This window comes from Pteronotus mesoamericanus, unplaced genomic scaffold, assembly GCF_021234165.1.
Source record: "Pteronotus mesoamericanus isolate MK-2021 breed Mesoamerican mustached bat unplaced genomic scaffold, CSHL_Meso_final scaffold_476, whole genome shotgun sequence".
NCBI lineage: Eukaryota > Metazoa > Chordata > Mammalia > Chiroptera > Mormoopidae > Pteronotus > Pteronotus mesoamericanus.
This window is the reverse complement of record NW_026555318.1, coordinates 3,657,572-3,724,255: the sequence shown is the minus strand read 5'-3', so window position 1 is coordinate 3,724,255 and position 66,684 is coordinate 3,657,572. Positions and strand designations below refer to the sequence as shown.

Sequence of the window (66,684 nt, the reverse complement as noted above, 5' to 3'; positions counted from 1 at the left end):
GGGACCTGCTGACAGTTTTCCTGTAGCAAACAGAGGTAGACGGAGCGGGACTGGGAGGCCGGCAGAGACTGGGATACCCGCTGCTGGTCAGAAATGCTCTGCTTCCAAAAGGGCCAGATCTGATTTTTTGAGCCGGGGGGAAAAGTTGTCACATTTGCATTTTATTTGCATATCAATGTGAGAATCCCAAGCCTGGCCGAGTGCTCTGGAATCTCCCTGGCTCCGGCTCCCTCCTCTGTGGTTTCCCCACCTGTCTGAGAGCCTCCCGGTTGCCAGTTGTGTGGCCACAGCTGGGGAAGAAGGGGTTCAGATGTTGGCCACTGGCATCCCCAGGACCAACAAAGGGCCTTCGAGCCCGCCCCCAGGCCCGAATCGCCTCGCCCCTGGAGGCGCCCCGAGGCCTCCCGGAGGCCTTGCGGGAGGCTCCGGGCTGGCTGAAAGCCTCCCGCCGCTCTGCCTCGCCGGGCCGGGACCCGCCGAGAGCAGCCCAGCGGGAGTCCCTCGGGCCCTCCCCTGCCCGCGGGGGCCGGTGAAAGTGGTCCCGGCACCCCCACCCTCCTCGCCCTCAGCAGAGTCTGGGGCCTCAGCGGCAGTGGGCCGGCAAAGGGCTGTCCCCTCCCACTGGAGCCAAATAATTGCCTCCTGCTTTGTTGTGTGGTGTCTGGGGCCCGGGGCCTCTCATTTGTGGGGACGTGCTGTGGCGAGAGCCTCCCTGCGTAATTACCCTCCTCCCCATCGCTGCCGCCGCCGCCACTGAGCCTCCTGCGTCCGCGGGGCCTTACTCACCCCGCCGGCCTGCGGCTCCCCCACCGCCCAGACGCAGGGAACTCCCCTCCCCGTCCCAAACTGTCTTTTCCCGGCAAACAGCCTCTCCGCCTACCCCCTCTTCGCTCAAGCCCCGCGGGGAGGAGCGGACGCGGCTGGGGTCGGACTCTGGGTTAGGGGCCTGAAGGGCCATCTCCGATCTGAATACATCCCTACCTCGTCTTCTTCCCCGGGGAACCGGACCCGGGACGGGGCTCTGGGCACGCGCCTCGCGTTGCGCAACATCTGGAGAGGAGTTGCACCTGTCGGGACTCGTTCCCAGTTATGGTTGGAGCTACCTGCACCCCTGATACCTGAGAGAAAACACTCCGCTCAGGCTGCTGCTGCTGCTTTGTTTTTCCCTTAATCACCAGTTTACCTATTTGTTGTAAAGGAAAGGAAGAAGGGAAAATGAGAGAGAGGCAGTGCGAGCCTGAGACAGTCGCACACCAAGGAAGAAATAAACTCCCGTAAAGAAACAGACACAGAGGAGCCGCAGAGAAGGCGGCTCAGAGAGCCTCGGGCTCATAAAGTGACTGAGAAATGGAGAGCTTTTCACTTTTCTTAAACTGAAACAAAGTTAGAAGGGACCGATATAATTAGAAAAAGCAAGATATTTATTAAATCTTGGGTAACTCTTGGAGAAGAGCCCACCGAGGCTGAGCGAAGGCTGGAGCTGGAGGTGGGGAGGGAGAGTGAGAGGCATTGGGATGAGCCAAGACACTTAAATTATGAAGAGACAGTCACATATCACAAAAGTTTGCACCTAGTAGGTGTGCAATCAGTGATAATGGGTGGCAGGTGACCCCTCTCTTCTGGGACCAGGGCAATTGAATATTTAAACGGCAGCAGTTGGAATGCCAGGCAGACTTCTGCAGGGGACCCTTTCCAAACATAAGAACCACTCGTCAGCAACAAATATTTTTTGTTTTTTCTTCTTTTTTTAAATTTACTCTTTATTGTGTTTTTTTCATTACCACTTAGTCCCCTCATACCCTCCTTCCCCCGGCAGTTGCCACACTGTTGTCCGTGTCCATGAGTCCTTTTCCTTTTTTGCTCAATCCCTCCACCCCTCCCCTCTCCTCCCATCTATGAAACCGTCCCCATTTTCCTTGTTCGGTTTGTTCATTAGATTCCATATATGAGTGAAATCATATGGTACTTTTCTTTCACTGACTGGCTTATTTCACTTAGCATAATGTTCTCCAGCCATACTGTCACAAATGGTAAAATTTTCTTTTTTATGGCTGAGTAGTATTCCATTGTATAAATTTCCCATAGTTGTTTTATCCACTCATCTACTGATGGACATTTGGGCTGTTTCCATATCTTGGTGATTGTAAACAACGCTGCAATGAACATAGGGGTGCTTATGTTCTTTCAAATTAGTGTTTTGGGTTCCTTGAGATATATTCCCAGAAGCGGGATCGCTGGGTCGAAAGACAGATCCATTTTTAATTTTTTGACTTATCCTCATACTACTTTCCACAGTGGCTGCACCAGCCTGCATTCCCATCAACAGTGCAAAAGGGTGTCCCTTTCTTCACATCCTTGCCAGCACTTGCTGTTTGTTGATTTATTGATGACAGCCATTCTGACAGGTGTGAGGTGATACCTCATTGTGGTTTTAATTTGCATCTCTCTGATGATTAGTGACATTGAGCATCTTTTCATTTGTCTATTGTCCATCTGTATATCCTCTTAACAAATATTTTATTTATTTATTTTTAGAGAGAGGGGAAGAAAGGGAAAACGAGAGGGAGAGAAACACTGATGTGTGAGAAAAACATCAATTGGTTGCTTCTTCCTCGAGCCTAGACCAGGGACAGAACCAAAACCCGGGCGTGTGCCCTGACTGGGAATGAATGAAAGGCAACATTTGGCTTCACCTGATGACACTTAACCAACTGAGCCACACCAGTTGTGGCCATCCACAAATATTTATAGAGCTCCTACTATGTGTCAGACACTGTTCTGAGTGTTCCTAACATGACTAGTGAGCAAAACAAAAATCCTTGGGAATACTTGGGGTTATGGACTCTGCCTGCTAGAAGGAAGGTCAGAAAAGTACAAATTCCTCTTTTCAGGAATGCTTTAGGAATGCTACTTAGACAGGATGTGCTCAGTGGGTGGTGGGATTTGCCAAAAAACTAGGGAAGGTGAGCTCTAGCTCCAGGTTATGGAGACCATCAAACCAGTGGGAACCAGGTCGCCAGTGGTACAACCACTGAGTTCAGAGCAGGAAGGGTGGGTCCCTCCCGAGGTCCCAGAGCGTAAGGAAAGCATCAGCATCTGGTATGGCTGTGAGTTCTGGGATACCAGCTAGGAAACGCAGACATTGAGGACGTATTCCCATTCAGGTGATGTGACGTCAAGAGCAAGCTCCACCGGGTGGGGGGATTCTTGCAGGGAAAACCCAGCACGCAGAGGATCCTGTAAGACGAGCTCATTTCTCCCTCTGTCTCTGGGCAGGTCAATCTTCAAAGAAATCTTCATCATCCTCCTGGTTCTTTTCTCACTCATCTTAGAGGACTTCTCTTGCTATCGCAACTATAAAGAATTGTCCTGAAGGTCCATTTCAAAGCCTTCTCCCTCAGTGGCACCGGAGGAAAGCAATGCCTGCCCTTTTCAGGGTGGAGGAAGGACAAAGAAGCAAGGATGTCATTTGATGAGGTGGGGACCAAAGGCTCCTCCACAAACATCCCTCCGCACGTCTCCCCAGCCACCTCTTTCAGGCCCTGCAGCAGAGGAGATGAAAGGGACAGAGCTGACCCTGGGGGCGTGGAGAGGGGAGAGCGGTGGGACCTGACTGGGAAGGATTGCAGGAGCAGATAGAGGGGGTGGGGCGGGGCAGGGCAGGGAATCTAACAATCTCATTGGTGTGCTTGGCATCAAAGCATCCACTGGCTTTCAGCAAAGTAGAAGCCATTGGTATGTTTGCGTTGAGTATTGCGGTGGTAGGGAACTAGGGAACCGGGTGCAGGACCCTGGACCAAAGTGTCAACTTTGCGCAGCTTCATCACCCCTTCTTACCCACACACAATGACGGTCACGCAATTCTCCTGAACCTGACCTCACCCGGTCTTCATTCTGGAGGGAGCCTGAAGAGAGACACATGTGAGAACCCCATAAAGGAATCATAAAGCAGAGTTTGGGCCTGACCTGTAAAAATATTTTAATGTAAGTGTTTATTAACTATCACATGCCTATGGGAAAGTATCATAAGCATATGACATAAGTAAGTCATAAGTAAAAACTGGAATGCGTTTACACCAAGTGGCAGGCAGCTCAAGGAACAGAACAAAACCCTACCTCGAAGTCCTTGCTGTGCCCCCTTCTGGTTACTAAGCCCCTCTAAGGGTAGCAGAATCTCTGTTCTGGTTTCAAAGAGCATAGGTGTTTTTTCACTTGTTTCGTCCTCCATATAAATGGAGTCATGTCCTATGTATGATTGTATCTGGCCTCTTTCTCTCCACGTGTTTGTGACATTCATCCTTTGTTTGAGTTTGAACCCAGCTGGGAGGGGAGGGAGGGGGTGTGTCAGAGATTATCCCCTTTGGATCTCAAGCTCAGGCTCCCCGAGATCACTTTCAGCCTCCCTTTCAGAGATCGGTGTCAGTGCCCCCACTTTGCTCCCAGGTCTCTAGACTCCCAGGTTCCAGGCAGGATGAACACTCCGGAAGACCTTGTCTTCTTGGGGCTCCTATCCAAGCTAGGATCTGGGAACTGTTGGTCCCAGACCACACCCCTCCAAAGGGACTCTAGAGGAAGTCCCCAGCCTGGGTGGGGTAAATTAGATGGCACTTTGAGATCTCAGGATGAAAGGACTGCCTAGGGCCATTGTCCTTGGCCTCTTGTCCAGCTTGGCAGGGGAGGGGAGGGAGTACCCTGTCCCCTCAGGCTCCAGGGATGGGCATCAGCCTATTGCGATTGGTGTTGCCAGGCTCTGGAGGGCTTTCGTTCTGAGAAACTCCTGCCCAAAGAGACGGGGATCGCAGGCCTGAGATATTGAGGAGTGGGGAGTCAAGGGCCCAGGCCCCAGGGTCTGCCCTCCCACCCCCAGGTAGCGCCCAGACAGCCCGGCTCTGGTGCCGTGTGTGGTTTCAGGATAAGCTGCCGATGCCACCCAGAGCGCCCTGCTGACAGACAAGGATCTCTCCTGCTTTCAAAGACGCCCTTTCATCTGCCAGGGCTAATTACACCTGCAGATCGGAGGAGAGGGCACTGGAGCCAGCCCCTCCCTCTTCCCCCGTCCCAGCTCTCAAGCCCCCTGCCTCAGGAACCCTTCTCCTCCCTCCCTTCTGCCCGTTTTAAAGCTCTGGCGGCAGCCTGAGCACCTGCCAATTATGGCTCCTCTAGTGACAAGTGGCCCTGTCTCCTGGGAGGGAGGGCCCTTGAGAGCAGAAGGCCGGAAGGGGGGCCTGTTTGTGTCCATGGGGGTCAGGGGTTGGAGGGCATCAGGAAGGCTGTGAGAGGCACTAGGGAGCAGGGGAATCAAGCTTCATGAGTGTGAAAGGTCAAGTGTAGGATGGAAGCAGTTTGATGGAGGCCATGAGGACCTGGTCTCTGATTCAGACAGCTCTGCGGTGGAATCCATGTTTCATTATTTATTGGCTGCATGACTTTGGTTCTCACTTATCTGAGCCTCAGTTTTCTCGCCTGTGAAATGGGGGTATTAGTACCCACTTCACAGAGTGGTTGTGAAGCATAGATGAGACATGCAGGTAAAACACTTCGCCTTTAGCAGGGGGTTGTTTGGACACAGGAGAGAGGCCCCTTCATGTGGGAGGGCTCTTTGGGCCCCCAAGTCTGGTTAGCCTCCAAAGTCCATGAGGTTTCCTCGTCTTTCAGCTCTTGATGCACTGCTTTACAACAAGGCGTTTTAGTCTGAGTCTCCTATCGCCTTGCAGACAAATTCCTTGAGGTGCCATGTTGTATCCGTCCTCAGCTCAGCGCCCAGACAGTAGCAGGTGCCAACCGGCGACACCGTGTGCTGCTGTGGGAGGGGAGTGCGCGCCGGAGGCTTGTGAATGAAGAGCTCCTGTGGAGCGTGCGAGGGCCTCGGAGTCAGCGTGAGTGTGTGTGAGGCTGCGCGCCAGAGTGACACACTGAGGGGGTATATGCGTGTGGGGAGACACCGGCGGCCACTGTGGGCGCGTGAGGAGCAGAGTGACTCCACAGCGTCTGTCTGAGTTCAGGTCCGAGTGAGCCTCTCAGTGGGCAATGACCTCTGAGGGCGTGCGGGTGAGTGAGAGGGCGTGTGCGTGTGAGCGCAAGGGATCTACATGTGTGATTTTGTGTGGAACTCTGAGCAGAAGGGGCTGTAGCCATCTGTGTCTGGGGGAACGAGAGGGGGTGGCGGGAGCACGAGCAGGGGTGGCTGTGCCTGAGGGTCCGTTTAGGGCTCTCAGCCGTGGTGAGCTCTTCGCATGAGCAGATAAGATCCCAACCAGGGGGCTTCTTCCTTCCAAGGTGCCTGACCAGGGAGAGGAAGAGAGCAAGGGCCCACTCCTCCCCGAGGGTTGAAAAAGCGGGAGGCAGCTACCACGCCAACACCACAGTCCTTCGCCTCCTGGTTCAAGGGAACAGGTGACATGCTGGCAGCGGGTTTCCTTGGGAGGCCGGGAAGCTGGGTGGGTCGGGGGGCAGGGGGTAAGAGGGTCAGAGCCCCTGACTGGCTACGTAGGCAAATGGTGATTCGCCCTTAAATGGAAGGCAGGACTCACACTTCACATGTTGGCTGTGGGGTTCTGCCATTGGGCCCTTCATGGTGCTGTCACCCCAATGCAAGAAGGTTTTGCTTGGTGTCTAACCTAAATCCTCCATATTCCAGGCCAACCCAGGCTCTGCCCTCCCATTGGCAGAATCCTCCCCAGCCATGAACCGCTGATGATGGAAACCCTGGATCCTCAGGTCAGGAGGCACTGATATCATGGGTCCTCCACTGTCCTTCTAGGCCTCATTATTTCTCGTCACCTTCCCAGTCCCCTCCTCTGGCCATGGCCATCTCAGGGAAGGTAGTTCCCCAAGCTCACCAAAGGCAGCAGGTCCTTCTAGAGTCCAAGGGTCTTCCCTCCTGTCCTCAGGCCCTTTTGGGGGCTGGGTGCAGGGGGACCCCTCTGGAGCAGAGCACTGAGATGGGGTCTGCCAGCCCGGCTGAGGTCACCGGCCACCGGAGTACGTCAGCGGTGGGTGTGTATGTCCCAGCCGGCCACAGAGCCTCCCTTTCATCCTTTGTTCCTGCCAACCCGGCCCATTCCCACAGTGGATTCTCGGATTCCCAGCGTGGCGTATCCGATGAGCCAGAGTCTTCGCCCGGACACGATCTTCTCCCGGCCCTGCCCTCTGCTCACCTCCTCCTCCCTGTCTCCCTCCCAGCTGTGGGGAAACCACTTTTGGGGGGGGGCAGTTGCTCGCAGTTTCCCTCCTGCCCCTCTCCTTGCCAAGCTGCCACCTGCCACCAGGGGAATTGTGGTCAGACACAGGGAAGAACTTGGAGGGGTGTTATCAAATGGGAAACTCGGGCAGCGGGTAGACCCACTGTCCCCAGAGTGCTGGCCAGCAGATTGGGAGGGAAAGGAGCCCGTGTGCCCAGGGCAGAGAGGTGGGCAGGGTGGGCGACATCTCCACTCGCCCTTCCGGCCACTCTTGGATGCCATCCTCAACCCTTTGTTCCCCACAGGGGTCTGGCTGCTCCAGTCCGGCAGCCAATCCCCAAACATTTCTCCGTTCACCCTGGCTTTAGTACTGGGCGTCCACATCACCAGAAATGGGTGCTTACTTTGGACCCTCCCAGCTGCCTGCTTGACCCCGTGGCCGGGCTCCTAGGCCCTTCCCGGCCATCATGGCGCCTCTCAATGTGGGCCCATCCTCCTCCTCCTCCCCAAGAACTCTGTGGCTTGGATTTTCTACTCAAAACACCTCACACCTTCCCCTCCTTCTTCAGGGAGCCCTCGCCACCTGGCCTTGTTTCCTCCTTCCTGCCCTCCGCCATCTCCGCAGCCCTGATGCCGAACCCCGTCGTTCTTTCAGCCAGAGTCCGCCAGGGTCTCTTCTGGTGAGTGTGCTGGGTCTGGTTCAGGTTAGTCAGGAGTTCTCTGAGATGGGGCCTGGATCTCCCTTCACCCCAGTTAGAAACAGTCCTGGGACAGGAACCTTTATATTTGAAGAAGTGAGGGAAGGGACGAGGGCAGTTATCAGGGGAGGTGATGAGAAAGAACTGGCACAAGCTGAGGAGTAAATAAGTACTGTGTCTCCCCTGAGCTCTGGCCCAGGGAGCAGGGCAGAGAAGGAGAGGAAGGGGTATGAAAGATTAGTGGAGAGGAGTGGGCAGGAAGAGGGGAAGTTTTGACAGCTCCTCTGGTGGGTCTGTCCAGAGGTTCCCCGGAAGAGTTTACCAAAGCAAAGGCTGGGAGAGGTGATGGCTCTTATACAGGCAGGCTTGGTGGAGGCCAGCTTTGGGGGCCAGCTGTTGGGGACGGAGGGGACCTGCTCCATCGGTCTCCTCTATCTCATGCCCCACATGCCTCGCAGTAGTTCGGGGCGCCCTGGGCTCACTGCAGTAATCCAGAGTCATAAAAAGCACTAACGAAAGCCCCCAGGCATCCTCCAACCTTGGCCTCAAAGAACCATTGGGTTCTAATCCTGGATCTGCCATTAATTAATTTGCTGAGTGATCTTTGGCAAGTCCCGCAACTTCTCTGGGCCTCCCTTTCCTGTTCCCACCCCTCCACCCCAGGAACAGGTGCCTGAGGGAGGAGGTGGAGCCTCCTGCAGGCTGGCTCTGAGGCAGGAGGAGGGGGAGATGACCTTCCCAGAGGCCGGGGCCAGTGGCTTGGTCCGGGACCCTTTCTCTGATCAGTCGAGGAGGTTGATGAGGAGGATGCGTTGCTGCTTCACTCCTGACAGGAACGTTCATCTCTCCACAACTTCTTGCCCACCCCTCCTTAGGGTGCTTCCCTACGAATCCCCCCGGGTCACTGAGCCTCCTCCCGGTACCCACCCCATCTTCCTGCCCACCCGGGGCCCTGCGCAGGAGCGGGAGCAACCCCCAGGAGGGAGACAGCCTGAGCCCAGCACTCCTGATGAGCAATAATTTGTTTTATGACAGAAAAGGAAATTGTCTTCAGTTTCACAAGAGTGAAACGAATTCGTTTGAAGTAGTTTGCCCTGAGGCAGGCAGGAGAAGGTTTCTCCCCTGAGCTTGCCTTCCCTCTCCTTCTCTCCCCCTCTCTCCCTCTTCCCTTCTAATTACTGCAGCTTCCAAGCTGCTGGCATGAGTCGATGCCAGGCTGTCAGATGCCAACTGCCCCAGGATCTCACCTCTTGGGTGTGGATAGGGGGATGGAGCCACAGGAACAAGGTGGGGTGGCTCTCGGTTCAGCCTCTGCCGTGCCCAAAGCCTTACCTGGCACCCTCACGGGGGAGGAGGAGGGCTGGGGCAGAAGGCAGCTGACAGGGCCCAGGAGAGACCTGTCATGACCTCGTGGGCTCTCCTGCCCGACGGCCCGTGTTTTCTGATCAGCGCTCTTTCCTCGTTCTCTCTCACCGCGCCCTAGAAGCTGACCTCCATGGTCAGCGAGAAGACGAAACATTGGCATGTGAGCAAGAGATGAACCATTGGCCACCTACTAGTTTCAAGACTCTCAGATTCATTTGGAGCGGACAGCATGAGAAGGATCATCGTGGATCATCCTGTGGATCATCGATGCTCTCAATAAGAAGCCCAGTGAACTGAAAACTCAGGGGACCCATCCTGAGGGCCCCTCCCTCCCTCCCTCTTTTTCTTCCTTCCCCCCATGCATCCTTCCATTCATCCATTTCACAAACTTGTAAATTCTTTATAGAGTGCCAGGCACCATTCCAAGCACTGGGAGTGGAACGATGCGCAAAAAAACCTGGCTCCATGGAGCTTATATTCTAGCGAGGAGTGTGCTGGCTCCAGGGGGAAGTGGCTGCACCTCGCATATGCCTAGAGCCGAGTAGGCACTTAAAAGTGTTTGCTGAATAAATGACTAAATGTCTGGTTTGAATCAAAGGTGACACTACTAAAGTTCGGGGGCTGAAGAAAAAGAATCTCTTCCTCACCCCTGCCCTGTCATGCTCCACCCTCTCTCCCTTCCTCCCCAGGGAGCCCTCCAGCCCAGTCCTAGGCGAGGCTGTGAAGGGGCAGCTGGCTGCATGGAGAGCAGGCAGCTGCCAGGCTCCAGGGCTGCCAACCTGGCACCGCTGCTTGGCGCTGAGCGCCCTCTAAAACAACAAACTTTATGTCTCTAATTGGGCACTTCCTGTTTGTCTTGATATTATCTCTGGTCCTTGAAGCCCACAAGCCCAATCAAGGATGGGGCAAAGGGCAGGAGCTCTGGGGACTCAGAGAGAAGAAGAGGCAAGGGGACCCTTCCCTGTAGGTTTCTAGGCTGGGCCCCAGGGCTCTGGGCAGGGGTCTAAGGGCTGATGCCCAAGGGCACTGAGCGAGGAGCCTGAGCCCCCCTGCCCCATACTGCCGGAAGTTCCTAGATTCTGGGTTCTGGTCATCCCAGGTTCTTGAATCAATGACATGCCTTTTCCTCTATGACTTTTGGTTTTCCAATGCTGCAGAGCAAGGGGATCTCAGGGTGGGCCTCCCCAAGCTTCATTGCTTTCTCCCTTTCTGATTCCCAACTTGGCTGGGAAGTCCCTCTTGATATCTAACTTCAATACCTTTCACTGGCCCTTGGGGAATGGCTCCAGCTTCGGGTGCCTTAGCACCCAAGTCTTATCTGTCTTGGGTTCCTGGATCAATGTTGTAGGTGCTTTACACATGAAATGTCTTTTAGCTTTTGAAGTCCCCCTGGGACCAGCTGTCTCTCATAAAGGCAGCCCCCTGCCTTGTGAGCGTGTCCACCATGCTAGGCATCACGAGGGCTGCCCCCGTGGGTGGTAGGATCAGGGCAAATTCCAGACAGGCCCCCACCCCGGCCAGAGGGGCAGCCTCTGCCACCCCCAGAGCTCCAGGTAATAACCTAGGGGCCACGCCAGGCTCGCCAGCACCTGAGCCACCGGCAGCAGATAATGACGGGGGAGCTGGGCAGGCAGAGCCAACCCCTCAATCAGGAAGCAAATTAAAAAGGGGAGGAATCTCCCAGACAGACCACAACAATGAGACCGGCCCCTTTCCAGGGCACTGCCCGCCTTCCCCCTACCCACCAATGTTGGCTGCCGGGTCCTGGTACCCAGCCCTCCCCTCTAATTCCCCGCTTAGGGGACCCAGTTGGAGGTTTTCCGGGTGACCCTGACTGCAGGTTGGTGGCAGCGCCCAGCTGGCCGGGACACAGGATGCTGGGCCTCTCGGGGATCTTCATCTGCCAGCCTGATCTGGGATCCCTGACAAGGCGCTGCGTGCAGAGGGGGCTGAAGGAGGAAGGCTGGGGCATGCTCCTGGAGCAACGTATGGCGGCCCACGAGGCAAACCCTGGATGGCTGCGACCAAGGGCGCAGTTCAAGCCGGCGCGGCATGTGTTTATTACACACTCAGCACTAGTTACTGTATGAGATGCTGGGGGCTACAAAAATGAACAGAGAAAATTCCAGTCTTTCAGGGAGCTCAGGATCTCACACACACACACACACACACACACACAACTAATCATGTCACCCATCAGACAGCGGTAAGGCCTCCATGTTAGGGCTTTGGGAACACAGGAGAGGGCACCTTGGAGAACTGGAGGCGGCTTACTAGAGCCGGGAGACGTATGGGGTGGGCTTCAAAGGCTCACAGGCAGAGAGATGGGAAGGACACTTCAGACCAGGAACATATCAGGCATGAAGATGTGTAAACAATAAGGATGGAGTAGAATCCCTCTGTGGCTGGAACCTGGGGAGTATGAGGGATGTGGCTGGAAAGGTAGTCTGAGACCAGGTATGGGGATTCAATTCCAGACCGAAGAGTATGGATTTTCCTCCTGTAGGTAATGGGGAGCTATTAAATGCTTTAAAAAATTTATTTAATTTTAGAGAGAGGGGAAGGGAGGGAGAACGAAAGGGAGAGAAACATTGATGTGAGAAACATAGCCCAACCCACTTCATGCTCTGTGCTCTACATGCACGAATATGTGTGTGTGTGGGGGGGGGGGTGCCAAACTGCACCCCAGGCATGAGCCCTTGACCAGGAATTGAACCAACGACTTTTCCCTTTGTGGGATGTCACACTGGGCCAGGTGTGACAACTGAGCCACACCGGCCAGGACTCCAATGCTTTTGAGCTGAGGCAGGATGTGATCAGGATGCTGCCACCCTAATAAGAAGAATTTTAACTGTTCACAGAGGGACAAGGGGATTCTGCTTTTCCTGCCTCTGCTTTTCTCCGTGGCTGCTGTCTAGTCGGCCCTTTCTCCCGGCTCCCCTGGCTCATTTTGGGCCAGACTTCCAAGTCATTACGCCAAGCAGGCTAACGGAGCAGGGTGCTTCCCCTGCCCCCAGCTCTCACCCCAACCTGCCACCCTGCTGGGCCCCTCTTCTTCCATCACATACTCAGGGCCAGCGTGGGCACTGGGGGGCAGGAGGAGGGGTGGGCGGAGAAGGGATGGCAGGGAAGCGGGCTCATTTCCGCCCTGGGTCTTTGTGTCTCAAGGCCTCTGTCGCATCTTCCACCTGCCCCGTGCTTCTGCCTTCACCACTACCCTCCTCAGCTAAGAGATTCTGGAAGCTTTGGTTTCAGGGAAACATTTTTCTAACTCACTTAGCTGTGGCTTATCCATCCCCTTCTCAAAGGCACTGGGCTGAGGACTGTGTGGCATGAAAATGGCAGGAGCCCACCAACCAACCGGTAGGGAAATAAGACAACGCCATGGAAGCAGGTCACAGGGCAACAAGTACTAGGGAAGTTCAGAGAAGCAAGCCAGTGAGGCTGCTGATGAGAGAACTTCATAGAGAAGGGGTCTTTGAGCTGGACCTTTGAAGGATGATAAGCTTTCCTGCGGCAGAGACGGAGGGGTGGGGTGGGCAAGGTGGAAACAGAGCAAAAGTAGGAAGGCCGGACACATTTGGCGAACCCTGAGCCCGGCAGGCTGGCGTGGGCTGGAGAGTTTGTACAAGGACCAGGGGAAGCAATGATGGCAAAGGTGATGGAGGCCAAGGGGCAGGGTCTCGAATGTCAAGGTCAGCACGGGGGAGCCGCTGGATGTGTTTGAGATGGAGCGCTCCCAGGATGATTCATCTCTCACTGGTCTGTAGGACGGCTTAGGCAGCTGGGCACAGAAGTGGCAGGAAACCTCTAAGAGATCCGAAAAACAATCCAGATGAGAAGTAATTCCTGAACCAAGTTGGCACTTCTCTAGGATTTTCAAAGGCCAGTTGCCATTCCCAGTTCATTCATTCATTGAACAAATATTTATTAAGCACTTGCCAAGTCCCAGGAACCATTTTAGGATCTCTTTGCCGCACCCCTCTCAGCCCCACCTCCCTCTTGCTGACTCTTGGATTTGGAGACAAAGGTAAACTCTCACCCACATGCACGTGGGGACGTTAGCCCAGTCTCCTCTCACTACCTCATCCCAAGTTATCCAGTAGCTTCTGCCTTTGGAGCAGGTATATGGAAAAAAGTTTAAAAATTAGAGAACACATGCAGTAAGAATTCCGGGGATAGCATGGGGTAGGAAAATTTGAAGGTGGGAGGGTGAGCAGCTTGGGCAGCAGAGAGAGCTGTTGGTGGGAAGAAAAAGAAAAGTTGACAGCTGAGTGTAGGGGGGACCTGGAATCTCTGGGGGAGGGAGGCTGGGAAGGAGGAGAAAGATGGAGGGAAGGAGGATGGGGACTGGGAGGGAGGGACAAATTAGAGAGCTGCAGAAGGAAGTAGAGTCTTAGCAGCTAGAGGAGGTGGGGGACTGGGAGGCGAGGGCAGAGGAAATAGGCCCAGGCACTGGAGACAAAAGTCTGGGAGTCTGAGCCTCTGAGGGGCCACCTGGAAGGTGCAGGCAGCGGCAACATCAAACTTGGGATCGCAGGGTTGGCTCTGGAGTGAGCTGCAGTCTGGTGGGGGGGTGGCTGTGGATCCAGCGGGAGCTGAGAGCAAGAGAGAGGGGCTTAAATCTACCATTAACCCTGTTGGGTCTTCAGCCTCAGCCGGCACCAGAGTCCCACCCTCCATGTGTAGCTCTAGGCGCCATTGCGGCTCCCCCCCAACCCCCGGCTTTCCTACCTCGTCATTGGTGGTGAGAAAGCACGTTGCTCTGAGGTGGAAATGGAGGAGGAAAGGGGGTCTCCTGCCAAATAGGGTCAGTGTTGTGGGAATAGCTCCCCTCCCCGCAAACCAGTCAGGTCTCCATACACCCTTTACTGGTCCAAAGCTGGAGACAGGGAAGGGCTGGCTTTTTCCTCCCCCCAACTCTCCTCGCCCCAAGATTCTCCCATCTTTTGGACTGGACCTGCTACCTAAGCATATGGAACCGATTGAAAGAATTTGTATGCTCACCTTATAATTTATGCAAATCAACTCTGTAATTAACTATAATTTGGAGGCATCCTTTGGTATTTGAGACATTTATCCATGAGGAAATGCCCTAGTGATAATGCTCCCGTATTAACATTATTTACTCCACCTGTGTGGTCTCCTCAGCTTGTTTCCCCCCCTCACTCTGACTTTCTGAGCTGGAAGGTAGGGAGGGACAGGGAAGCCCCTCCCTGGAGCCTTCCTCAGTCCTGACGCCTGGGTGCCCCCAGGGAGTTGGGCTGGCCCTGTCCTCTTAATTGTGCTGATGATTGAAGGAAGGGGTGCCGCTCTGCCTCCGCAGCCCCCCACCACTTTACTCCCTCCTGCCTGATGGCGGCTTTCTGCTGGGCTTTTTAGCTCTCTTAAGGGCCTCAATGTTCTCATCTCTGAAATGGGTAGAGGAAGGACCTGTCGAGGCCTTTATGGGATAATTACTGAAAAGCTAATGAAGGGACTGGGAATCCCCAGTCTAGAGGTTTCTGGGGGTGGAGGGGGAGGAGCAGGACAAGAGTTCAGGGCCAAGGCTGCCTGACTCACCTTGTGGGGGACTTGGGAGAAGCGGCAAGCAAGCCTTGGGTCACTGGGCTCTGGGTGCGTGTAGACAGGGTGCGCCGCAGCTTCTGCTCTCAGTGCCAAAGGCATTGAGCTGTGGCTGAGGAGGGGACGTGAATACATGGAAAGTCACCGGGCCACCCTCCTGTGCAGTTCAGAATTCCTAGCTTCAGAGAGCTTTGGGGAACCTGACTCACTCTGTTCCCTCTCCTTTCTCCTTCCTGATCTTCTGTCCTGCTCTGCTCCAGGACACGCTCCTGTCGGTCAACATGCCTGAACTCACAAGCACCCTAAAATTAAGTTCATGTAAATAGTTGGGGCTGGCGGGGGACTCCACCTAAATTCACCTCCAGGCCCCTTCTCCCTTTCCAGGCCATGCTCCCCCTCACCCCCCAGCTTCTTCGATCTCCTGGAGTCCTAGGATTCTTGAACTGTCTCTAAAAGTTCTTGGCTGGGCTCTGCCTCTGCTCTTAGGTGAACTCTGTCGATCCCAAGCTGCCTCACCCTGTCCTAAGTCAGGGAGAGGGTTTTCCCTCCCCGCTTAGCAATGAGAGAGCCCAGATCCTAAAGGTGGGCTACACTGGATCCTGTGGGGACCTAAGTTGGGCAGGGGACAAAGAAAAGGGAGACGAGGAACGAGGTTCCAGCAGAAGCAGGAGAGACCCGCTGGAGTGGCCAGCATCGCGGGGGGACAGCTCTGCAGGGAGGGGCCGACGTGGGGGCTGTGTATATGTGTCCCTGGTCAGAAAAGTGGTACTTTCTTTCCCACCCAGTCCACGGAGGAAACCTCAGAAGGAGGGGGATGAAATTTGGAGAGTTCCAGCCACGCCAGCTCCCCTTTCCTCCATCCTGCGGGAACCACTTTGTCCCTCTCCCGCTGCCCGTCCAGCCCCTGGGGAGGGAAGGGAGTCCTGCTCTCCCACCCCCACCCCCAGCTGCCTCTTCCAGCGAAATCCTCCTTTCCTGGCACACCTCAGAGTCTCAGATCTCACCCCCACCTCCCCCAGGAGAGCTGGGGGCCACTGTTTCCTGGATTATCCTAAAAGCTTCCGAGGCCGTGAGGACTTGGCAGCACCCCTGCCAGCATCTCTCACCTCCCCCTCTGCTCTGACTGTCGCCTTCTTTATAAAGCCTGGCTCTCCCATCACCCCCGCTTGCCCCTCGCTGCCGCTGCCAGCTCTGGGCTCCATGGACTGGTAAGAGGGGCTGCTCTCTGGCCAGTTCAGGGGATGGAGGTCTTCACTTAAATGGGGGTCATTGAGAAGGGTTTGGAAGGCTTGATTGTCTGAATCGGGGCGGGGGAGATAACAGGGAAATCTGGGAGGTCTCTGTGTGGAGAACCAAAGGGAATTTCTTTGGAGGTCTTTGGGCTGGGCTGGGTTGAGATCTGGTGGAGAAATGGAAATTAATTCACCAGTTAATAGATGATTGGAGGCTCCATTCTGGTAGAAAAGATGGGCAAATATTAACATACAGGGCACACACTCACCTCACAGAAGTTCATGCATGGTAAATGCCTGCAGAAATAGCTGTACGTGTCCCATGGGGAACTCCCCTTGTCATGGAGGAAGAGGACAAACACCCTACAATCAAGCTCAGAAGGCACATGCAGGCACAACAGTACATACAGGCATAATGTGCACACACACATTTGTAGATGACACCCTCCCCGCAACATATAGATGCAGGATTCTCAGATAGGTTCACCTTACAGACTGGAAACAGATGTGGATGCTAGTGATATTTGGCTCTATGATAGAATTAATGTCCAGCCTAGTGCTTGGGCTCCAGGTAGACCCTTAGTAAATGTTTGCTGAATGAACAATGGATGAATGAAAGAAAACCATTTGGCCCCAGCCCTGGACTCGGTCCATTGTCCCAGGAACCTGGGACAGCAGGGTAGATGAGGAAAGGAAAGGAGAAATGGGATGGAGTCCTAGATCACCAGCTTACAGTCTTCCAAGTGCAGCTTGGAGGTTGGTATGGGGAGTAGAGAAGAGTGAGCAACTAGGAAACCAGGAATTAGGAGACTGGGGTTCTGGTCCCAGCTCTGCTTAGAAGCAAGTTAGAACTTGCTGTGTGACTTTGAGCTATTTGTCTCTCTGTTCTGGAATTTTTTTCCCTGCTAGTGAAATGAGGGCTTGCGCTAGACAATTTTTATGGGTAGTCTAGCTTAGATATTCTCATAGTGCAATCACCACAGAAATTGAGGTTTGGACGGGACCACAGATGTAGCTGTGACTTGTCCCAGCAATTCTAGATGACTTTGATCTAGGGATCAGTTTAAGAATGCTGTCTCCTCCACCCTGACCGGTGTAGCTCAGTTGGTTGGGTGTTGTCCCCCAAAGCGAAAGGTCACCAGTTCGATTCCAGGTCAGGGCACATGCCTGGGTTGCATGTTTGGTCCCCAGTCAGTCAGGGCATGTTTAGGAAGAAACCCATCGATGTTTCTCTCCCTATCTTTCTCTTTCCTTTCCCCTCTCTCTAAAAATAAACAAACAAAACCTTTAAAAAAATGCTGTCCCCTCCACCTTCAGGATCTAGGGGCGCCAGACTACAAGGGCCACCGCTGAGCCACAGTGAGGCCGGCTGGAATTGCCGGCAGAACACAGGCTTTAGAGCCTGACAGACCTGGACTTGGCTTCCTTCTCTGTCTCTTAATGGCTGTGTAACCTTGGCCAGATCATTTCACTTTTTTGATCCTTGGCAGAATTCCTCATCTATGCAATGAGAATAATAATAGCCACTTAGCCGCATGCTCATGAGAATTAAAGGTATTTGGGTAAAGCACCTGGAATACTGTCGATGCTCAAGACATACATGTGGCTGGTGATGAACATGGGAACTGATGAGACTGCTCCGCATCCAAAATGGATTGCGCGCTGTCACTGAGGGGCGAGAAGAGGGGCAAATGGCAGGAATGGGTGGTGGACACTTGTGGCAATATCTGTCTGTGTGCCCCTTTGGGGGAATAAAACAGAGGAGCGGAAACGGCCCGAGTCCTGGGCAGCTCTCAGTTGTGTGGGACATGTGGTGGGCAGCAGTGTTTGTTTTGAGATAAGATGATACCAGACAGGTATGTCAACATCAGACGAGGGGCACTGTTCAGCAGGAAAACATCTGGCCTGTGGGAAATGGAGAGGGCTGGAATCGGAGGAACGCAAGGAGAAGGTCGTCTGGAAGGAAGACAGTGAGTACTCTGAGCCAGAAGCAGAAACCTAGGCAGGGCAGCAAATCCGAAAAGCTGAGTTTCCAAGACAACTGCATTACTGTTCAATTTCATGCTGATGAGCCACTGGGCAAACGAAGGGTCTTTGCTTCTGGGAACCCAAGTATCTGTGGGTCAGAGTGAGGTGGGGTTCAAGGGGACCTGGGGTGAGAGTGGGGTGGGATGTCTACCATCTGGGGGCTGGATCCCTTTCCCTGTTGCTTTTCAGGGAAACGGAAGAAACCAGAAAGATTAGACAATCTGCTGCCTATAAATAATGGGAGGGGGGAACTCGGTCCCCCACCCAGAGTCTGGTATCTGAGGAGTGTTAGCACCTTAAGAGCAGTAGCTTTGGGGCAGCCGGAAGGCTACAGGGCAATAGGCAGGAGGAGGCAAAGAATGTCTAGAGGTCGAATTGGACTTAACCCAGGAACCTGAGTCGCATGGTCTGTGGCTTGAGCCCCTAACTCTGTCCTTGACATGGCTGTGAACTGGGATGCAAACCCATATAGCCAACATCTGCAGGCTGAGTGAGAAAAACATGAGGCTAGAGAGGGCTGTCAATGTAGCTGTGGCCACAAAGATCAAGGGCAGTTCTCAATAATCTATCAAGAGGAGCCTGGGTGTCAGGAAGAAGGAAACCTGACTGATCAGAAAGTGCACTCTCACGGGTTGCGTTGGGGGTGGGGGAAGGTGCCTCTCCGTTGACTCCCCAGGGCAGCTGATCTAACGGGATTTCATGGAGAAGGAAACCGAGGCTCAGGGCAACCTGACCGGCCAGATCAGCTTAGCAAGTACAGGGCTGGGGCTGGAGTTGAGGTCCATCAACTTTTAGTCCAAAGACCTTTGTGAATATATCTTAATCCAATAGATATTTGCAGGGAGACTTTTTAAATAAGTCTTAACAACAACAGTGACGATATCTTTCGTCTACTGTGAGCTTACCAGGCACCCACGGAGCTAAGTATTTTAAATACATCAATTCCTTTCAGCCCCAGGAAACTCTCCCAAACTCATGTCCACGTTGTCTAGATGAGGAGACTAGTCATAGAAAACAGGAGATGCACAGATAAGTCAGACGTTGACTCTGGACGTGAGAACGTTGTGTGTTACTTGGGAAACCACATACACAAAGATCGATTTTTCAGTTGGCTTGTGGATTCAGTTTAACCATTTTATAGTCGCATTTCGAGTGTGTCCCAAACGGGAATGCAAGACCGGTAAACCAATGGTGGCAGAATCGCGCTGCAGAAGCGAGATTGAATCAACCTGAATTCCAGGTCGGCTGTGCCAAAAGAACTGTAAAGATTAAAAAAAAAAAAAAAAAAAAAAAAAAAGCCAAGAAAATTTAAAAGGCCGATGGCAGAGCGCTTAGGGAAAGCCAACGGGAGCAACGGGGGAAAAAAAATACGAAAGTGATCAGAATTCCCTTACAAGACAAGGGTCACTTCGGGAGGTCAACGCGGCGGACAGAAGAGACACGAACCGGGAAAGGAGCTTCAGACCGCGGGGCGCAGAGGCCGGCCAGGCGCGCGGCGGGAGCCGGGGGAGGGGGCGCCGCTGCCGCCCGCGCTCTGCATCTCGATCAGCTCGGTTCTTGGAAGGAGGTGGGAGCCATGAAGGCCCCGAAATTTTGCCAGAATGCTGCTAAATTAGGTGCCTTCGTTTTTGTCGGGGACACCCCAGATCCTCCCCCAAAGTTAAGAACCTAAGGTTCTTAACATTTAGGTGAGAATCGGGAAGGAGGGATAGCGAGGGGCCGCTCAGTTCTCTTCAGAAGTGGCCCTTCCCGGGCCGTTCTGGCGCCTGCCCCGGCCTCCTGGGCCGGGGGCGCGGGGGCGCGGGGGCGCGGGTTGGGACGCTGCTCGGGAGGAGGATTTAGTAGGCGCCGGGTCGCTGCTTAAGGGGAGATGGAGAGTGCGAGCTGAGGGGGTCTGGGGGAGCAGTGGGGGCCGGCAGCGAAGGGCAGGGGGGAGCTAAGGGGGTGGGAGAGAAGAGGAGGGGGTCACCCCAAAAAGGCGAGTGGCCGGAGAGGGAGGACCGGAAAGCGAGCGAGAGTGAAGGACGGGGGAGGGAGGCGGTGGTGGAGAGAAGTGGCGGGGCGAGTAGGGAAGGAGGGCAGCAGCCAAGATAAATTTCTCACGGCCTAGGGCTGGGGTAGACTGGACACATACTTGGCGCTCAGTCCTGTTTCCTTCTTTCCTCTCAGTTCCGCGGCAACGCTGGTGGGCTGAGGGCCGTCGGGGCAAACGGCGCCCTAAGGGGGCTCGGCATCGCCCCAGGACCCGCCCCCACCCCTGCACTCCCCCCGGGGTCTGAGCCGCCCCGCGTTCCCAGCCAGGCCGAGCCAGCTCGAGGGCAGCTTTCCCCGCCGCGGGGCGGGTCTCCTAACCTGGGAAACACTCCGCCCGGGCCCCTCGCCCGGGACGTGGGGGGACAAGGGAGGAGCGAGCGAGGGGGCGGGTGGCGACCTAGTTAGCGATCCCTCCCACACCCCCCTTCCGCCCCCTCGTCGCGGGCCGGGCCAGCAGGGCCTCCAGTCCAGTCGAGCCCGCAAGGGTTAAAGGCGGCCGCAGGTGAGGTGGGCGGGGCCGTGATTTCGGGGAAAAAGGAGCGCAGGGCTGGGGATGCAGGCAGAGTGCGCGGGTGAGTCACGGGCGGAGCTGGCCTCGCTCGCAAGCTCGCTCGCTCGCTCGCTCGCTCGCCGGCTCCCGCCCGCCCTCCGCCCCTCCTCCGCAGGGTCGGGTCGCGGCCCCCGCTGGCCCTCGGCCCCTGCGCCTCGCTGCTGGAGAGCCCGCCAGCGCGCAGGGCCCGGGAGCGCCCGCCGGATAGCGCGCCTGCCCGCCGTGCCCGGAGTCCCAGTGCAGCCTCGAGGTAGGAGCCCCGGTCGGGGCGGCGAGGGCTGAGCGCCACCGGGATCCTCGGGAAGACGTGCCCGGAACGCGCCTCGGCCCCCTACGGCGTTGGGGAAGGTGAATCCGAGGGCTGAGAGCCCCGGCGGAGTGAAAACTGGGTGGACGGGAGAGACTGGAGGGACCGAGGAGGCTGGAAACTGGGGAAACTGGAGCGACTGGGAAAACCGGAGGACTTGAACCTTGAGGACTGGGAGTGTGGAAGTCCGACCACCTGAGTGCCGGAGATCCGGAGAGGCGGCTGGCGGAGAAGGGGAGGAGGGTGTCTCCAGCCGCCTAATCGCTCTGGGGAACGCGAAGCCGGGAGTGCGCGTCCCGCTGTCTTCCTCCCCGAAACCTTGCTGGCAGGCCCTGCACCCGAGCATTGGGCTCCCTGCCCTGAGCCGGGAGGGGCCGCTCCCTGGAGCTTGGGTCGGTAGCCTCCCCACCCCCTAGCCCTCGAGGCCGTATCCCGGCGCCAAGAGCTATTAGGGTCCCAGGCCTCACTGCTCCCGCCCAGCCCCCTCTGGGCTGCCCTGCCTGGGCCTGAGGCTCCATTCCTGCTGCTTCACCCTATTCCTTTCTTGTGGTGAAGCAGCAGGAGCCTGAGTAGGCGCCCCAGTCCCCCCGCCTCCCTCTGCCAGACTACCCGTGGCCACCTCCCTGGTCCCAGAGGCAGAAGAAGATAGCAGGGTCAGCCGAGCCCTGCTCTGGGACGTGCCTTCCCTAAACCAGGGCACCTCCCCGCCCCCAATCAGAGGAGGCCCAGGGATACAAACCCCACACCTGGGGCACCAGGGCTCCCAGGCCTTAGGGAGAGGTGGTGAGAAGAAAGGGACGTTCAAGAGGGCAAGAAACGGTGGAGGTCTTCATGTTCCCAGTGGTTTAGGGAAAGAGTGGAGAGACCTGGCTCACAGAGGTACATACAGTACGTATTTTTGACTGAATGAATAAATGAGTGTCTTTGTTCGAGTCACTTCTCCAAATACTGCCTCAGTTTCCTCTTTTTGAAAAAAAATAAGAGAGGTCGCCTGAGCGGTGGTTCTCAACATTGGGCTGCATGTTAGAATTATCTGTGTGACTGCTAAAAAGGATCCATGCCTACAATGCACCCCTTTATAAAATCTCTTTAGGCAAGTCTTGCCTTTTATTGCTGTGATTCGGGCTTTTCCTGCAGCCCTCTGCCTCCTCCACTCTGACCCTGCACCCCTTGGGGGTGGCAGCCTTGCCTTCCTGAGCTTGCTGGTAAGCTCTCCTCTTCCTGACCCCCTTCTCGTACCCCTCCCAGCCTCACAGCTGGGTCTCCCGTCCCTTGAAGGAGGGCACGGGTAGCAGCCAGAGAGCCGGCGGGCCCCCGTGTGGGTCAGGGCCCGGAAGGGGCTTAACTTTCTCTGGTGGCCAGAAGGCCCCCCCAGAAACTGGCAGTGCTGCAGCACCCCAGGGAGGGGGAGCCCCCGCCTGAAGGAAAGGTTTGGGGGCCAGGCGTGGGAGTGGGTTTGGTGGGGCCAGGCAGGGAGCCGGGAGGCGAGAGGTCTAGCAGTGAAATGCTCTCCTCCCTAAACACGCCTCAGCAGTGGAGTGAGGGCTTTTTCGCCAAAATCTCAGAATCTGCTTTGGACTTTAGGAAGTGAGATCCCCTCAAGCTTTGAGTTTCAGAAACAGACCAACTCCCTCTCCCCATCTGTGTCCTGAGTGAAACTGGGAAAGCTGGGATGGGTTTAGATCCTGCGCTTGGGTTGGCAGCAGGTCTGCAGGGGGCACGTGCCACTGCCCCCCAAGCTGACCTGGGCAGCTGGGGTGGGGTGGCTTGAGCACTCACCGTGGAAGTATCCCACCTACCAGCCTGAGACCAGCCCAGCTCCCCAGATAAGCTGGGCCCCCGGGGGAGATAACCCAGGGGAAGGTAGGCTTCCACCATTCTCTGCCCTTGGCCAAGAACTTCCCATCCTCAGCCCTTCCTAGGGCTCTCAAACTCTCTTAACTGATCTTTAGCCCCCAACCAGGGGAGCATCTCTTTTTCACTTGGGGGCTTGGAGAGGGGCACGTTACAGGGAAGGATGTAGGTTGGGGTAGAAAGTGAGCTGGTGATTTTTCTCACTTCTCCTCTTCTTTGCCTCCTCTAGGTCCCACTTGAGGTGCCCCTGACCGTCCCTGTCCCCCACCCCACCCCGCATCCCGGCAATGCTAACCGCTGTCTGCGGCTCTCTGGGCAGCCAGCACTCGGACGCGCCTCACGCCTCCCCTCCGCGCCTGGACCTGCAGCCTCTCCAAACATACCAGGGCCACACGAGCCCGGAGGCCGGGGACTACCCCTCCCCGCTGCAGCCTGGAGAGCTGCAGAGCCTCCAGTTGGGCCCCGAGGTGGACTTCTCACAGGGCTATGAGCTGCCAGGAGCCTCCTCTCGAGTAACCTGCGAGGACCTGGAAAGCGACAATCCCTTGGCCCCGGGACCCTTTTCCAAGCTCCTGCAGCCGGACATGTCACACCATTACGAATCGTGGTTCCGGCCGACTCACCCGGGCACTGAGGATGGCTCGTGGTGGGACCTTCATCCGGGCACCAGCTGGATGGACCTCCCCCACACTCAGGGCGCGCTGACCTCACCTGGCCACCCGGGGGCGCTTCAGGCCGGCTTAGGGGGCTACGTTGGAGACCACCAGCTTTGTGCCCCACCATCCCACCCACACCCGCACCACCTCCTCCCAGCAGCCGGAGGGCAGCACCTCCTGGGGCCTCCCGACGGGGCAAAGGCCTTGGAAGCTGCTGCTCCGGAGACGCAGGGGCTGGATTCCAGTCTGGACGGCGCGGCCCGGCCCAAAGGCTCCCGGCGGTCAGTGCCCCGCAGCTCAGGTCAGACCGTGTGCCGCTGCCCCAACTGCCTGGAGGCGGAGCGACTGGGGGCTCCGTGCGGGCCCGATGGGGGCAAGAAGAAGCATTTGCACAATTGTCACATCCCGGGCTGCGGGAAAGCCTACGCCAAGACGTCGCACCTCAAGGCGCACCTGCGTTGGCACAGCGGCGACCGTCCCTTCGTGTGCAACTGGCTTTTCTGCGGCAAGCGCTTCACGCGCTCCGACGAGCTGCAGCGCCACCTCCAGACCCACACCGGCACCAAGAAGTTCCCCTGTGCGGTCTGCAGCCGGGTCTTCATGCGCAGTGACCACCTGGCCAAACACATGAAAACCCACGAGGGCGCCAAGGAGGAGGCTGCCGGGGCCGCCACCGGCGAGGGCAAGGCCGGAGGAGCAGTGGAGCCCCCCGGGGGCAAAGGCAAGCGGGAGGCGGAGGGCAGCAGCGCAGCTCCCTCCAACTGAGCTCTTCAGTACCGCCTCCCCGCTGGCTACCCTGGGGACATCCCAAGACAGCCCCCTGGCCTGATGTCCTTGGTGGGCGGCTTGAGTAAGAGGAGAAGGTGGTTATTTATTGAGAAGGAGGAAAGGTGGTGTGGGGTCAGGGAGAGGGGGCTTAGGGGTGTTTTAGTCTCTGGGGCTGGACTGAACGCGTTTGACTGGCTGGGCCGGGGGAGCTGCGCAAGCCCCTCTGTTCTGTTTCCTCCCTGTTTCACTCACATCCCCGAGTTGGGGGGATGGGACGAGGTATCCCTACCGCGGCTGGAGGGCGGAAGGGATCCGCTGGAGAGGACCTGCGTCCCGGGAGCAGAGAGGAGTGGGGCGGCCCGGGCGCTGTGGGTAGCTGTCTGGACGCGTCCTTAGCGCCTGGGAACCGGGACATAAAAGCGCCTCCGGAACCGCCCAGCGGCTCCGGTCTCTTTCATCCCCTTCACAGTGCTTCTTCCCCTAGGGTTTCCGGAGGGAGAGCTGAGATGGGGTAGTGGAGGCTGGAGGGGGTCCCCTTTGGGGAGGGGTCTCTGTCAGGCTGGGAGGATTGTTGCTGTAGAAATAACTCCTTTGAAGCTCCTCCTTGTTAACTAACCCTTCCAGACCCAGTCTGATGGAGCCATGAAGGAAGCGGGGAAGAGGGCCAGAATCCGAGACTAGAGGTGGGGGGTGAGCAAAGGAGTCCCCTTCTAAAATGAGAGAAAGCAACTTGATGGGGGAATGGAAGGAACGAACCCGTTCTGTCTCACACTCGGATTCAGTCCTTAACTCTTGATCTTTATAAAAAATAGAGTTCAGTAGTCCACATTCCCCATCTGTTACCCCCACCGCCACCCCATGCAAGCTTTGAAGGCAGGCAGACAACCCCAGTCTAGAATTAGCGTAGTTCTTCATCCTAGCCTCCCTATCATTTATTTGCCTTCCCTATGGGGTTACCTCGGCTTTCGGGAAGCAGGTGTGGGTGCCCCAGTGGAGAACCGTCCAGCAGTTCCCACTCAGTGGCCTCTGTGTCGGCCTGGCCCTCTCCGGCTCGCCCCCCCTTTTCCCTGCCCCTGCGAGCTTTGCCGGTCCTGTGGAGCGCATGTTAAGAGGCCCCCCACCTTCCGTATGAAGGAGTGGCTCTCCCACTGGAAGGGGTCTGCCTCCTGAGGCGATGTCCGAGAAGCTGCCCCTATTCCCCGCTAGATGCTTGGACTACATCCTGATTGTGATCCTGGAGCAGGGAAGGGGGCAGGGGAGAAGTCGAGCTGAGGCTGAGCCCGGCAAGGGGAAGGGGGCTGCTGAGGGAAGGGTTGGAGCTAGGGGGCTTTCCCAGGCTTGAGGTAGAGGCCATGAGGTTCCCCCACCTCCCCTTTCCCTGGCCGTCTTTCCATGCAGAGCCTTATTTGAGGATTAGTTGTGTATTGATTTTTAAGTTATAAGCAGAGGGTATTTTATTTAATATTAGGGCATGTGTCTGTGCATGTTGTGTGTGTGTGTGTGTGTGTGTGTGTTTCTCTACTGAGCCTGGGGTCTCCAGCCAGGGAGACCCTATCTTGTTCACCCCATCCAGGGTCCTGGGGTCTAGGCCTACAGTGTCTCTTCCTCCCTTGGGGATGCTGGAGCCCAGTCCAAGGACTGTGAGCTCAATGGAAAATGAGGCTGGGATCTGGGTGGGAATATGTGTTTGTGTAGAAGGGAGTCCTTAAAAGGGATAGGGTAACTCTCCCTGAGAGATCCATGGGCCTGGGTAGTTTAAGAAGTGATGTTCTTTCTTTAGGCTCCCTCTTATCCCTACCTCCTGCTAGCCCAGCCAGAGGTACCTTTTCTTGCTGAGAGGTTTGGGGGCAGGAGAGAGTTGGCAGTGCCTGCAGGTTGCCTGACCAGGTGGAGAGAGGGGGAGAGAGGGAAGGCACCGTGGGTGTGAGATGCCTTTCTCCTCCACCCATCGAAACCAGCCACCCCCTCCCTGTGCCACCAGGACAGTTTTTCCCAGTGACCATTCTAATGGAAACTCCCCAGTGGGTGTTGGTGGTGGTGGGGACATGGACGTGCCCCCTCTGGAGGCCCCCAGTTCTAAGGTGTGGGGTGAGGGCTTCGGTTAGGTTTTCTTCCGTTCCCCTCTTTTATAGATCTAGGTTGCTTGGCTGTCTGCCCCCTTCTAGGCAGCCCCCTAGAGGAGAAATGTAGGAATTTTTTTTTTCTTTAACTGCTGTGAACCCACTTTGTTGGGGGGGAAGGGGAGAAAGAAACAGCCTGTGTTTTTTATGCCATAATAAAGTCATCAACCACATCGTTGCTTCATTTGTCTTCCAGCTCGGGTTTCCTTTTTGACTCGGTGGCCCTCAGCGGTGAGGACCAGGCCCCAGGCCACTGCAGGGTGGGGTGGACACTTCCCTTTGATCTGCAGCCCTGGGCAGCCTCTCCCTTTGTTTGGGGCAGAGCTGAGCTCTGATTGAAGGGTCCGATCCTATCCAGGAGGTGGCGGGTACAGAGGGAGGGAGGAGCTCCCTCTGGGTTGATAACTCTGCTGCCTCGCCCTCCCTGCTCTTAACCTGTGCAGACGAGGAAGTTCTAGATATTTCCTTCCTCCTTCACAGGCAAGCCCCTCTTCCCCGTCCCCTGCCAAGAACGCTTGTTCCCTGCCTTCCCAGAGATGGCCAGTTTCTAGGCACTCTCGCCCCGCCCCCATGGGGGTGTGTGTGTGTATCAATCGGTTCCTCAGGCTGTGAGCGAGGTGGGGGTGACTGACAGCGATTTCTTCACCCAGGATGATCTCTATCAGGAACAAGGCGATGAAAGGCAGCCAAGATATCTGATGGGCTCCCGCCCAGCTGGAAAGTATGAGGGAAAGGCTCCTACTGCAACTCCCAGATAGAGACCCGCCACAGTTACACAACAGCACTGTGCACGAATGCGCCCTCACTGGACCCATGGGGCACCCTCGGATATGCAGGAATGCCCATCTGTGCACACTTTCCCAGGCTGCCCAGTGCCTGGTATGCAGCTGGTGCCTAATTCATGTCAAATGAATGAAAACCCTCAACTTCAGAGCCCCAAAGCCAGGAAGGTGGACGAAGGATCAGTTTTGGGCTCCAAGGGGGCAGAATACATCACTGTATTTTTTCACCTTCCAATCCTACATTTTTTAAAAAAATTATTATTGTTCCTTTAGTGGGATTTCTAAGGCCCCTGCTCAAATCCTAATCCAATTTCTCAGAGCCAGGTCTGGTACTCCAAGATGGCCCATCCATCATGTGTTTGGGAGAGTCTGGGCTCACGAAGTCCAGCTTGGGATGGGGCATCAGAATGATTTAGGGGTCGTAGAGGAAACCAGACTGGTCTGGAGGGCCAAATGTTGGTTTCTGTCTGCTTCTGCATCTAGAAGTCTGGGAGGAGAAGGGACAGGGTGCTTTCTTTCCCATGACCTCACGCCCACTCCAGTCCTTGGGGGCACCTCTTTTGTCTTCCTGGTTCTGGGGGAGTTAGACCCCAGGAGCCCAGTGAGTCCTCGCCTCCCTTTCCCCATCGCTGCCCCCAGGGACAGGAGGGCAGCTGCGGGGCTGGCTGGGCCTGTCTGGGCAGGGCTGGGGCTGCCCCTCCCCCCTCGCAGCTCCTCCCGCTGACCTGCATTCTTAGCGGGGGCCTTTGGTGGGGCTCTGACGCTCACTCGGCTCGTTTGCCTTGACAGCAATGCTGCCCGGCTGGCCTGGCCCCCCTGATGGAGCCCAAGGCCACCTCTGACCCCTCAGATCTGGAGCCCTTGGCGGGACGATCCTAGGAGGGCTGGGAGGGAAATCAGGACGTCTGGACTGACCTCCTGGGCTGCCTGCTCCTCTGAGCCGCCATCTCCTTTCCTGGGAAGTGGGAGTAGAATTCTAAGGTGGGTGAGTGAAATCAGGAATGGGAAAGTGGCAGAGGAGCAGGCAGCCTGCGAACCGCCGCCTAGGGCTGTGCGGCAGGCGACCCACGCCTCTCCTCTTGCCTGTTCCTGCCCCCCAGAGGGCTGCTGGGGAAGTGCAGGAGGTGAACCGGCTTTCCTGCTGGCCGCTTCGGTGCTATTAGCCCACAGCCTTGAAGTTTGTTTCTGGAAGGCCGTGCAACGGCAACCTCACAACCCCTCCCCGACGTCACACCCGACGCAGCCCTCGCGTCCACGTTAGTCCCAGTGATCCTGACTGCTCAGCATCCTAGCAGCCTAGGTTTGAAAGGAATCTCGAGAACCAAACAGTCCTGTTGTTCCCACCCGATAGATGGGATATTAGAATCACCCATGCAATTTCCAAGATATACCGATCGATTCTCTCCCCACCGCCTCACCCAGGTATGTCCCTTGGGGCTGTACTGCAGAAGCACTTCTCAAACTTTACACCTGATGTCTCGTTAACTCAGCCTCTGATTCAGGAGGTCTGCGGTGGGGCCCAAGAGTCTGCAATTTTCACAAGCCTTCAGGTGACACTGGTGTTGGCAGGCGGCCCCCACACTGACGGCAGAGTATCAAAGTAGTGTGTTGTGTGGTGGGAGTCGTGTGGTTGAAAAATAACCTTTCCTCACCCCACCTGTGGCTGAGAACCACTGATCTAGTTCAATACCTTCATTTTGCCACCAGGAAAACTGGGGCCCTCGCAGGGAAAGTGACCCGCCTGAGGAGGTCCCACAGAAGCAAGATGAGATGCCAGTCCATAGAGTTCCAGGTAATGCTCCTCCCTACCTCCAGCCCAGCTTCGAGGTCATTCTCTGCAAGTGGCAGCCCCCTTTCTGAAAGTAAAGCCCATTTCCCTGGAGACGGCAACCTCTTGGGACTCAGCTTTGTATACCTGGGGGCATTTAGGAAAGACCTCAGATTTCAGACCCTCAACAGCCTTATTGGGCAGGTTTCCTCCAGCCACCACCCAGCACATTTTCCTGCAGCCTGCCTCTTGGGAAAGCCCCAGCCTCTGCCTCCGTTCCCATCCCAGGAGTGACCGCAAGCTCCGATGCTGTGGCCAGGGCTCTGAGCAGCAGCCCCGATGGGCTGGCTGATGGGTGTGGGAGAAACAGATAATCTGCAGTGTATCCCCAAAATCCGGAGGGCTGCACAGAGCAAAATGGTGCGAGATGCACTGGATGAAATGCAAATTACGGAGATGGTTTACAGAGGAAGAGGACCCAGAAAGGAGAGTATTTGAGACCAGAGTCCACCCTTGCACCGATATGTGCCCTTGTTTGGCCAAGACTTCTCCTGTAATGTTTTAGCTTCGCTATTTATAAAATCACCATGTCTTTGGAATAGACATCCCCAAATTTTCTTTAAAAGCTGTCTTCCCATGAGTTTGTACTCTGTGGGGCAGAATCGGCCTTTTGGGATTGGATGGGATTTATGCATATGTTCCCTTCTAAAAAGACATTAACTTAAGTGCTCCTTACACCTTTTGGCCTGACCACTGACCACCCTTATAGATCTTATTGGAGAGATTGGTGGCGCACCAGTCTGGGACTGTGGCCTTTGGAATTCAAACCAGGGCAGAGGGAGCTGAGGTTCTTTCTTAATCTCCAGATGCCCCAACAATCCGAGCTCTCTAGTAACTCAGCCCAATTTTTATTCCTTCCCTTTTCACGCGTATCCTTCCCACCCTTAGGTCCTATTCCCCACAGTAACCGTATTGGAGTTGCGTGCTGATCCGCAACGTTTTCGGGCCTGAAAGGTGTGCCGGGGTAAGGGAAGGCAGCCAAGCAAGACTAGGAAGGTCCGGCCCTCCTCTCCCAAAAAATGGTGCTGGCGCGCACTCTGGTGGAAGAGAGTGGAGCTGCAGGTGCTCAGTTCTGGCTCCGCCCCGGGGACAAAGGCCTTCCTCCAGGTCACCTGGGAACCTCGGTCCAACGGGAGAGAGCTGACCCTAAATGGAGGCACTGGCGTCCGGAACTAAGCTGGGGATCTTACACAGAGAGAGGGTGAGGAGCATACATGATTGGGAAGCCAGGCGGGGTGGAGAGAAGCGGGGGGGATGGGGCTCTCATGGAGAGAGGCGAGGTAACAGGGCCTTTGGGTCACAACTCTCAGCGGGGCAGGGCGTTGGAGCACGGTCTGCGCTGGCCTGCTGATGCCTAAGCCCGGAACTTGGAGAGGAAGTGGTTGCCTCCGTTGCCACATCGCGTGTCGAGTGTCGAGTGTGCCTGGGGTGCTGAGCGTCCGGAACCCGACTGCAGCGCCTGCCCTGAGTGTCACTTTTCACGTGCTGGGAGAGGGGCTCCCCAGGACTGTTTCCTGGCCAGGATGGCTGAGAGGGGGCATGAGGGACACACGCATCCTCATTCCTCCCCAGATGGCATCGTGGAGCCCTGACACCCCGTGTTCCTGTGACTGCTTTGTCTCGGTGCCCCCGGCCTCCGCCATCCCCGCTGTGATCTTTGCCAAGAATTCAGATCGACCCCGGGACGAGGTGCAGGAGGTGGTGTTTGTACCAGGAGGCACCCATGCCCCTGGCAGCAGGCTCCAGGTGGGTTAGGCCATATGGTGGGTGGTGGCAGAGGCAGGCATTCTTCTAAGACAGTGATTTCCAACCCGTGTGCGCGGCACACTGGTGTGGGCAAGAATTTTTAAAACACTCAATACTTGACTATTTAGTGAGGGGCACTGACCTGTCCCTTAGATTGTCAAATAAAAAATGACAACAGTCAACACAATGTTAGTCATCTGGTGTGAATGAATCAAAATTATACTTTTTTTTTTTTTGTCTGATCGGCAAAACATATATTTTTGGCGTGCTGCAGAATTTTCGTAATTAGTTTATGTGTGCCATGAGATGAAAAAGGTTGAAAATCACTCTTCTAAGACGTTTCTCCTCTCTGCTCCCCACACCTGGGAAGCCTCCAGGTATGGAAAGAACAGGAGCTTCGAGTCTATCACGTGGACTTAGCTTACATTTAAACCTCTGTCATCCTCAGTTACCTCATCTGTAAAATGGAAACGATAAGACCTTCCTCCAAGGGCTGTGTAAGGTGACTGGCACAGTCCCAGCACCTTTAGGTACCTCCTCCTTTTCGAGCTGACTCTCCCTCTCTCCTCCTTTACCTGTAGTGCACCTACATTGAGGTGGAACAGGTGGCGAAGACCCATGCTGTGATCCTAAGCCGCCCTTCTTGGATGTGGGGGGCTGAGATGGGTGCCAACGAGCATGGTGTCTGCATTGGCAACGAAGCCGTGTGGACCAAGGAGCCAGTTGGGGAGGGGGAAGCCCTGCTGGGCATGGACCTACTCAGGTGCGGCCCCTGCCTTCCCTCCTCCCCTCAACACACTCGACGCCTGGGGACTGAGTACTGGCCCAAGCCTGTACCCCTCCCCCAAGCCTGGTTCACGAGGGCCTCCTCCTTCATGGCCGCCTCGCCTTGGTGTCATCGCCAGGAGGCTGCCTCTGACCCTCCTCTCCCCTGGGCTCACCTCCACAGTCTGGTGAGAAGCTTTTAAATATGGCCACCTCTGGGTCTCTCCTGGGCCAGAAATAGGGCAGTGGTTTTAAGTTTCTTTTCTTTTTCTTTTTTAAAAAAGATTTTGTTTATTTTCCAAGAGAAGGGAAGGGAGGGAGAGAGAGAAACATCGATCTGTTGCCTCTTGCACACCCCCTACTGGGGATCTGGCCCGCAACCCAGCATGTGCCCTGACCTGGAATTGAACCGGCCACCTTTTGGTTTGCAGGCCAGCTCTCAATCCACTGAGCCACACCAGCCAGTGCTTAAATTTCTTTTCTATAGAGGTACAATATTTTTCAAATGAAATATCACCTAGAGTCCCGATTTATAAAACCAATAAAGTGGAGCAGCTCTGAGCTCTGAATAAAGAGGTTGAGGGGCTTGGGGCACTTTGTGCTCTGAGACTGTCTCAGGCCTTTCCCTGGAACCCTCCGAGACAGCGTGGAAACCACTGGCGTACTTGTGCAATGTTGGCAGACTTTTCTATGGGACTCGGGCCTGACACCAAATCTCCCTGGAGCTTCTGCCACCAGCCACTGATACCCTACCACCCTTCTGTCCCCTGGATCTTTTTGTGCCAGGCTGGCTTTAGAACGGAGCAGCTCAGCCCAGGAGGCCTTGCATGTGATCACAGGCTTGCTGGAGCGCTACGGGCAGGGGGGCAGCTGCCGGGAGGACCCCACGCCGTTCTCCTACCACAACACCTTCCTGCTGGCTGACCGGACTGAGGCGTGGGTGCTGGAGACGGCAGGGAGGCTGTGGGCTGCACAGAGGATCCGGGGTGAGTGGCCCAGTGCTGGGGCCTGCCTCGTCTTTTGCCAGCCTTGGGAGAGGGTGGGAGAGATGGTGGCAGGGAAGGGCCAAACAGGTGCCGACCTCTCAGGTGGTGGCGCCCTCCAGAGAAGTGGAAAATGAAGCCACTGCGGAACTTATCCTCCCCACTTCACTTGGTTAAGTCCCCTTGTGCTTCAGCCTGCCGCTTCCTGTGAGGAGCCTTCCTGGACTCCCTGCTGGTCAGGGGTCCCCCTTATATGCAAGCAGGTGGCGCTTCGTCACACTCAGCACAGCTGGCAAGCTCACATGTATTCCTGTGATTGTTTTGTCTGTCTCCCTCTCCATGAGGATAGGTCTGTTCTCACCATTGTGTTCTCAGCACCTAGCCAAGCACCTGGCACACAGTAGGTGCTTAATGATGAATGAGCAATCCCCTCTCTCCTCCACAGAGGGAGCCCGCAACATCTCCAACCAGCTGAGCATTGGCACAGACATCTCAGCCGAACACGCAGAGCTTCGGACGCATGCCCAGGCGCAGGGCTGGTGGGGTGGCCAGGGCAGCTTTGACTTCGCGCAGATCTTCTCCCTGACCCAGCAGCCGGTGCGCATGGAAGCCGCCAAGGCTCGCTTCCGGGCCGGGCGGGAACTGCTGCAGCCACAGCAAGGTCAGGGAGCGAACGGGGGATAGGCCAGGCGGGCACAGGGCTGCCAGCCTCTCCCCTCCCATAGCTTTTGGAGGGGGGCCTTGGTCTGAGACCAGACGTCCCCCTTCTGCCCTGGGGGTCCCTTACGCTGTTCTACTTGGCAGGGGCCATCACGGCAGAAGTGATGATGGACATTCTCAGGAACAAGGAGAGTGGCATCTGCATGGACTCGGGAGGCTTCCGCACCACGGCCAGCATGGTGTCCGTCCTGCCTCAGGATCCCACACGGCCCTGCGTCCACTTCCTCACTGCCACGCCAGACCCATCCAGGTGAGAGGAGAGGCTGGGGAAGGATATGGAGTGAGTGTTGGGCAGACGGAATGGAGAGATGTGATAGTCCTCGATCCTTCCATCTTTGTCCTCTCAGGTCAGTGTTCAAACCTTTCGTCTTTGGGGCAGGGGTGGCTCAGGCCCCCCAGGTGTTGTCCCCCACTTTTGGAGCACAGGACCCTGTTCGGACCGTGCCCCGATTCCAGACTCAGGTGGACCGCCGGCACGCTCTTTACCGTGGACACCAGAAGGCCCTGGGGCTGATGGAGAGTGAGCAGGTAACCCCCAGACCATAGGGGCCACCCTTGGGGAATGACTCGTCTCCCCCATGCTCAGCTGGGTTCTGGAAATATGAGGGGACCTGGGAGTGGAGAGACTGCGGGGCTGAGGAGAGGGGTCTCTCCCTTCAGAGCCAGCTGCCCAGGAGAATGTCGGGCTGTCTGTCCTTTGTCCTGCGGTGCAAAATTGCGGACACGTTCCCGTAATTGGGAGGGAAGCCTGCCCCGGGGACTCATCTCTGCCTTTTCTGGGCAGGGTCGGGGGCAGCAGCTGCGGCAGAAGCAGCGGGATCTGGAGCAGGAAGGCCTGGAGGCTGCGAGGGGGCTGCTGGCCGGGGAACAGACCCCACACCCCCAGAAGCTGGGTGGCCTCTTCCAGGCCTTCGTGGAGAGGGAGAGCCAGGCGTACGCCTGAGCTGCGCAGCTCCTCCCAGCCTGGCGCGCGGTTCAGGTGCTGGGGGTGGGCGCCGGACCCCTGTGGGGGTCGTGCAATCAGAGCGATTCCTTTACACTCCTCGTTCTGAGTGCTGGCCTGGCCTTGCCTTAATAAACGTGTTTTGTTTCTTATATGTTTTACTGATTGCTTCCCTTGAGATGCTCCCAGCGGCACGAAAGACACATTCAGGGCCTGGAGACGCTTTATTGGGAGAGGCTCCTGCCACAGGGGAGGGCTCTGATGAGGGGGGGTGATCGGAGGCGGGGCGGGAGACCAACCCTGCCCTGGTTTCCGCCCAGCCCTCCTTCCTGTGGCACCACTGACAGGGGTGGCCTGCACTTCACTTCCTGGGTCCTCTGGTCATAGTTGTTGTTGTGCTGGGGGCCGCAGACAGGGAGGCCTTGGAAGCTGCCACTGCCCTGACCCCCTTCTTCCCCTGGGTAGTGCTTTGGGGGCCCCTGGAGACCAGAGGGCATAGTTTCTTGGTGGCAGAGGAAGCTTGTGGCAAGGACGTGGACTCGTGGGGTGTCTCCTCCCCCTGCCTGGGAGTGACAGAAGGGCTGCTGTCCCCAGCTACGGACCTCCCAGGCAGGGTGGGGAGCTCAGTGAGGACGGGCTGTGTCTCCATCCTCAGAAGGTGCTCTGCCAGGGCCGCCTGCTGTCTGCGATCCTTGTGCCTGATCCTGTCCTGCTCCAGCTCCTCGAGGAAGCCTGTGAGGGCCGGGGTGGTGGGTGGTGGGTGGAGCCCGGGCTCGGCAGGAGGGCCCCTGGGCTGCGGGTGAAGGTCTCTGGCTGACCTGAGCAAACTGCCATCCGTAACAGGGAGGAGCCTCAGGCTGGGGTGGGGAGGGTGAGTCACCTGTGTGCCCAGGCTGACTCGTGGCCCAGATGCTGACCTGGGCTTGGGGCTACTTCCCCAGACATCACTGACACCTTAGCTTCCCCCGGACTCCACAGGGCAGGGGTGAGCTCTGGGGAGGCCGCAAACCTTGGGAAGCAGCGTCACCTCGCTCTGAGCAGAACGGGCCGTTAAGCTCCGGGAACTCGTCATCCGAGGCTCTGTCCTCCTCATCTGAGTTCCAGCGCTCCACCACAGGCTGCCTGTCCAGGTCCAGGAGCAGCGGCAGGGCTCCTAACACCAGCTGCCTGCAGGGCGGAAAGCAGAGGCCATGCTGGAGCGCACCCCCGGGTGTGGGGCCTGGGAGGCTGCGCACGCGAGAACAGCACCCACCCCAGGCGGGGTGGTGGCTCATGAGTGGGAAGTCCCCGCAGAGCTAAGGGCTGGCTCCATGTGGAGTTATGGGAGATGAAAGGGAAAAGGGGCCACCTGAGCCAGGTTGGGGGAGAAGGGACCATGGGCTGGGACTCCAGGTTTGCAGGCCGAGAGGGAACGCCGTAGAGTTAGGAGGAGGAGCCCAGCCCTCACCCCTCTCTTCCCGCCTTCAGTTCCTCCTCACCTGTAGCCTTCCTGGTTGGTGCAACTGTTCCCAGTCAGGTTAAGGATGAGAAGGCTCTGGGGGAATTCATCTGCTCGTACCAAAGTAGGGGAATGAGGTTCTCATACCCACCTTCCAGCCCAAAGCCACTGCCTCCCTGCACAGCCCCCAGGTCCCCTGGAGCATGTGCCGTTAATGCTGGCACAGGGAAACGGGGGCAGAGAGGCAGGAGGGCCCCGCAGGGGACGTATTCTATGAGCCAGGGTGAGGGTGTTCATACCCAGCTTCAGTTTTTCTATCAGGTTCTCAGAAAGGTCCAGAAACTGGAGGTGTGGGAGGTCACGGAGGTTTTCCACCTGCCTGATTTGGTTTCCTGCCAGAGACAGGAAGCTGTAGGGGAAGGGAGGAGTATAGAGAGAGAGCTGAATCAGAACAGCTGCAGGAAGGGAAGAGGGCATCAGGCACTCGGGCCCCTGGCTAAGCAGGCGGATGACAAGTGGGGGCACGTGGTCTTCTGGGGTGAGGGAAGCAGAGCGAGGCTTGCTGGATCCCCAGCTGAAAAGAAGCCAGGCTTGGAGAGGTTTCAACCAGTTCTTTGGGGTGTTACCAGGTTTCTCCCCGCTTCACCATCCCCTTTTCTCCCCTCCCCACCCCTGCCTGAGCCCTGGCACCACATACCGCAAGGAGGGGACGCAGGCCAGGTTCTCAATCCGCTGGATCTTATTCTGCAGGAAGAAACCAAGGTGGGAAACCAGCCTGAGGTCAGCTGGGTGGGTGGCCCTTTAAAAGGACAAAGTCCCAAGACCATGTCTACTCTTGCAGCTGGAGATCTGGCACTTGAGAATGATGACCTCAGTCACTGAACTGTTTGTCACAACCTTGGGACGATGTGCTTTCTCCAAGTGGATGGTTAAGGGTGTAGACTTGGGGCCAGCTCAACTTGATTAAAGTATACCCTGCTCACCCCACAACCAAAGAGTGGCCTGGAAGCCCGAGAAGCACACCAAGGCACTTCAGGGGGCTTGCATACTTGGGGGGAACCATGAACACATCTTACTTTGATTTGTGAAGTGTCAGCGGGGCATAGTTCAGGGAGCTGGTAAGTCAATCTGGGGGAGGCTGAAGGTCAACCAACCACCCACCACCACTGACAGCCTTCAAGGTCCTGAAGGACACAGAGGAATCTTCTCGGTTCCCTCTTCCTCTTTTTAAGACAGGAGAAAACCTTGAGCTACATAACATGAGAGGTTCGGGGTATACACCAAGAAGAACCAGACAAAGAGAAGTGTCTGACAAAAACAAAAACAAAAACAGTGATTCAAGAACATGCTTAGGATCTGTTTTGGGAGGGTTGGTCTTTCAATTCAGGGGAATTCCTGGTTCACCGAGGAATGGTTTCAATGAAGGTCTGCCTGCCTGAATATCAGGGAACAGACAAGAGGGTCTGGCTGGCTCCTTTCAGATTAGACAGACTTGGCCCACAGGGAGCAAGTGGGGAGGAAGGAAAGGGGACAAGAAGGTACCGCTTGTAGATAGAGGCTGTGAAGATTCCGGAGGCCCTCTAGATTCGCGATCGTGGTAATTCCCTCCCGGTCCAGACGGACAGTCTGTAGTTCAGCAATGGTGTGAAACCTGGGAGAACGGTCAGTAGGATGGTGTAACAGAGTGCCACTTCTGTGGTCTCTTAGCGGGAAAGCTGGGAAGGTGGGAGGAAAGGTTTTAAGGAGGAGTGGATGGCTGATTGACTTTGATCAGGTATCAGGAACACCTTCTTGGTTCATGAGGTGGTGTCCAGATCATGAAACTGGGTTGACTTGGAGACCCGGATCTCTGTCAATAACACTGGGAAGGATCAGAGTGAGAGAGGAGTAAGGCCCTTTAGCTGGGACAGCAGCTTAGAGTTACTGGAGAGTTTCAGAGGCAAAGGAAGGCTTCTTCAAGTCAACTTGGATGGTGGCGGCAAGAACTGGGACAGAGATGAGACAATCTCTGCAGAACAATCCTTCCTCACCTCCCTTTTGAGAGGTCCATGGAGGAAAAACCACTTGTTCCATCCACCCATTTGTTAATTCCATAAAACATCGAGTGCCCACTAGAGATACATGAGGCAGCCCTCATCCATCGCTATTAGGGAAGTAGGCCAAACATCTATGACAAATGGATGACAGGGCCAAGTACAAGGGGCTGAGGGAGCACATGGGCTGTACACTGAATCCAGAGCAGGGAAATGAGGAAATGCTTCCTGGAGGAAGTGACATATGAGTATGAGTTTATCCAGGAAGGTGAGAGGGGTACGAGGAGAAAATATTTCAAACAGAAGGGACAGTATGCACTTATTCAGCCTTTCTCAAACTTTAATGTACCCATGGATCCCTTGGGGGTCTTGTTAAAATACAGATTCTGATCCAGTGGGCCTGAGTTTCTTCATTTCTAACAAGCTCCCCAGTGCTGCTGCTGCTGCCCCCCACCCCCACCAGCACTAACCACTCCAAGTAGTAAGGTTCTCAGGTGCAAGAACATGGGGACTTGAGAGGAACTGCATACTTGTGGAGAGTGGCAAGAAATAAGGCTGAAAGGGCAGCAGAGGTCAGCTCGTGCTAAGCTGTTTAGATTTTATTTTGGAAGGTTGTATCTGGGAGTGCCTAAAAAGATTTGTCATTTAAAGGGATCACTTTGGAAACAGTGCGGGGAGCCTGCACTGGGGTCAGGGAGGCTAATTAGGAGTTTGTTGAGAGGTGATGACAGCTTTATCTAGGGCCGTGGAGTGGGCGCGGTGGAAAAGAAATAGAATGATTTTTAAGGAGAGAAAATCAACTGGACATTACCACTGATCGAATGTGTGGAGTAAGAGGGTCAAAGGTTATTTGACAAATCAGTAGAGCTCAGGGGACTGGTCATCCCGGGTGTTTCAATCTTCCAGCACCCTTATCTCTCCCGTGCACTTACATCTTTTCTGACAGATCCTCATCCTCAGGGAAGGTCAAGTTCCGCTTAGTGATAAGAGCTTCAGTAATGCACACGTCCCCTTCCTCTGGACTTTGGGCAAGATTAGCTGTGAAAAGATGGGTTCAATTACTACAGGTCCGAACCTACTGTTATTCAACTGTCCTACCTACCATCCCATCTCCCTACTCACCTCCAGGCATGATGTAAAGTCTGCTGGCCTGGAGTGGGATCGGAACGCCGAGCTGAGCAGCTTGGACGGCTCCTGGGAACGGAGGGACCAGAATGGTGTGAAGAGAAGCTCAGGGACTTGAGGGACAAGGGAAAGGAGTTGATTCAGAGCAAGTTATTGAGGTAGGGTAAAAGACCAAAGCATATCGAAGAGGAGGGTCTGGAGTTTAAGGGTGGTAGAGGGGTTTGCTGGCCGCAAACTGGGGGAAAGAGATGCACGCGGACGCCGAGAGCGGTTCAGCGGTTTAGCATCGTTGCTAGGAGACCAACGCCCGGTGGGGCGTCGGGAGAGGGCGGACTGGCGGCGCATGCGGATTACTGCTCCAGTTCGCGGATCCTACCGCTGCTTCCGGCCTCAGGTCTCCCACAATCCTTAGCTCTTTCCGTTTCGCTCGGCTCCCGTCCGTTCTGCCGATGGCAATGGCTGTGGCCGTGGCTGGGATTCTGCGAGGCGGTATCCTGCCCCGGGAGGGTAAGGGGCGGCCCAGGTCCTCACGGCGCGTTACGACCGGTGCTCTTTGACCCTCGTCTCCCCTCCTCTACTACTGGTCTTTCCCATAGTCTCTAACTCCAGACAGCTCCTGATGACGTACCCCGACAGCTAGATCGCTGGCCTCCTTCCCCAATCTAATGTCCTGTGACTCCAGACTCTAGGAATAACCGCAACACAGCGGCAGCGTCAACCATAACCACAGTACTTACTGTCTACGCCCCAGCCCCGCTGCCTTCTTTGGGTTTCTGTAATCCACCATCACGGTTTTGCTTGCCTTCAGTTTACTTGCTTAGACTGCACCGGCCCCGACCTTGGCACTGTGTCTCCTTAAGGTCTCAGCCTAAATGTCACCTACTTAGGCCTGCTCTTGCCACCATCTGCAAAGCTGGTTTCCCCTGTTTAACTTGGAACTTGCACCCTGTTTATCGACCCCTTAGCCCATCACAATCTATAATTTTGCATCTGTTTGTCTATTAGACTTTAAACTCCGTAAGGGCAGAACCATGTTCATAATGCCTAACATTATTGGGCATGTACTAGGTATTTGCTTAATGAATGATTTTGAGCGCACAATATACGCCAGGTACAGTGTAAATGCTTTACATGTGTTATTTAAATCTTAAAATACCCGATGAAGAAAACATTCTCATCTCCTCTTTATGGATGATGAACTCAAGTTTAGACCAGTCAAGTGACTGGTCAAGGTCAAAGCTAAGAAAGATTGAAATCTGGTTCCATCTGATCCAGAGCCTGTGCTCTTATGCTGGGTTTTGTGGCCCCTGGGCAGCAAAATCTCTCACCCCAAGAGCTCTCCATGCTCTCTGACCATTAGAGCCACCTTCTAGCGGAACCCGTCCCTGAGGTTCCAGCCCAGTCATGGGAAAAGCTGAAAGTGGGAAGCTCTCATCTTCATTCCTTTGTTAAGGATGAAGGGGTCACTTTGGCTCAGTGCTTTTGAGCAGTTCCCTCGTCTTCTGAGGGGTACCCCCAGGCGATGCCTGCAAACAAGATGAGCGGAGGAAAGGTAGACTTGTTTGGGGGAACTCCAAGGGTAGTGTAACTCCCCTCCCCGCTTCAAGTCATGGGAGGCTTCAGAGCAGTGCTTAGAGCAGTGGTCTCAGACTTCAGCACGCATAGGGACCGCCTGGAGAGCTTGTTCCAACAGTGCGGGGCCCCACTCCAGAGCTTCCAAGTAGGCAGGTCTAGGACAGGGCCTAAGAACTGGGATCTCTAAGAAGTTCCTCGGTACTGCTGATAGTTGGGGGCAGGGGCACACTTTGAGCACCACTGGTTTAGACAAGGGGTTGGAAAACTATGGCAGGACTTGGCACCGCGTTTTATCAATAAAACTGTATTGGAACTCAGCCACATTTATTTGTTATATATTATTTATGATTGCTTTCATGATACAGTGGCAGAGTTGAGTTGTAGTGACAGACTGTTTGGCTCTTAACATCTTTACTATTCGGCCATTTAAGAAGTGTATTCTCCCTCCCCTGCCTTTTTTTAGTGTATTCAAAATACTTTCTCTTTGGTTTTTATCTTTTTTCCTTCATCTCTGTGCATAAAGAAATGCTGGAGAAATGGGAGTTTCAAAGAATCAAGTAACTAAGGCCAACCGTTACAAGAGAAGGCTTGGGGATTCAGGATTTCTAGGAAGTTCTTCACCCTGCTCTTTCACTGAGTCTACCTCTGTGAGCCATGGTTGTCTCTGCCCAGAGGGTGGGCTTTTTCTCCATCTGGGGCAGACTAAGGCCTCCAAGAGGCTGCATCTCACTGCATCGCTATTTCTGCTCCCAGGGCGTCTACCCACCCTCCAGATTGTTCGCTGTGGCTCCAAGGCTGTTACCCGCCATCGTCGTGTGATGCACTTTGAGCGGCAGAAACTGATGGCTGTGACTGAATATATCCCCCCAAAACCTGCTGTCAATCCTAGATGCCTGGCACCTCCTCCCAGGCCTTTGCAAGAGGTAAGAAAGAGACTCAACATGTTACCTGGTGGCGGTGTGCTGATTAAAGTGACCTTATAGCCGCAGGCATAGTGAAGTAGGATTCCAGGACACAGTCATCCACATCACTAGTTACTCACTTTGACCCCATGGCCCAGATACTTTAATGATTTTTATTTATTGATTTTAAGAAAGGAAGGGGTGGGGGGAGAAGCATCAGTTTGTTGTTGCACTTACTTATGCATTCATGGGTTGTTTCTCATATGCGCCCTGACTGGGGATTGTGCCCGCAGCCTTGGTATATGGGGATGATGCGCTAACCAACTGAGCTACCTGGCCAGGGCTGGTCCAGGTACTTTAAAATGAACCCTGCACTTGATTTAGCATTGTCCTTTTGGGCTCTGTGGTTTGGATGGGCTCTTGAAATTTCTTTATTCTTAACTTGTCTCCAAAAATATGTGTGTGGAAGCTAAGTTGCGGGGGGTGGGGGGTTGGAGTTGGGGAGAGTATCTTTGTTCCATCATGAAGGACTTGAAATTTCCATGTTTTCTAGAGCAATGAGAGAGGTTTTCTGTTTCTAAAAAGAACAGAAAGACCAGTGGCGAATTTGTGACTCTGTGGTGATTCCTGTTATTGTGGTATCTGATAGCTTCTAGCTTCTCGTTGGCTACTGCTGCTTAAAGACTCTCCTGCTAGAGGCTGGGATGTGAGGGGTGAGCAGCAACTGTAGCATGTGGCATTTAAGGTCAGATGTCAAACACTAATGCAAGAGGTGATCTGAGTCATTTGGCAGAGATTCCTCAAGGACTAATGGCTGGACGGAGCCCATCCATCTGGGTTTCCTCCCTGTGAAAGCAAAGAGCCGTCTGAACTGAGCGTTGTGGAGTGCGGGGCAAATTGTGTTTCGGTGCCTGGAACTCTCTGGAGGATTTTTAGCTTTCGTCCAGCCGAAACTGATGGCTAGGAAAACTGATTGATAGATCCCAATTCAGACAACAGTAAAGTCATTGAATGGAATTTTCCCACTCAGGTTTTTTCCCTCATAATTTTTTCTTAAGCCAGTGGTTCTTGCTGCCTTGTAATTGTAAAAGGATCTAGAATAGGGCCATGCACCAGAACTTCCTGGGATGATGTTCTACATCTGACTGTCCGATATGGGAGCTACTCACCATATATGACTATTGAGCACTGAAACGAGGCCAGTGTGTCTGAGGCTCTGAATTCTTCATTGTATTTAATTTTAGTTAATTTAAATATAAATAGCCGCATGTGGCTAGTGGCTACTCTATTGGACAGGGCAGATCGAGAGTCTAGATTTAACACAGTAGTGTATCTCCCATTATTTTACCTTGTTTGTATTAATATTTTCATGGAATTCTGCAGAAAGTTTCATGACTTTTAGGTATTCTCTTTAAATAAATTTTAGAATCATTGCTGTGTTAAAAAAAAATCTCTTACAGAGTGTTTATGGGGTCTGAATATATTTTCAGTTTCACAAGCTCTCAACTTTGTGAAACACGGTCTTGTTCTGTGAAAATGCCTCTATTTTGAATTAACACTGCAACAGTTATCTTGTATTTATAATGGGTTAAGTAATTCAACATGAGTACAGTATTAGAGGGATAATGGAAGTAATTTTGACAAACTTACTGTCTAATAATGGTGACTGGGTCAGACCGCTGACCAGTTCAGGGGGCTCGGTGTTCTCGGGTTTGAGAAACACCCCTCTAATCACTGCGATTACCTGATGAAAACGAAAGGATAGAGCGGGAGATGGAACCTGTCCCTCAGAATCCAGGGCCCAACTCTCCTCCTGTCCCGTGATCTCCCCCGACATGCGGGCATCGCTGGAAGCCCAGCACCCGTCCCTGAGGGAGAAGCCGCTTATGTCCCCTTGGTCACCCCTTCCTGCCTTCAGGAGACAGGCCTCATCCGGCTCCTCCGTCAGGAGGTAGCAGCAGTTTTCCGAGACAACCGAATGATAGCTGTCTGCCAGAACGTGGCTCTGAGTGCGGAGGACAAGCTTCTTATGCGCCACCGGCTGCGGAAACACAATATTTTGATGAAGGTCTTCCCTAACCAGGTAGAGAGCCACCCTATGCATGGGCCCTGCCTATGTTCCCCCTCCCCTGCCCCCTGAGAGCCAGCCTCTGTCCTTGGGTAGGGTACTGCTGGCTCCTCCCCTCCACCAGCAATGCTCTGGTCTGGTGCCTAAACCACGATTAGGGGCTGAGGAGACCCTCTGGTTTCCCCCTCAGCCTGATATGGCCTGTGACCAAGGTGGGCGGCTCTCCCTGCCACTCATCGCCAATCAGTCCTTCTTTCCTGCTGTTCCAGGTCCTGAAACCCTTCCTGGAGGATTCCAAGTATCAAAACCTGCTGCCCCTTTTTGTGGGGCACAACATGCTGCTGGTCAGCGAAGAGCCCAAAGTCAAGGAGATGGTGCGAATCTTGAAGGGCGTGCCTTTCCTGCCGCTGTTAGGTGAGCAAGATCCCGGGCCTGTTGGGGGTGGGGTGAAGGGAGCCTGGTGCCGTCTGCTGGGCATGAGTGGGTGAGACTGTGGACATCCTTGGAGAGGACATCCTCTCACAGATGGGGCCTGAGTCAACAGCATAGTGTGTAGAGGGCTGCCTGTGTCTTCTAACGCCTGTGTTGGCTCCCTGCCCTGCATCACCTGTGCACTGGGGGAAGGTTAGGGAAGGCAGGGAGGACTCCCACGGGAGCAAGTTCAGACACCTTGAGTCTAGCAGTGGGGTAGGAGATGCTAAAATCCATATAGACAAAGATACTTAAAACAATTGGCCCAAGTAAAGGGTGCTCAGGAACAGGGAGCAACGTTTCCCAGAACCCCCTGAGACTAAGAATCCCAGGAGGTGCTGTTTCTATACAGAATACTGAATTAATAGGTCTCTGTGGGAAGGGGCAGGCATCTTTGTTTATAATCCCCCCCAACACTCCCCCCCACTCTGTAGTTCTTCAAGAACATTTTAGAAACAGTGACTTAGTGGGGGTCAGGCCACGTGGATTGTATATGTAAGAATTTTCTTGAGAAGAGTAGGGAGGGGGAAGAGGATCAGTCCCAAACAGAATGGGACTGGGGTGGGGAACAATGGGAACCCGAAGGGGGAAGGCTGGGAGGTGGGAAAGGTAACGAAGTGTGATTCCCAGGGTTGGAATGTTGTTTATAGGGAAGAGAGGCATTTGTGGGGCGTCCACCTGACCCCGTGTTCTTCCAGGTGGCTGCATTGATGACATCATCCTCAGCAGGCAGGGCTTCATCAACTACTCCAAGCTCCCCAGCCTGGCCCTGGTGCAGGGGGAGCTGGTAGGAGGGCTCACCCTCCTCACGGCTCAGACCCACTCCTTGCTTCAGCACCAGCCCCTCCAGCTGACTGCCCTGCTGGATCAGCACGTCAGACAACAACATGCGGGCGACTCAGTCATGCCGGCCAGCGGGCAGCCTCACCCTGCCAGCCCTGTCCTGGACTCGTAGCCGGCCTGCTGCGCCCAGCTTGCCCATGAACACACAGCCCCGTGGGCTGTGCTGCCCTTCCGGAAATGTGGAAGAACTTGGGGTGGGCACTGGCACGTATTCCCCAACTTCTGCTGACAGCGACCTCCTCAGATGAAGAAAGATTCCATTTCAGAATGGAGACTTAGCCCTGGCTGGTGCGGCTCAGCGGATTGAGTGCTGGCCTGTGAACCAAGAGGTTACCAGTTTGATTCCAAGCTGGGGCACATACCTGGGTTGCAGGCCAGGTCCCCCGTTGGGGGCCTGTGAGAGGCAACCACACACTGATGTTTCTCTCCCTCTCTTTCTCCCTCCCTTCCCTTCTCTCTAAAAATAAATAAATAATCTTTAAAAAAAAAAAAAAGAAGAAGAAGACTTAATCACAGAATTTGTTCTTGTCCAACTTGACAAGAGCAAAGCCTTAGTTCTCCAGCCTGTCCTGAACAGACGAGGACAGTGCCCTCCGCCTCATGTTCCCCGTCTTGCAGTCTCCCCAGTCTGTCCCCTCACTGTCAGCAAAGCTCAGCTGAGTCACTGCGCTACGAATGGCTTCTGTTGCGAGCCTGCCCTGTCCTACTGCCTGCCAACCACTGCCTGAGTATTAGTCCTTTTATTTCTCAGGCAGAGAAGTTGAAGGGCCTCCCCAAGGTCATGCAGTCGGTAAGTGGCAGAACAGGGACTTGAACCAGGTGCTCTCTGTCCTGAAGACCATGTTCTGGGTTTCAGCCCTAGATCCTTTTCATTAAGGTCCGAGTTGGGCTGGGATGTTAATTCTCCACCCTGTGGGTGTGCCTTGTTGTGGAAAAGTTGGGAACACTGCTTTATGATTAAAAAATGCATTTTACTTGGTCTGTTTTGCTCTTCACAAGCTTATCCTCCCTACAGACTTATCTTCAGGGTCACCGCTGACTCTCACTTCCCTTCTTAGAAAATCCTTCCTCTTCCCATGTCCAAGTCTATTACCTCCCTGTCCCTCCCACGAATGGGATCTCTCACATGCTGTCTTTTCGAAGGCAGCTGCCAGCTCTGCTCAGTAGCTGACACTTCTCAGGTGGTTCTGAGCAAAGGAGCTGGGGGAAAACCAGGATTCTGTATACATGAGGGGCTTGGGGAGCTCTTAGAAGGCCTCATCCACGTCTTGGAGAACAGAAGTTCCTAATGATGGAGAGAGGATGTTCAGCCAGAAGCCCACGCTTGTCCTTGGAGCATGCGCGGGGTGGGTGCAAGGGTGATGCGGGGAGTGGCAGTGGAGCGTTCCTGCTGGACTTGGAGCAGTGCCCCCGCTTCCCAGGTCCTGGACAGGCACACCCTGGCAGAGGCGGCCTGTAGCAGCTTTCCCGTGGCTTGGTCCAGCACCAGTTGCCCCGTGCCCAGCTCTGTGCCGGACCCCCAGGGACGCTCAATTGGTGCAAAATGAATTAAAAGGCCCATGAGGCCCCTGGACGCTGGAGCCTGCCCGGCCAGTGCTGCCCAGCGCTGCCCCTGACTCCCAGCACCGCTGGGTGCTGGCGGCACTCCCCTGGGGTGGCTGGAGCAGCGCCGAGGCTCCGAGTGGTGCCGGGAGCTGGCATCTGCTGAGAGATGTGTAAGACCCTGAAGGGTTAGCCAAGGCCATGAGGGCCTGAGATGGATGGGGGAGGTGCCCTAAATCATTTCTGGATCAAAGAAGAAACCCACATTGCATCCTTTGCCTGCTGGTGCGGCCTAAGGCCCTGCCATTATAAACCTACTTTCCAGAAACAAGCTTCACTGCACTTAAAGCTGTTTGTCTGCTTCACACTCATTTCAATGAATTTTAGGCCTTTCTCAAGAGCTGATTTTTAATTAGAATGAGCAACTGAACACAGTTCTCCAGCAGAAGGGCAGAGGTGCTCGGAAAGGGAGGGCGCACAGTTGGCTCCAGCCAGCTCTTCTACAGCCCGCGGGCGGGGTCTGTCTCACTGCATAGGTGCTTTCAGTCCCTCCACCCCTGGGACCGGTGACAAGCTCTGTAGGGGCCACCTGCTGGCCCTTTTGAGCCTTGAATGCCCTGCTGACCGTGCTCTTGGCACCATCCTAAAGGGGCATCCATCCCTTCCCATCAACCTGATACCTTTGCTGGCTCCAAATTTTGCAATCTATTTTCAGATGTAAAACGAGAGGCAGGAGTTAATAAGGAAATGAACTTGGGTACTAACCGGGGTCAAGGCCACACTAGTCTAAGTAAAACTCTTTACCACCACTGGCTTTAAGCCAGCGGCTCCCCAGTCCTCTGTGATCCCTTTGGATCTGTGCCCAGTGGGGACCCTGTCCCTGCTCCCAGGTCCCCTCAGCGCTGGGGAGTCACTCAGCCCTGAGTCCTCCGGGGAGCAGGGGGGCAGAGCTGAGCGGCCGCCCGGAGCTTGGCGGGAGGAGGAGCGGGGGAGGGGGAAGGTGGGGAGATCCGGCTGGAGGGGAGGCTCCGCTGTCTCCTTCCTTCCTGGTTCCTGCAGCAGCTGCTGCCACTGCTCAGCTCAGTGAGGAGGGAGCAGGCGACTCAGAGGCGGTGACTCAGAGGCAGAGCGGCGTGTGGGTCAAGGAGCACTGGCGTCCATGGACCCTGGGGTAAGGGGCCACGCTGACATTCCCCCAGAGGGCTTCCTGCCACCTGAAGCTGTTGGGTCTGTTCCTCCGGAGAAGGGGGCGGGAATGGAGGTGGAGAATGTGTGGCACCCACCTGGCTCATCTCGACCCCACACCCTCTAGTGACAGAGCCTCCCACTCCAGCTGCAAGCAGTGAGGGGCCAGGACCCCACAGGGCCAGGCAAAGGGCACAGGGATACCCGAACACCGGGGGAGAATGGGAACTTTCAATGGCTGAGCGCAGGAGTTTCCACCCCTGGGTCATCCCCTGGCAGCATGGGCCCCTCTCTCCCCACCTCCCGGCCACCCCCGCTCCACTGTGTCCCTCCTGTTCCCTTTGGCCTCAACTCTTCAGGTGCTTATGGGCTCCATCAGAAGATCTGAGGCAGTTTCCCCAGCCTCAGGCCAACCTCGCCCCTCCAGTCCCCTCCCTCCTCTCTCTCTCTCCCTCCCTCCCTCTCTCTCTCTCTCTCTTACACACACACACACACACACACACACACACACACACACACAGAGCCTCATGCATTTCATGCATTATCGATCTCCCGGTGGAGCCAGGATGGCCAGGGCTGGTGCCAAGGGCGCCTGTGGGCACTGCTGCGGGACCTGTGCAGACCTTGGCATGCTCTCCTCTTGGCCACCTCTCCTCCTCCCCGCCTTCCCCATTGTCTCCTTCAGCTCAGCCCCCTGCTCTGTCTGGGTGGGTGGTACGTCTCAGGAGCCCCAGGGACTGGGATGAAAAAAAGAGAGTGACGAGGCTTTGGGGAGACTGAGGGTCCAAGGTGGGCATCTAAGGAGGCTGTTTGATGGGAGGAGGCACAGGGAACAATGAGGGCTGTCTCAGGCCTGAGTTTCACCATGTAGAAAATGGGAGCCCAAACACTAGAGGATATGGGGACCAATTGGTGGGGAGTTGGGATGAAGGGGTTGGGGGGCTTTGCAGCGGGGTCATGTCATGGCAGAAGAGTCTCCAAGCCATTGAGTGGGGGTGCAGGGGTCTTGAAGAAGGAGGAGTTGGATTGAGATCTTGCTTGTCTAGTCTCTGAATTCCTCTGGCCTTTTTTCGGAGCCTCTTTGTTCACTCCTCTGCCTCACCTCTTATCACCGCCAGGGAATCCTCCAGAGAAAACACTGAGTGTTTCCTGGAGCTCAAGAATGTGTGCTCAGGGTGGGGCTGCGTGGACTTCTAGTGGTTCTCTCAAGGCACTGGCCTGCCTCTTAGTAAACTAGCGCACAGTGGCTGCAGGAGGGCGTAGACAGGGAGGCCCAACCAAGGTGTGGTAAGGACAGACTCAGGAGGGGCAGGCAGGTGAGTGGAAGGCGTGCTAGTGATCTCTGATCTCAGAGGATGCGGGGGAGATTGGAGGTAGAGAAGGTGATGGCAGGGTCTGTGCTTATGAGGTCTCTCTCTTGCTTCAAGGACCCCCTCAGGACAAGGTGACATCCTTCCCCTTCTGCCCTGCTCTGAGTCCTCAGCAGGGAGTGGCCGCTCCCTCCTCCATGGACTTTCAAGAGAGGGGCCCTCCCTCGCTGTCCGAGAGCACACAGTGTGCAAAGCCCAGCAGTGCTCAGCAGGTCTGAGGGCGCGAAGTGGGCAGTGGGTGGGCTTCATTTGGCCCAAAAGGGCCTCACCAGCCACTCCGCCATACCTCCTTCCCCCCCCGCCCCGCCCAACTCTGTCCTGGGCTGCAGGCCTCTGAGCTGTGGGAAGTGGTGGAGGAGCCTCGGGGCCAGAGAGGTGCAGAGGGTGTTATGCCCGAGAGGCAGGAAGGCCACCTGCTCAAGAAGAGGAAGTGGCCTCTGAAGGGCTGGCACAAGGTAGGTTGGGCAAGACAAAGGGCAGGGCCAGGTTCAGGGCGGGATGGGGGTATGCTGGAGGCTGCTGGGTAGTCCTGGGTGTGTGTACGCACGTGTGTGTGTGTGTGTGTGCGTGTGTGTTGAGAAGAAGAAGAAAAGTTTATGTGTACGGTGCTCTCTCCCCACACCCTTTTCTCTCGGTCGCCTGGATCCTGTTCCTCCTGGGCAACGTCACAGAGATACTTTGTGCTTGAGGACGGGATCCTTCGCTATGCAACTACCCGGCAAGATGTGAGCCAGGGCCTGGTGGGCGTAGTGGGAGAGGTCTGGTCCCGAAATGCCCTGGGCAGGGGCTTCTGGAATGCCCCAGATCAGGGCCAGAATCCCAGGCACACCATTGCTGGTGCGGCGTCTTGAGCAAGCATCTTCCCTGGGCTCCAGCTCCATCTCTAAGATGGGCAGAGTGCGGTCACCCAGTTGTAGGGTAATTGCCGTCTTGGTTAGGGCCCTCAGGACAGTGCCTGACACAAAAGAGCCCAAGAAAATAAAGCTTTGTTATTCTCCTTGTCCCATTCTCGGGCTCGGAATAGAAACCGAAAGCCAAGCAGCCCAGGGTCTTTCTTCCTCAGCCTGCAGACCCCTAAGCATGGGGATTGCTTCCCCTGCCCTGTGACTCCCTTGAACTCAGAATGTGACTTCTGAGTTCTGTGTACAGGTGGATGACAGAGAGGTCCCTGTTGACTCTGTGACTTGGGCCAGAGCGTGAACCTGCTGCCTAAAGGGGCCTCGGGGACATGATGGCTCTGTGGCCCGGAAGTCTAAAACCAGCCCCTTTCCCCTGCCATCCCTCCCCCCAGATCACCAAGGGGAAGCTCCATGGCTCCATCGATGTCCGACTGTCCGTCATGTCCATCAACAAAAAGGCCCAGCGCATTGACCTTGACACCGAAGACAACATCTACCACCTCAAGGTGACATTCCTGGGAGCCAGTTGGTGGCTTGGCCCCAGCCCGGCAGAGGCCACTGGGGCACACAGGAGAGGGGGACAGGGGCTGAGGGACTGTCCCTGAGTTTGACAAGAAGGGAGTTCCCATCACGTCCAGTAGCCAATGGCAAACCGCCCCCGAGTGTGTGAACACACACAGAACCAAGGGCTCAGACCCTTGGGGGAGCTGTGTCCCACCTCCCTGCAAGAGGCCTGCGCGTAAACTGACACTAAAGGCAGAGAGCCTGCTGGCCGGGGGACCAGAGCCCCGACGTCTCGCCCCTGGAAAGCAGTCCTCCTTTCATGTGTCCCTCCCCCCTCACCAAAACTTCTGCAGATCAAATCCCAGGCCCTGTTCCAGAGCTGGGTAGCCCAGCTGCGTGCCCACCGCCTGGCTCAGCGCCTGGACATGCCGAGCAACACGCACCGGAAGGTAACATGGGCCCTGGGGCGGGAGACGGGGAGGGGTTCAGGTGTAGCAGCTTCAGGGAACAGTGAGACCCAGCAAGGCGGGCACCATCCTTCCTGACCCTTGACCCACCCCACAGGCTCCTGGTGCCCAGCTTCCCACAGCAGTTAGTGCCTCAGCCCTGCCTGGAGTTGGACCTCGGGAGAAGGTGTCTTCTTGGTTGAGGGGCAGTGATGGCCTAGACCGCTGCTCTCACGGTGAGGGGCCCCTGGCACCACGCCCCGGTGGGTAGGGCCCACATCGTCAGGTTTAGATGGCATCAGCGGTCATAAGAAGAAAAAAATGTTAAAAGGTTACCGCCATCCCTGCCTCAGGGAGCCCCAGTCTGACAGGGGAGACAATCTCCACCTCCAAGCTGATCGGGTCCCCTCAGGCCCCATCCTGGAGTCCCGGTCTCACAGAGGGTGGAGGGGCTTGTGCCATGTGGACAGACAGGGACAGGCCTCATGAGATACAAGATCCAGATGCCAGTGCAGGGAAGGATGGTGCCGGGAGGGCGGGGCTCTGGCACTGGGTTCCTGGAGTCGGGGCTGTGATGTTGGCCCGGGAGAGGGGCGGGCACGCCAAGCGAGGAGAGAGAGTGAGGCGGCAGAGGGAAGGGGTAGCGCAGGAACCAGGGGGACTGGGGCGTCGGCTCTCCGGGAAACCAGGTGAGGCCAGGCCAAGGGTGCAAACTGGGACCTGGGAGCTGCTTCGGGCTCACGATCGAGGGAGGGGGAGGCAGAGCCAGGGATTCCCTGGCTGCTGGGCGTGGTCTTCGAGGGAGGAAGGAAAGCTTGCGGACAGACTGTGGGTGCCCGGCCAGGGCTGGGAGGACCTCGTTGTTCATTGCCCCCCGCAGAGCTCTCCGAGTGCCAGGGGAAGCTCCAGGAGCTGCACCGACTCCTCCAGAGCCTGGAGTCCCTGCACCGAATCCCCTCAGCCCCCGTTATCCCCACACACCAGGTGAGGCCCGAGGGAGGGGCAGGCCCCTGCCCAGGCTCCCGCTCCTGCTTGCAGCCTTCATCCCATCGCTTCTCTGGGGCAGGTCCCCGGTCCCACGTCTGTCGCTGGTGTTTTCAGGAGCAGCACACATCTGCCTAGTTGCCTTTCCTCCTATGTCCAGACTGCCTCGGGGTTGTCTCTCTGTCCCTTCGGAGGGACCCCTTCCTCCTGTCTGCCAGGGTGTCGTCTTCTTCCTTTGAGATGTCACTTGTCTCTCTGCCCTCTCCCGTGGCCGTCTGCCTCTTTTCCGGCTTTGGTGGTCGCTGTCCCTTTTCTCCACCCTGAGGGTGAAACTTCCCCCACCTCAACTTGCCAGGCCTCAGTGACGACTGAGAGACCCAAGAAGGGGAAACGGACCAGCCGCATGTGGTGCACGCAGAGCTTTGCCAAGGACGACACCATTGGACGGGTGAGCTGGGGCGTAGACCCCCGTCCCTGGGGTGGGACGCCCTGAAGGAGGCTGTCCTCTTCAACCCCTCTACTCACCCGCAGGCTGGTCGCCTCCATGGCTCTGTTCCTAACCTGTGTCGGTACCTGGAGTCCCGGGACCACTCAGGACCCCGTGGGCTGCCTCCCCCAGACTATGCCCACCTGCAGCGCAATTTCTGGGCCTTGGCCCAAAAGGGTGAGTGTGAGCTGGAGGGCGGCGTGGAGCAGGCGGGGAGCGGAAGAGGAGCCTGACAGCCCGCCCCTGCCCTCGCAGTGCACACCTCGCTCAGCAGTGTCTTGGCCGCTCTCACCGCCGAACGGGACCAGTTGAGGGACCTGCACCAGGGCTCCGAGCTGTCCAGGATGGGGGTAAGGCTTGGGGACAGGGTGGCCGGTGGACTGCAGGCCAGGGGTGGTAGCAGGCCTGGGCCAGGAGGGGATGTGGCAGAGAAAGTCTCTGTGTGGCGGGGCAGGGAGGGTTTCACCCTCCTGGTACCCTGTCCTCCCGCTTTCCCTGCAGGTCTCCGAGGCCTCAGCTGGCCCGAGGCGCCTCCACTCGCTGTCCCTCTCCTCGGACACTACGGCCGACTCCTTTAGCTCCCTGAACCCTGAGGAGGTAGGAGCCCGGGTGGGCTGTGGGGACTGTTTTCCCCTGGGCCTCCTGTCCTAGCAGGAGCGAAGGCACGGTTGGTTTTCAGACCCAACACAGCCCAGAAGTCCGAGCTCCAACTTCTTTCCCATAATGTTGGCAGCAGCCACGTCTCGGTCATTACTTAACAGTAAGCAGACCGCTTTCATTGAATTCGGAGGCCTGCGGGGCAGTGATTCCCACCCTCAGGGTCACAGAGGACGAAACTGAGACTCAGAGAGTCTCATCGCTGAGCTGGGACCCCGGGGGCTCTGGACAGAGACTCCGGGGCCCTGCTCCATGGGCCTGCGTTTGGCGCCACTGCGCGCCAACTGTGTGACCCCAGCCTCAGTGTCCTCATCCGCAAAGTGGGGGTAATAAGTGCACCTACCCCTTGGGGTGTCAGGATTGAGTGAGTTAAAACCCACAAAGGCTCAGAGCCGGGCTCAGAGTCGGGGCTGAGGGAGCATAAACAGTCGTTGTGGGACCCATGTCTCCTTCCCCGCAGCGGCTGTGCGTTCCACTGCGTTCGCCCCCCGCCGCACCTTCTGCCCGACAGGGTGCAGTCTCAGTCCTGGTTAGGCTTCCCTCTCAAGGGAGCTGCCAGGTGAGGGGAGCCCCGCCTGATTCTCCGGGCTTGGCCCCCCAGGCCTCATTTCCGTCCTGCTCCCACAGCAAGAAGCTCTGTACATGAAGGGGCGAGAGCTGACCCCCCAGCTGTCTCAGAGCAGCGTCCTGTCCCTCGCAGATTCCCACACAGAATTCTTCGATGCCTGTGAGGTTCTTCTCTCCGCCAGCTCTTCTGAGAATGAGGTGAGGAAGGTGGGGAGCTGGTAGTAAGAGTAGGGGGCCCTGTGAGTATAGGGTGGGATTTAGAGAGACTAGAATCTATAGAGTCCCGAATCCTTTCTCACTGCCTCAGCCGCTCTCTCTGGGAGCATGTCCGAGCTGCTGGATTTGAGTAGCCCTGATCACAAATCCCTGCTGGGGATAAAGCCTCAGCTCCACCTCAGCCATTTTCCTGTGACCCCATTTCAGACCCAGTGCTCCCTTGTCCCCTACCCCCCTGAATCTTAGGAATCCCCAGCCTCTCTTTGTGTCTCGCCCAGTCCCGGTGCTCCTCTCCCCCGCCCCAGTGGAAGCGTCAGGCTCTCCCTCTCCCAAAGCAGCCAGGCCTTCCGGGGCAGTATCTTAGGGCTCAGACCTCCCCAAATATATTCTCTTCCCCTTCCCACCAAAGGGCTAGCTGGGCAGAGTCTTGCCAGGCCCTGGGCACTGCCCAGCTGCCCGGGGGAGGCCCAGTCTGCCCGGCCTGTCATCTGTCCCGGCCCAGGGCTCAGAGGAGGAGGAGTCGTGCACCAGTGAAATCACCACCAGCCTGTCCGAGGAGGTGCTGGACCTCAGGGGAGCTGAGCGCTGTCAGAAAGGTGCCAGCCAGGTGTTTGGGCGCAGGGGTGGGGTGGGGGTGGGGCTGGAGGTGGGCAGAAAAATGCTGGCATCCGTAGCCCAGGCCCCTTGGGAAGGCAATCCCTCGTGGTGACTGACTTGTGGCTTTGGGTTCTGACTCCAGAGGTGGCCCCAGGAGGTGAGGGAGGCTAAGCTGTAAGCTACGGAATGTTCCAGAAGTGGCTTTAGAGGTGGGGCAGGCTCCGGCCTGGGGCTAGCCTCCGTTCTAGTCCTCTGAAAAGGGTCAGATGGGACCTTACAGACAGGGAGAAGGGAAAGATCCCACTTCGCCACCTGTTAGTGGAATGGCTTTGGACCTGTCATTTTACTTGCTGGAGCCTGTTTCCTCCTCTATAAAATGGGCCAAATAGTCTGCACCCGGACATTGGTTTCTATGTTTGTGGAAGGGACAGGAGGCAAGGGTGGGGACTCAAAAAGGGCTTCTAGGGTATCAGGTTTTCCCGCTGCCCACCTAAATCCCCCGGGGGCTTGCCAAGAATTAGGTCCCCCGCTGCCCTGCCCCATAGTGAGTGGAGACTGGGACTTGGGGTGGGAGGCAGCCAGGCTGAGGGCCAGCCTGTGGGCCCGCTGTCTGGAAGCCAGAGGGTGACGTGGCTGCGGTGGGCCCCAGGGGTGTGTGTTGCAGGGAGAGCCCCAGGGCCGCCCCGTCGCCGCTGCCTGCCAGCAGCCAGTGGGCCCGGGGCTGACGTGAGCCTGTGGAACATACTTCGTAACAACATCGGCAAGGACCTGTCGAAGGTGTCGATGCCTGTGCAGCTCAATGAGCCACTCAACACTCTGCAGCGGCTCTGCGAGGAGCTCGAGTACAGCAGCCTGCTGGACCAGGCCAGCCGCATCAACGACCCCTGCGAGCGCATGGTACTGGCCCCCACCCGCCCTCCGGCTGGTCAGACTGCCTCTCCCTGCCTGTGGGATCCCGCCTCCCAGAAAATCCTGGCCTGGCTGTTGTCTTGCTGCCGAAGTTCCAGCCCAGGGCCCCAGTCCTTGCATGCAGTGGGGTGATGTCTCGTTCTTGGGGCCCTGCCACCCCCAGCAGCATCCTCTCCGCCCTTCCTCCCGTAGGTGTACATCGCAGCCTTCGCCGTCTCTGCCTATTCCTCCACGTACCACCGAGCAGGCTGCAAGCCCTTTAACCCTGTCCTCGGGGAGACCTATGAGTGTGAGCGGCCCGACCGAGGCTTCCGCTTCATCAGTGAGCAGGTGCGGGCCGGAAGATGGGGCTGGCCTCGTGGGTGGGTGGCGGGCCGGCAGGGAAGCACCTGAGCCCCAGAGGGGCCGGGGCATGGAAGAGAGCACAGGGCAGTGGCTTGGTGCCACGCACTGGGCCACATGCTGGAGGCACAGAGGGCCCTACTCGAAGGAGCTCCCCCCTTAGTGTGGGAGATGGACTTGAAACCAGGAGTTACCATGCCCTGTTCTAGAGCTGGGATCATGGAAGCTCACAGGAGGTTATTCAGCTCCCCCCGGGAAGGCACCAGGGGGCGATCTTGAGCTATTTCTTGAAGGATGAATTGGGGTTGGCCAGGAGTACAAGGGAGTGGGTAGAATGGGATATATTCCTGACCGTGTAAAGGAACAGACGGGGCATGTTCAGAAGGAGCTAGAGACAGGGCTGGTAGACGAGGCAGGGCCAGACCCTGAGGAGCGCTGTACGTGGTGAAGTAAGGAGGGCTTTGTTTGTTTTTAAATCCTGAAGACTGCGGGGAGTCATTGGAAGGTTCTGAGCAGTGGAGCGACATGCTCAGAATTACCCTTTATAAAGAACACTCGGGCAGTGGTGTGCGGTCACAGAAGGCCATTAGGAGGCCATTTCAGTCACTTCCCTAAGAGCTGGCGAGGACCTGCACTTAGGCCCTGGCAGCTGGATTGGGTGGACGGGGGATTCAAGAGCTATTTATGTATTGCCCTTGACGTGACTCGGTGGTCAACAGAATGTTCTTACAAGTAAGGAGCAGGGCTGACGAGAAGGAGAAGTCTGGGGCGGCCTGGAATTCCCGGATGGGGGGATTTGGGCGGTGCCCATTAGCAAGATGGAGCGTGTGTGAGGAAGGTTACTGAATTAGGGAGACCCCCGGGCCAGGGGACCTTGACTTCGAGTGGGGGGACATCCCGGGGGCTCTGGGGCATGTGGGCCTGGAGCTCCTCAGAAAGCACCTGCAGGGGGACTGAAAGGTGGGGAAGTCACCACTTAGATGAGGTGACACATCTAAGTCACAGACTGCCCCCAGCAAGGGTGTGGAGAGGAGTGTGGGCAGGGAAGGTGGAGGAGCTCTGGGGTGAGAGGGGAGGCAGGCGGGTGGGCCAGGGGACTTGGGGGTCATTAGCTTCTCGATGAGGGAGATTTCAGACAAAGGCTGGGGGCCAAGGCTGGATTACAGTGCATGTAAAGTGGAAATAAAAGAGAGAGAGAGAAATGCAGACTATTTCCGAAAAAAAAATTTACCATGAGAGAAGAGAGGAGGGAAGAGGGTGGCAGCCAGAGGGGGAGATAAAGGGTTAAGGCTATATTTTTTTGTTTGTTTACATTTTATTTTTTTAATTTTTATTTATTTCTTTTTAGAGAGGGCAAGGGAGGGAGAAAGAGAGGGAGAGAAACATCTACCAGTTGCACGGCCCCAAATGGGGACCTGGCCCACGACCCAGGCATGTGCCCTGACTGGGAATTGAACCAATGACCTTTCAGTTTGCAGGCCAGCACTCAATCCACTGAGCCACACCAGCCAGGGCTGTTTGTTTATATTTTAAATGTTTTTGAAAACATGATGACAGGTTCACAGTCCAATTGTATGTACAGTAGAGGATGACCCCCCCACCTCGCCCCCTTGAAGGGACAGTGTTTGTTTGTTTTATGAGCGTGTGAACCCAGAGGTGCATGACTAGAAAGGTTTACTCTCTGTTTAAGGTGGGAGAAACAGGAGATGTTTCTACTGAGAGAGAAAGAGATATATAGAGGGAAAGACTGCAGTGCAGAGAGAGGCATGATGGGAGCAGTGAGGGGCCCGCGAGAAGGGGCGGGAGGCAGCGCGGATGAGGAGAGGGGCCTGGGGCTGGCAGCCAGTCAGCGTGGGAGCCCGTAAATGGTGGAAGGAGTTGCCAGCTCTGGTCTCCCTCTGATTATGGGGGAGATGAGTTATTCGAAGGGGAGGGCTTGGGTGTTGGACCCTCAGCGGACTGCAGGTGATGCTGAGGTCCCAGGTGTAGGCACAAAGTTGAATTAGAGGTTTCTCAGCATGTGCTCCATCTGTGTTGCACAGCGGGGTGGGGGCTTCCTAGGAGCAGGGAGTTGTGGTCGCACAGAGGAGCCCGGTGCTGGGAGGTGTGACGAGCGGTGGCCGCAGGTTGTCGAAGGTGCTGGGCGAGAGGGCTGGAAGTGGTGGAGGAGTCTCAGCTGGGTGGGAAGGAAATGAAGCCCTGGTTGACAGGCCACAGCACAGCTGGGAGTCTTGGCAGGAGCCCCAGGCAACAGGGATTGGAGAGAGAGGCAAGGTGGGCAGGCTGTGAGATACGCGAATCCAAGGTGCCGCATTGGAGCCATTCCTAGGAGCACAAGGCCAGGGTTTTCCACGGGCGGAGTGTGGAGGCTGCAGGGCGACAGCAGCTTTGGGGAGAAGAAGGCGAAGGAAGGGGGTCCTCGTGGGAGGGCTGGCTCTCAGGCAGGGCACAGTGGAGTCCCCACCCTTCGCTGCTAGAGAACTTTACAGGCGTGAGCAGGGGTTCTGGAGGGCACTGTAGACGGGGGTGGCACGACGGCTCCCGAGGGGAGTGAGTGAGGAGGGAGAACGTAGCGGCCTCCTGGGCAAAGAGAAAATGACGGAATCTGGGTGGTGGCAAGGATTACAGGGACAAGAGACCTGGAACTAACTGATCACTGGTGCACAGGGGAACTGCAGGTGGGGGTAAGGGACCCCAGGGGCCCTCCAGGGCAGCCTCAAGAGAACGTCCTTGCTCACCCAGGTCTCCCACCACCCCCCAATCTCGGCGTGCCATGCGGAGTCTGAGAACTTCGTTTTCTGGCAAGGTGAGGAGGGGGCAGGTGGGGAGGACCTGAGGGCGAAGGCGGATGGGGGAGGACTGGACACTCCCTGGTCTTACTGCTGCTGTTCCTCTCCCTCCCCAACCCAACTGCAGACATGAAGTGGAAGAACAAGTTCTGGGGAAAATCCCTGGAGATTGTGCCTGTGGGGACAGTCAACGTCAGCCTGCCCAGGTGGGTGCCAGCCCAGTCCGCAGGCCATCGTCTTCCAGGCCGGGGTGGGGACAGGGGAGAGAGGCCTGGCCTGAGGCTGCTGGGGTGGGGCGGTGTCCGTACACTTTGCCTCTGTATTTGAGCCCTTTCCAACAGGGAAAGGCGAGGCAGCTTAGCTAGTGGCCTTCTCACTATTTTGACCGTGACTTACAGTAAGAAGTGTATTTCAGACATCAAGCCAGCGTGCGCCCACACGCACTCACATGTGTACACACACTAAAACCTAAATTGATCTCGGAACTGGTCACAAATCACTTTCGAAACATCCTCATCCAGCTCATTTTATAGCGGGGGACCGCAGCCCGAGAAGAGGGGCTGACCCAGCGTGGCCCAGGAGTTGGCCAGAAGCCAGTGCGGGGGTAGCGGGGGCGGGGTGGGGGGAAGAGCCTGGGCGTCGAGGTCAGAAGTCCTGGCTGGGAGTCCTGGGTCTGCCGCTGAACAGTTATGCAAGTGGCAAAAAGACTTGACGCCTCAGAACCTCGAGCTCGCTCTTCTATTAAATAAGAGTAATGGGTAACACCAATAGCAGTGGGGGGTAAACGGCAATCGCACAGAGCCATCACTGTCCCTGGCACCCAAGGGCACAGCCCCTGTCTGCCTTTATCCCCATGGCTCAGGCACTCAGGAACTTTATTAATGAATGGAGATGCGCTATGGAGTATTTCCCGGGAAGGCTGCTCCGCTTTATCAATGTCACCCTTCATGGCAGAGCCAGAATCAGGACCCCAGGGTTTCTTCCACAAACCCATGTGACCTGCTCTGAGGAGACGGGGGGGTGGGGGCCGGGGTGGCACTCGTGCCCCAGGGCTGGCCAGCTGCCCTCCCATGCTCTGTCTCTCTCAGGTTTGGGGACCACTTTGAGTGGAACAAGGTGACATCCTGCATTCACAACATCCTGAGTGGCCAGCGCTGGATCGAGCACTATGGGGAGGTCCTTATCCGGAACACGAAGGACAGCTCCTGCCACTGCAAGATCACCTTCTGCAAGGTGGGCGCAGCACCCCCGGGCCCTGCCTGGCCACGCCCAGCAGCTCACACAGGGGGAAGGGGAGGGGTCATCTCCCTAAGCCACCTGTCCCTGCCCCTACCCCAGGCTAAATACTGGAGCTCCAACATCCACGAGGTGCAGGGTGCCGTGCTCAGCCGGAGCGGCCGAGTCCTTCACCGACTCTTCGGGAAATGGAACGAGGGGCTGTACCGGGGTACGCTGCCTGGTGGTCAGTGCATCTGGAAACCCAGTAAGTGGGGTGATTGGGGAGGGCTGGGCAGGGCGAGGTCAGCTACAGCACAGTCCACCTGCCCCAGCCCCTGCTTTCCCCCCCAGACTCAATGCCTCCGGACCACGAGCGAAACTTTGGCTTCACTCAGTTTGCGTTGGAGCTGAATGAGCTGACAGCAGAGCTGAAACGGTCGCTGCCTTCCACAGACACGCGGCTCCGGCCGGACCAGAGGTCAGTGCCAGCGAGGTGCTGCCTGGGGAACCGCCAGGCTCCTCCCTCCCCCATGTGGGTTCCAAGTAGAGCTGGGACTTTGTCCTTCCTTCCCTCAGTTGCCTCAGGGAGATGGGGCCTGTTCGGGGGCCGAGCTGGGCAGGAGACAGAGGCCTCCAATTTGGGGGTCCCTGAGGGGAGCATTCTGCTGATGGCAGCCTGGATGCTCAGGTACCTGGAGGAGGGGAACATACAGGCCGCGGAGGCCCAGAAGAGAAGGATCGAGCAGCTTCAGCGGGACAGGCGCAAAGTGATGGAGGAAAACAACATCGTCCACCAGGCTCGCTTCTTCAGGTCCTCTGTCCTCACCCGGGTCTCTGCAAAGGAGACTTCCCTCCCCTCCCCTCCCCTCCCCTCTGGCCTCTTCCTGCTTTGAGTGGGTCCGGCATGGGGAGGCAACATCTCCAACCAGCCTGAATTCTGATGTTCACTCTTCTCATTCCATGGCTCTCTTCCCCCAGGCGGCAGACAGATGGCAGTGGGAAGGAGTGGTGGGTGACTAACAACACGTACTGGCAGCTGCGGGCCGAGCCAGGCTACGGGAACCTGGACGGGGCCGTGCTCTGGTAGCCCTGGCCCCCGGGGCAGGCGGCTCTGGTTCCTCCCTCCGGCCTCTGCCCCCACCACGGACACACGGGCAAAGCCAGGCTCCCCGCTCACTGCCCTGGAGACCAGAGGGGCAGCCCTGGCTCTAGCCCTGTCCCCTCTGCTGGCCGGAGGGGCTGCGTCTCAGCCCATCGCCCACCCCACATTCTGGGTGAGAAGCAGGATTCGTGCTCCCTCAGTCTTGCTGCCCCCATAACCGGCATGTCGGACCCTTCTTCTCTGTCACCCCCTTTCTTCCCTGTTGGGGTCCTTGGGGGAGACACCAGGCTCTCGAGGATCTGCTCCCCATTGTCAGTGCCTTCCTAGGACACTGGATGCTCCCCAGGCCTTCTGTGCTGTGTGGTTGGGGTGTGAGGGAGACTAGGCCGCCTTTTCTTCCACCCCATCCTTCTCAGCCCCTGTCCAGCACCTGCCCCATGCCCTGGCCCAGCGGGGCTCCCTTTGCTTGGTCTCTGGCAACCTCCCTCATCCTCCTGGATACCCTTCTCCTAAACCGCAAAACACCTGCGCTTCCAGCGCCTTCAGCCCTGGTCCCACGTGGTTTCCTTCAGGCTCCCCCAGAGCAAATGAGGCCTCTCCAAGAGGTGGGGAGCAGACTGCCTGCCTCAGACCCTCTGGGAGTGAGTGAGCACGTGAGCGTCAGTGTGCGTGGAGGCGTGAGTGTGCGCGTGTGTGCCCGTGCACTGCTTGCAGGCGAGCAGGGTCCCTAATATAGCCCGGACCTGGGTGTCCGCCACTGTTGCTGCTCATTTCACACAGTCTGCCTCTGACTAAGGTAAATTGCTGACATTCCAGGCTCCAATAAAGACTGTCCCAAACTTTGGCCTGTGACCATTCACTTAAACACAATATGCCCAAGCTCAGCAAAGGCCTACAGTTGCCCACTCGCCTGGGCTGAAGAACTGATGACTCTCTCCCTGAAACCTCACATCCTGTCACTAGCACCTCAAGTGTCCCTCAGCCCTGGCCCTTCTCGCAGCTGTGCCTGGCCTAGGCCGGGCCGCCGTTAGCCCTTACCTAGGTTGTGGCGGCAGCCTCGGGGCTCCCAGCTCCGCCCAGTGTAACGCTGCCTTTCAGGGTGAGGTTTTAAAAGAGGAAAATGGCACCTTGTACCTGTGTCAAATACATCCATTGCTTCTAAGTACCTAGAGGAAAAATTCAAACTCTTCGACCAGGCAGAAAACTGTGTGGTCCCTGTCACCCTCTGGCATAGAGTGCTGATGCCACACCCAGCATCCACGGCCAGGTCTGTGCCTCCAACCTCTCCCTGCCCCCCACCCCCAGGTGAGTGAGTGTCCAAGGGAGCGTGGGAGGCGGGGAAGAGACGCGAAGGGCCTGGAGAAGAGGGCAGGCTGCGGTTGCTCCCACTCCCCCACCACCCAGGCCGAGCCCAGCTATCATTTCAAAACTGTGGGGTCTTGGTCAGGGTCTACCTTCAGACACTGTGTTCCCTCATTTGGCTTCTTTTGTATCTTAGAGGAGGTTGTGTGTGGAGCGGCCCAGGCTCCTGGATTCATGAGCTGTCGCTTAGCCCCGACCCTCACCCCCGCAACAGCGGGCCCGCCCTGCTCTGGTTCGCCAGGTGTCTCAAGAGCAGGTTGCGCACTTTGGCTGGGGTTTGGCAAGTGCACAGCCCTTCCCATCCTCGTCCTTCTACCCCTCCCCCGGCCCTGGGAGGCGGGGTGGGCCTCGTTTCCACTGTTTCTGGAGAGTGGTAAAGTTAAAATGAGCACAACTGCCTTGACACCACGTACCAGAAATAACCTCAACCCATCCCAAAAAAGTCAGAGCCTGCACGCATTCAGGATATTAAAAAGGGAGAGAGACGCACGCTGGCCTCCTCCCCACCCTTTCCACTCAGAGCAGCAGAGTCTGACTGACCAGCCTGTGTTCAGCTTCCACATATTTTAAGAATTAGAGTTTCAAATAGACCCAATTTCAGTTATTTTTCAAATGGAGACCAAAGACTAGCAGCACCTCCGCTTACAGGAACCAAGTCCGCTGCGGCTTGTGCCATCGAGACCAGCTTGCCCAACCCGGGCACCGACGCAGCAGCGGGAAATGGTCAGGGTGGTTTTGTGCTCGCTGGGGCCCCGCAGGTGAGAGGCTTTCCGGCTGAGGGACTGCTGTCTTCTTCGAAACCCTCCGCATTTGGTGGGGTGAGTCATTGCTGACGGGCACTCAAGCCACGCTGAGCTCTGTGGACAGAGTGTGAAGAGCCCAAGGCAGCTGTGGGTGGGTGGTGGCCACCTCCTGGCCACTGGGAGCCTGGCTGTGGCTGTCGGGGGGCGGTGCTCACGTCTAGTCGGAGGCAGGGATGCCGGGCCCCATTCCAGGCCCCGCCTCAGTCTAGTCCAATGGTACACGCGGGGGGGGGGGGGGGGGCGGGCGGGCGGGGAGGCTGCTCAGCAGGGGGCGTGGGCAGCCCCGCACAGGGGTGGGCCCCCGACTTCGGCGGCAGGGAATGGCATGCTGGGGCAAAGGCGGGGAAGGTGGGCTTAAAGGCCACATATCTTGACTCGGCTTGGGAGAGGTAGGAGATGGAACACACTGGTTTGTAAAGCCGGGACCGACTTCTCTGGATGCGCAAAGAAGATCAGAGTTTGGAGAGGAGGGGAAACCCCTGGGCCCAACATGGTGGCAGCGGAAGTGGGGGGCTCGTGAGGGGGGGCAGTTCTCACTTCGCCTGCCTTGGACCCTCCAACCCCAAACCGCTCCACCCAGAGAGAGAAAAATTTTGTGTCTCTGTGTGTGTGGGCGTGTGTGTTCCTTTTTGCTTGTTTTGTTAGTGTGTGGGTGTGTTTTAAAACTTAGCTTTTGAATAGCTGATGGGACGCCTAGTTGCAAGGGGTAAAAAGGCCGGAAATACTTATAATTCCCAATTCTCTGAGTCTTCTGAATGAAGAGTGGTTTGGGGCGTGTGTGTATTTGTAACAAACCTAAGAGGGAAGAGCGCTGAACCAGTCAAGGAGTCAGGTGTCAAAGATAAACACAGCTGGACATTTTTCAAAGTGTGAAAACAGATTTTGCTCAGTGACTACTGCCTCAGAGAGGCGAAAAATGGTCAGTGCAGATGCGATTGGGCGGGGCGGAGGGTGGGTGGCCCACTGGCTGGCATCGTCGAAGTCAGGATTCTATCTTCCCGTGGAGATGGGGACGCAGGCCCTAGCCTTACTGATGGTTACGTTTCACAGGAACGGGTTCAGGTCCTGGAGAAAGACACTCTGCTCCCAAGTTGTAGGAGATACATGTGTGCCTCAAAGGGACAGAGGACGGAGTCACAATTGTAGGCCCTTTCTAGTGAATGTCTTAAGAAAGGGAAGTCAGGAGCCTCTCGTCAGCTGCTGGCTAGAACAGACAGCCAATATGGGGCTTTCTCAGGCAGGCCTATTAAGGGGGCCTGGGGTCACCCCAGGGACTCGGCCTCATGCGGCTTGCGGCCGTGGCGGGGCAGAGGGCTGGATGCAGTCGTTACGTGCTGAGCTCTGTAATTCTCACAGGGCACTTCATGTCCCCTTCTTGAGGTCAGGGTGGGGGCCCGACCCTGTGAAGCTGGAGTGGGTGTTCAGGGCAGAAGGAGGCCAGCACCTGCGTCCCCGCTCCCCTGGGGCACATGGCTGAGGTGGATGCTCTGCTGCGGGGAGAAGGAAAGCAGTGGCCGCAATGGCGGAGGTAGGGGCGGCACCGGAGTTTCTAGCTGACACCTGCTAAGGGTGCAAAGGTCTTGACATGTGATCTCAGGTCCACTGGTTTTGGTCTGTCCCCGGAATGTCCCATTCCAGTCCCAGTTCTCCATAAGTACCTTAAAGGTCCCGGGGTGTGTTGCCTGGCCCTGTCCAGCCTCCTCAGGGAATGCTCAAAGGCCCTGCAGCCAGGTCATTAGCTTAATGATGGAAAAGACCCATTGAATGAGTGACTCCTCCCTTTAGACACCCTTGGGCTCCAGCAAGGGCAGAAATGGAGGTGGGCCCAGCAACCTCCCCCTGCGACCCATCTCTGCACCCCGTAGGCAGTCATGGAGGGCAGAATAGACGCCAGCGAGCCCCTCGCCGGCAGGTCTGGGCCAAGTCTTGCTCACCTAACTGCCTATTTCTGGTAAGAACACTTAAACCAGACCATCTGGCCTAAAGTGTTCAGAAACTGGTCCACCCTTATTCTTTTTTTTTTTTTTTAGATCCTCACCCAAGAATATGTTTATTGATTTTAGAGCAGCAGGAAGGGAGAGAGAGAAACATCAATTGGGTGCCTCCTGTATTCACTCTGAGAGGGAATCGAACCCGAAACCCAGGTATGTGCCCTGACCAGGAATTGAACCTGCACCCTTTGGTGTATGGGTCAATGCTCCAACCAGCTGAGCCATCTGGCTAGGGAGTCCACCCTTATTCTTGCCGCACCTTCATCCTCTCCCCACCTATGCCTTAAGAGCCAATGCAGAGAGGGATCACTGAGAGCTCCTGAGGTTCCCAACAGCCAGAGACAGCTCAGCATACAGTTCTGGGGCAGGGCGCCCCAGCAGATGTGGGAGCTTAGGGCTTGTAGCAGAGGTTCGAGAGTGCTACCCATGTCTCATTAACGTAAGTCATCACAAAACGCCCAGGGTCCTGACAGATGTTTCCAGGCCCTAATAGGTATGGAGGGGTGGTCTCATATGGATAAGTCCAAATGGTTGGTACTATGCTCCTTAATGCCAGGACCCTGGGGATGCTGGGTGCTCTTTCTAATATGGGAAGCCTCTCACAATGATGGGTGGGCTGGGCTATAGGACATTGGAAGGACTGGGGCAGGAGCAGGGAGGAGAGAAAATGGGGATGAGAATCAGCTTTGGAGTTTGTGTGTCCAGAACCAACGTGGAAGATTCTTCAAGCAACCTCAAGAGGGCGCCAGGGTCTCTTGAAAGAACCAATTCAGGCACTTTCTGAGCCCACCTGGCAGGCTGCACCCACTGCCAGCTCAGATATTAGACCCCCAAGAATCTGGCAGTGATGAGTGGCAGTGGCAGACTACTCACCGCCCCATTCCTGCAGATTGCAGAGCACCCCACCTCTGCCCACCTCTGCTCTTCAGAGGACACTAACTGGGTTGGGAAATCCCTTCTCTGGGGGACCCCAGCCACTCCCAAAAAGCTGCCCAGGTGTCCCCAGCCACTCCCAAAAGGCTGCCCAGGTGTCCCCAGCCACTCCCAAAAAGCTGCCCCGGTGTCCCCAGCCACTCCCAAAAAGCTGCCTAGGTGGTCTGAGAAGGTGATTGGGCCCCACTGGTCATATCTCCTCGCTGCCAGGGAATGGATCCCCCAAGACAGCTGGCCCAGGACCTGCTCCCCCTGCCTACACACAGAGCCCCTGTAAGAGAACTTTCCCCTAAGTTTCACTAACACTCCCTGCTCCTGAGCCATCCCCCACCCAGAGCCATCGTGCTGGGGAAGGAACTTCGAATTTAATTTCGTGCCCTAACTCTGCACTTCCAAAGAGAAAGGCGGGCAGAGCAGAAGGCAGGAAGAGGATTGCCCTTAGGTCCAGACTACGGGCGGCCCCGCCAGGGCCCTCCGCTTTAAAAGGTCTGGTTCTGGTGTTTCTCTGACTGTGCCCCTCCCACTGGGGCTGGAAACCAGTGGAGCAGAAGGAACGTGGTGCCTGGCCCCTCACGGCCCACCTTGCGGGTAACTGGGACCCTGGAATTGCTGGCCAATTGGCTTCCAGATCACAGTGTGGGTGTTTCCCAGGTGCCCCTTGTTGAGGGCTGACTGCCTGCCCGTGTGTGGCCTCCAGGGCCTGCCAGGCCTGGGAGCTGGCCATTGGCCCAGGCCAAGCCTCCCTACTGCTGAGGAACGCAGAGGGTTTTGAGAATTCTAAATTTGAGCCCGGCCTTTCAGGTCCTAATGAAGTTATGTTTTGTCCCAGTTGGAAGATAGAACATACTTTATTTAACTTGTTAGTCTGGTTTCTAATCTTTAAGTGTTTAACATACAATATATGGGCCTGTGTTTGTAAACCTGTCCCGGGCCCTCCAAGTGTTGGGGACGGGCCTGAGAAAATTTCTTGTATTGCGTTTCTGAAAGGTATGTGGGTCCACGCGCGCGAGTAGTGGGGGGACATCCACTGTGCCCTCTTAGGAAGAGTGAGAATGGGGACCAGAAGGAAGCTCGCCCAGTTTAGCAGAGAAGTCCTGGCTGATGGGGAAGCCACCTCACCGAAGACTCCGGGGAAGAGACAGAGAAGGTGGGAGGCGGGGAGGGCAGGTCACATTTGCTTGCCCTCCCTTCTCCACCGCAT

At 56.3% G+C, this 66,684-nt stretch overlaps 5 protein-coding genes across 7 annotated transcripts; 4 read left to right on the top strand and 1 right to left on the bottom strand.

The window, feature by feature from the left end:
* Window positions 1-23,101: 23,101 nt before the first annotated feature.
* SP6 (Sp6 transcription factor) lies at window positions 23,102-24,235 on the top strand. Its single transcript, XM_054593667.1, has one exon. The coding sequence runs from the start codon at window positions 23,102-23,104 to the stop codon at window positions 24,233-24,235; it is 1,134 nt and encodes a 377-aa protein (XP_054449642.1).
* A 5,833-nt stretch (window positions 24,236-30,068) lies between these two features.
* SCRN2 (secernin 2) lies at window positions 30,069-34,242 on the top strand. Of its 2 annotated transcripts, XM_054593866.1 has the most exons (8): window positions 30,069-30,169; window positions 30,541-30,714; window positions 31,296-31,477; window positions 32,266-32,465; window positions 32,908-33,123; window positions 33,267-33,432; window positions 33,530-33,710; window positions 33,967-34,242. In XM_054593866.1, the coding sequence occupies exons 1-8, from the start codon at window positions 30,119-30,121 to the stop codon at window positions 34,123-34,125; spliced, it is 1,329 nt and encodes a 442-aa protein (XP_054449841.1). In that variant the 5' UTR covers window positions 30,069-30,118; the 3' UTR covers window positions 34,126-34,242. The 2 variants fall into 2 exon arrangements, with proteins under 2 accessions (XP_054449841.1, XP_054449842.1); XM_054593867.1 differs by lacking the exon at window positions 30,069-30,169 and having other exon boundaries at window positions 30,580-30,714; window positions 31,296-31,667.
* A 243-nt stretch (window positions 34,243-34,485) lies between these two features.
* Window positions 34,486-39,006, bottom strand: LRRC46 (leucine rich repeat containing 46). 2 transcript variants are annotated; one of them, XM_054593616.1, is made up of 9 exons: window positions 38,958-39,006; window positions 38,719-38,790; window positions 38,529-38,634; window positions 37,106-37,214; window positions 36,261-36,307; window positions 35,863-35,972; window positions 35,604-35,673; window positions 35,135-35,292; window positions 34,486-34,857 (listed from the first exon to the last, which is right to left on the bottom strand). In XM_054593616.1, the coding sequence occupies exons 2-9, from the start codon at window positions 38,726-38,728 to the stop codon at window positions 34,487-34,489; spliced, it is 981 nt and encodes a 326-aa protein (XP_054449591.1). In that variant the 5' UTR covers window positions 38,729-38,790; window positions 38,958-39,006; the 3' UTR covers window position 34,486. The 2 variants fall into 2 exon arrangements, with proteins under 2 accessions (XP_054449591.1, XP_054449592.1); XM_054593617.1 differs by having other exon boundaries at window positions 35,153-35,292.
* Window positions 39,007-39,141: 135 nt separating this feature from the next.
* On the top strand, window positions 39,142-45,308 carry MRPL10 (mitochondrial ribosomal protein L10). The gene is made up of 5 exons (XM_054593875.1): window positions 39,142-39,228; window positions 41,050-41,219; window positions 43,117-43,281; window positions 43,536-43,680; window positions 44,436-45,308. Exons 1-5 carry the CDS (start codon window positions 39,171-39,173, stop codon window positions 44,690-44,692), a joined length of 795 nt encoding a protein of 264 aa, XP_054449850.1. The 5' UTR covers window positions 39,142-39,170; the 3' UTR covers window positions 44,693-45,308.
* Window positions 45,309-47,163: 1,855 nt separating this feature from the next.
* Window positions 47,164-61,179, top strand: OSBPL7 (oxysterol binding protein like 7). Its single transcript, XM_054593781.1, has 23 exons — window positions 47,164-47,293; window positions 48,735-48,889; window positions 49,007-49,132; window positions 49,349-49,402; window positions 49,969-50,082; window positions 50,434-50,529; window positions 50,645-50,762; window positions 51,407-51,510; window positions 51,866-51,958; window positions 52,042-52,174; window positions 52,253-52,347; window positions 52,499-52,594; window positions 53,282-53,419; window positions 53,940-54,033; window positions 54,684-54,931; window positions 55,136-55,273; window positions 58,028-58,091; window positions 58,202-58,280; window positions 59,163-59,307; window positions 59,413-59,557; window positions 59,644-59,770; window positions 59,981-60,103; window positions 60,271-61,179. The coding sequence occupies exons 2-23, from the start codon at window positions 48,815-48,817 to the stop codon at window positions 60,377-60,379; spliced, it is 2,514 nt and encodes an 837-aa protein (XP_054449756.1). The 5' UTR covers window positions 47,164-47,293; window positions 48,735-48,814; the 3' UTR covers window positions 60,380-61,179.
* Window positions 61,180-66,684: the final 5,505 nt, after the last annotated feature.

Coding starts and splice junctions, on each gene's coding strand:
- OSBPL7 (XM_054593781.1), top strand. CDS start 48,815: ATGGACTTTCAAGAGAGGGGCCCTCCCTCGCTGTCCGAGAGCACACAG. Junction 51,511..51,865: donor CCGTTATCCCCACACACCAG/GTGAGGCCCGAG, acceptor TCAACTTGCCAG/GCCTCAGTGACGACTGAGAG. Junction 55,274..58,027: donor TCCGCTTCATCAGTGAGCAG/GTGCGGGCCGGA, acceptor TTGCTCACCCAG/GTCTCCCACCACCCCCCAAT.
- SCRN2 (XM_054593866.1), top strand. CDS start 30,119: ATGGAGGCACTGGCGTCCGGAACTAAGCTGGGGATCTTACACAGAGAG. Junction 31,478..32,265: donor CTGGGCATGGACCTACTCAG/GTGCGGCCCCTG, acceptor TTTTTGTGCCAG/GCTGGCTTTAGAACGGAGCA. Junction 33,433..33,529: donor GCCACGCCAGACCCATCCAG/GTGAGAGGAGAG, acceptor TTGTCCTCTCAG/GTCAGTGTTCAAACCTTTCG.
- MRPL10 (XM_054593875.1), top strand. CDS start 39,171: ATGGCAATGGCTGTGGCCGTGGCTGGGATTCTGCGAGGCGGTATCCTG. Junction 39,229..41,049: donor CGGTATCCTGCCCCGGGAGG/GTAAGGGGCGGC, acceptor TTCTGCTCCCAG/GGCGTCTACCCACCCTCCAG. Junction 43,282..43,535: donor TGAAGGTCTTCCCTAACCAG/GTAGAGAGCCAC, acceptor CTGCTGTTCCAG/GTCCTGAAACCCTTCCTGGA.
- SP6 (XM_054593667.1), top strand. CDS start 23,102: ATGCTAACCGCTGTCTGCGGCTCTCTGGGCAGCCAGCACTCGGACGCG.
- LRRC46 (XM_054593616.1), bottom strand. Junction 37,215..38,528: donor GAGGATCTGTCAGAAAAGAT/GTAAGTGCACGG, acceptor CCGTTCTCCCAG/GTTTCACACCATTGCTGAAC. Junction 35,674..35,862: donor GATAGAAAAACTGAAGCTGG/GTATGAACACCC, acceptor TGGTACGAGCAG/ATGAATTCCCCCAGAGCCTT.